This window comes from Taudactylus pleione, unplaced genomic scaffold, assembly GCF_031769625.1.
Source record: "Taudactylus pleione unplaced genomic scaffold, aTauple2 ptg000032l, whole genome shotgun sequence".
NCBI lineage: Eukaryota > Metazoa > Chordata > Amphibia > Anura > Myobatrachidae > Taudactylus > Taudactylus pleione.
This window is the reverse complement of record NW_028284434.1, coordinates 15,181,190-15,253,278: the sequence shown is the minus strand read 5'-3', so window position 1 is coordinate 15,253,278 and position 72,089 is coordinate 15,181,190.

The window sequence follows — 72,089 nt, the reverse complement described above, 5'->3', positions numbered from 1 at the left end:
GGAGCATATCGTGTAGTATGTACGCACCATTACACAGTTTATGTGTTTCCAAATGGTTTTGATGGAAACTGTTCTTTGTCCACAGTCATTCCACTGCCAACAATGGTGGCAACACCACCACCACAACCCCCAACGACTCGCGTCTCCATGCTGTGTAAGTAAAGTACACCACATTGTTTTGTACAGCACTGTATCGCTCTCCTTTTTTAACCTTGTCAGTCTCTCTCTCTGTCTTTACCTCTTCCTCTAACCCTCCCTCTCCCTGTGTTTCTCTCTCTCTCTCTCTTAAAACATCTCCAACGCCTTTTCTCATTTCTGTAACATACTGTACTGTAATTTTTTTCAACAGCATCACCAGAGACCGTACCCCCACCCAGCCCCAGCGACAGTTTGCATAAGTACAGTGCATTGTTCTCTCTATCTCTTTTCATTCTCTCTCTCTGTCTCTCTCCCTCTTTCTTTCTCTCCTTCCCTATCCCCCTCTCTCTCCCCCTCCCTCTCTCTTTTTCTCCCTCTGACTGTGTTTGTTTTTTGTTGTTATAGAGGCTCTGTTCAAGATTTATGGTGCGTACACACTAGGCGATAAAGTGGACGACTCAGGGAGCATATCGTGTAGTGTGTACGCACCATTACACAGTTTAAGAGTTTCCAAATGGTTTTGATGGAAACTGTTCTTTGTCCACAGTCATTCCACTGCCAACAATGGTGGCAACACCACCACCACCACCCCCACCGCCTCGTGTCTCCATGCCGTGTAAGTAAAGTACACCACATTGTTTTGTACAGCACTGTATCACTCTCCTTTTTTAACCTTGTCAGTCTCTCTCTCTCTCTCTCTCTGTCTTTCTCTCTTCCTCTAACCCTCCCTCTCCCTGTGTTTCTCTCTCTCTCTCTCTCTCTTAAAACATCTCCAACGTCTTCTCTCTTTTCTGTAACATACTTTACTGTCATTTTTTTCAACAGCATCACCAGAGACCGTACCCCCACCCAGCCCCAGCGACAGTTTGCGTAAGTACAGTGCATTGTTCTCTCTATCTCTTTTCATTCTCTCTCTCTGTCTCTCTCCCTCTTTCTTTGTCTCCTTCCCTATCCCCCTCTCTCTCCCCCTCCCTCTCTCTTTTTCTCCCTCTGTCTGTGTTTGTTTTTTGTTGTTATAGAGGCTCTGTTCAAGATTTATGGTGTGTACACACTAGGCGATAAAGTGGACGACTCAGGGAGCATATCGTGTAGTATGTACGCACCATTACACAGTTTATGTGTTTCCAAATGGTTTTGATGGAAACTGTTCTTTGTCCACAGTCATTCCACTGCCAACAATGGTGGCAACACCACCACCACCACCCCCACCGACTCGCGTCTCCATGCTGTGTAAGTAAAGTACACCACATTGTTTTGTACAGCACTGTATCGCTCTCCTTTTTTAACCTTGTCAGTCTCTCTCTCTCTCTCTCTCTCTGTCTTTCTCTCTTCCTCTAACCCTCCCTCTCCCTGTGTTTCTCTCTCTCTCTCTCTCTCTTAAAACATCTCCAACGTCTTCTCTCTTTTCTGTAACATACTTTACTGTCATTTTTTTCAACAGCATCACCAGAGACCGTACCCCCACCCAGCCCCAGCGACAGTTTGCGTAAGTACAGTGCATTGTTCTCTCTATCTCTTTTCATTCTCTCTCTCTGTCTCTCTCCCTCTTTCTTTGTCTCCTTCCCTATCCCCCTCTCTCTCCCCCTCCCTCTCTCTTTTTCTCCCTCTGTCTGTGTTTGTTTTTTGTTGTTATAGAGGCTCTGTTCAAGATTTATGGTGTGTACACACTAGGCGATAAAGTGGACGACTCAGGGAGCATATCGTGTAGTATGTACGCACCATTACACAGTTTATGTGTTTCCAAATGGTTTTGATGGAAACTGTTCTTTGTCCACAGTCATTCCACTGCCAACAATGGTGGCAACACCACCACCACCACCCCCACCGACTCGGGTCTCCATGCTGTGTAAGTAAAGTACACCACATTGTTTTGTACAGCACTGTATCGCTCTCCTTTTTTAACCTTGTCAGTCTCTCTCTCTCTCTGTCTTTACCTCTTCCTCTAACCCTCCCTCTCCCTGTGTTTCTCTCTCTCTCTCTCTTAAAACATCTCCAACGCCTTTTCTCATTTCTGTAACATACTGTTCTGTAATTTTTTTCAACAGCATCACCAGAGACCGTACCCCCACCCAGCCCCAGCGACAGTTTGCATAAGTACAGTGCATTGTTATCTCTATCTCTTTTCATTCTCTCTCTCTGTCTCTCTCCCTCTTTCTTTCTCTCCTTCCCTATCCCCCTCTCTCTCCCCCTCCCTCTCTCTTTTTCTCCCTCTGTCTGTGTTTGTTTTTTGTTGTTATAGAGGCTCTGTTCAAGATTTATGGTCCGTACACACTAGGCGATAAAGTGGACGACTCATGGAGCATATCGTGTAGTGTGTACGCACCATTACACAGTTTATGTGTTTCCAAATGGTTTTGATGGAAACTGTTCTTTGTCCAGAGTCATTCCACCGCCAACAAAGGTGGCAACACCACCACCACCACCCCCACCGACTCGCATCTCCATGCCGCGTAAGTAAAGTACACCACATTGTTTTGTACTGCACTGTATCGCTCTCCTTTTTTAACCTTTCCAGTCTCTCTCTCTCTCTCTGTCTTTCTCTTTTCCTCTAACCCTCCCTCTCCCTGTCTCCCTGTGTTTCTCTCTCTCTCTCTTAAAACATCTCCAACATCTTCTCTCTTTTCTGTAACATACTGTACTGTCATTTTTCTCAACAGCATCACCAGAGACCGTACCCCCACCCAGCCCCAGCGACAGTTTGCGTAAGTACAGTGCATTGTTCTCTCTATCTCTTTTCATTCTCTCTCTCTGTCTCTCTCCCTCTTTCTTTCTCTCCATCCCTATCCCCCTCTCTCTCCCCCTCCCTCTCTCTTTTTCTCCCTCTGTCTGTGTTTGTTTTTTGTTGTTATAGAGGCTCTGTTCAAGATTTATGGTGCGTACACACTAGGCGATAAAGTGGATGACTCAGGGAGCATATCGTGTAGTGTGTACGCACCATTACACAGTTTATGTGTTTCCAAATGGTTTTGATGGAAACTGTTCTTTGTCCACAGTCATTCCACTGCCAACAATGGTGGCAACACCACCACCCCCACCGACTCGCGTCTCCATGCTGTGTAAGTAAAGTACACCACATTGTTTTGTACAGCACTGTATCGCTCTCCTTTTTTAACCTTGTCAGTCTCTCTCTCTCTCTCTGTCTTTACCTCTTCCTCTAACCCTCCCTCTCCCTGTGTTTCTCTCTCTCTCTCTCTTAAAACATCTCCAACGTCTTTTCTCATTTCTGTAACATACTGTACTGTCGTTTTTTTCAACAGCATCACCAGAGACCGTACCCCCACCCAGCCCCAGCGACAGTTTGCGTAAGTACAGTGCATTGTTCTCTCTATCTCTTTTCATTCTCTCTCTCTGTCTCTCTCCCTCTTTCTTTCTCTCCTTCCCTATCCCCCTCTCTCTCCCCCTCCCTCTCTCTTTTTCTCCCTCTGTCTGTATTTGTTTTTTGTTGTTATAGAGGCTCTGTTCAAGATTTATGGTCCGTACACACTAGGCAATAAAGTGGACGACTCAGGGAGCATATCGTGTAGTGTGTATGCACCATTACACAGTTTATGTGTTTCCAAATGGTTTTTGATGGAAACTGTTCTTTGTCCACAGTCATTCCACTGCCAACAATGGTGGCAACACCACCACCACCACCCCCACTGACTCGCGTCTCCATGCCGCGTAAGTAAAGTACACCACATTGTTTTGTACAGCACTGTATCGCTCTCCTTTTTTAACCTTGTCAGTCTCTCTCTCTCTGTCTTTCTCTCTTCCTTTAACGCTCCCTCTCCCTGTCTCCCTGTGTTTCTCTCTCTCTCTCTCTTAAAACATCTCCAACGTCTTCTCTCTTTTCTGTAACATACTGTACTGTCATTTTTTTCAACAGCATCACCAGAGACCGTACCCCCACCCAGCCCCTGCGGCAGTTTGCGTAAGTACAGTGCATTGTTCTCTCTATCTCTTTTCATTCTCTCTCTCTGTCTCTCTCCCTCTTTCTTTCTCTCCTTCCCTATCCCCCTCTCTCTCCCCCTCCCTCTCTCTTTTTCTCCCTCTGTCTGTGTTTGTTTTTTGTTGTTATAGAGGCTCTGTTCAAGATTTATGGTGCGTACACACTAGGCGATAAAGTGGACGACTCAGGGAGCATATCGTGTAGTGTGTACGCACCATTACACATTTTAAGAGTTTCCAAATGGTTTTGATGGAAACTGTTCTTTGTCCACAGTCATTCCACTGCCAACAATGGTGGCAACACCACCACCACAACCCCCACCGCCTCGCGTCTCCATGCCGTGTAAGTAAAGTACACCACATTGTTTTGTACAGCACTGTATCGCTCTCCTTTTTTAACCTTGTCAGTCTCTCTCTCTCTCTCTCTGTCTTTCTCTCTTCCTCTAACCCTCCCTCTCCCTGTGTTTCTCTCTCTCTCTCTCTCTCTTAAAACATCTCCAACGTCTTCTCTCTTTTCTGTAACATACTTTACTGTCATTTATTTCAACAGCATCACCAGAGACCGTACCCCCACCCAGCCCCAGCGACAGTTTGCGTAAGTACAGTGCATTGTTCTCTCTATCTCTTTTCATTCTCTCTCTCTGTCTCTCTCCCTCTTTCTTTCTCTCCTTCCCTATCCCCCTCTCTCTCCCCCTCCCTCTCTCTTTTTCTCCCTCTGTCTGTGTTTGTTTTTTGTTGTTATAGATACTCTGTTCAAGATTTATGGTGTGTACACACTAGGCGATAAAGTGGACGACTCAGGGAGCATATCGTGTAGTATGTACGCACCATTACACAGTTTATGTGTTTCCAAATGGTTTTGATGGAAACTGTTCTTTGTCCACAGTCATTCCACTGCCAACAATGGTGGCAACACCACCACCACCACCCCCACCGACTCGCGTCTCCATGCTGTGTAAGTAAAGTACACCACATTGTTTTGTACAGCACTGTATCGCTCTCCTTTTTTAACCTTGTCAGTCTCTCTCTCTCTCTCTGTCTTTACCTCTTCCTCTAACCCTCCCTCTCCCTGTGTTTCTCTCTCTCTCTCTTAAAACATCTCCAACGCCTTTTCTCATTTCTGTAACATACTGTACTGTAATTTTTTTCAACAGCATCACCAGAGACCGTACCCCCACCCAGCCCCAGCGACAGTTTGCATAAGTACAGTGCATTGTTCTCTCTATCTCTTTTCATTCTCTCTCTCTGTCTCTCTCCCTCTTTCTTTCTCTCCTTCCCTATCCCCCTCTCTCTCCCCCTCCCTCTCTCTTTTTCTCCCTCTGTCTGTGTTTGTTTTTTGTTGTTATAGAGGCTCTGTTCAAGATTTATGGTGCGTACACACTAGGCGATAAAGTGGACGACTCATTGAGCATATCGTGTAGTGTGTACGCACCATTACACAGTTTAAGAGTTTCCAAATGGTTTTGATGGAAACTGTTCTTTGTCCACAGTCATTCCACTGCCAACAATGGTGGCAACACCACCACCACCACCCCCACCGCCTCGCGTCTGCATGCCGTGTAAGTAAAGTACACCACATTGTTTTGTACAGCACTGTATCGCTCTCCTTTTTTAACCTTGTCAGTCTCTCTCTCTCTCTCTCTCTCTCTGTCTTTCTCTCTTCCTCTAACCCTCCCTCTCCCTGTGTTTCTCTCTCTCTCTCTCTCTCTCTCTTAAAACATCTCCAACGTCTTCTCTCTTTTCTGTAACATACTTTACTGTCATTTTTTTCAACAGCATCACCAGAGACCGTACCCCCACCCAGCCCCAGCGACAGTTTGCGTAAGTACAGTGCATTGTTCTCTCTATCTCTTTTCATTCTCTCTCTCTGTCTCTCTCCCTCTTTCTTTGTCTCCTTCCCTATCCCCCTCTCTCTCCCCCTCCCTCTCTCTTTTTCTCCCTCTGTCTGTGTTTGTTTTTTGTTGTTATAGAGGCTCTGTTCAAGATTTATGTTGTGTACACACTAGGCGATAAAGTGGACGACTCAGGGAGCATATCGTGTAGTATGTACGCACCATTACACAGTTTATGTGTTTCCAAATGGTTTTGATGGAAACTGTTCTTTGTCCACAGTCATTCCACTGCCAACAATGGTGGCAACACCACCACCACCACCCCCACCGACTCGCGTCTCCATGCTGTGTAAGTAAAGTACACCACATTGTTTTGTACAGCACTGTATCGCTCTCCTTTTTTAACCTTGTCAGTCTCTCTCTCTCTGTCTTTACCTCTTCCTCTAACCCTCCCTCTCCCTGTGTTTCTCTCTCTCTCTCTCTTAAAACATCTCCAACGCCTTTTCTCATTTCTGTAACATACTGTACTGTAATTTTTTTCAACAGCATCACCAGAGACCGTACCCCCACCCAGCCCCAGCGACAGTTTGCATAAGTACAGTGCATTGTTCTCTCTATCTCTTTTCATTCTCTCTCTCTGTCTCTCTCCCTCTTTCTTTCTCTCCTTCCCTATCCCCCTCTCTCTCCCCCTCCCTCTCTCTTTTTCTCCCTCTGACTGTGTTTGTTTTTTGTTGTTATAGAGGCTCTGTTCAAGATTTATGGTGCGTACACACTAGGCGATAAAGTGGACGACTCAGGGAGCATATCGTGTAGTGTGTACGCACCATTACACAGTTTAAGAGTTTCCAAATGGTTTTGATGGAAACTGTTCTTTGTCCACAGTCATTCCACTGCCAACAATGGTGGCAACACCACCACCACCACCCCCACCGCCTCGCGTCTCCATGCCGTGTAAGTAAAGTACACCACATTGTTTTGTACAGCACTGTATCGCTCTCCTTTTTTAACCTTGTCAGTCTCTCTCTCTCTCTCTCTCTCTCTGTCTTTCTCTCTTCCTCTAACCCTCCCTCTCCCTGTGTTTCTCTCTCTCTCTCTCTCTCTCTCTTAAAACATCTCCAACGTCTTCTCTCTTTTCTGTAACATACTTTACTGTCATTTTTTTCAACAGCATCACCAGAGACCGTACCCCCACCCAGCCCCAGCGACAGTTTGCGTAAGTACAGTGCATTGTTCTCTCTATCTCTTTTCATTCTCTCTCTCTGTCTCTCTCCCTCTTTCTTTGTCTCCTTCCCTATCCCCCTCTCTCTCCCCCTCCCTCTCTCTTTTTCTCCCTCTGTCTGTGTTTGTTTTTTGTTGTTATAGAGGCTCTGTTCAAGATTTATGGTGTGTACACACTAGGCGATAAAGTGGACGATTCAGGGAGCATATCGTGTAGTATGTACGCACCATTACACAGTTTATGTGTTTCCAAATGGTTTTGATGGAAACTGTTCTTTGTCCACAGTCATTCCACTGCCAACAATGGTGGCAACACCACCACCACCACCCCCACCGACTCGCGTCTCCATGCTGTGTAAGTAAAGTACACCACATTGTTTTGTACAGCACTGTATCGCTCTCCTTTTTTAACCTTGTCAGTCTCTCTCTCTCTCTCTCTGTCTTTCTCTCTTCCTCTAACCCTCCCTCTCTCTGTGTTTCTCTCTCTCTCTCTCTCTCTTAAAACATCTCCAACGTCTTCTCTCTTTTCTGTAACATACTTTACTGTCATTTTTTTCAACAGCATCACCAGAGACCGTACCCCCACCCAGCCCCAGCGACAGTTTGCGTAAGTACAGTGCATTGTTCTCTCTATCTCTTTTCATCCTCTCTCTCTGTCTCTCTCCCTCTTTCTTTGTCTCCTTCCCTATCCCCCTCTCTCTCCCCCTCCCTCTCTCTTTTTCTCCCTCTGTCTGTGTTTGTTTTTTGTTGTTATAGAGGCTCTGTTCAAGATTTATGGTGTGTACACACTAGGCGATAAAGTGGACGACTCAGGGAGCATATCGTGTAGTATGTACGCACCATTACACAGTTTATGTGTTTCCAAATGGTTTTGATGGAAACTGTTCTTTGTCCACAGTCATTCCACTGCCAACAATGTTGGCAACACCACCACCACCACCCCCACCGACTCGCGTCTCCATGCTGTGTAAGTAAAGTACACCACATTGTTTTGTACAGCACTGTATCGCTCTCCTTTTTTAACCTTGTCAGTCTCTCTCTCTCTGTCTTTACCTCTTCCTCTAACCCTCCCTCTCCCTGTGTTTCTCTCTCTCTCTCTCTCTCTTAAAACATCTCCAACGCCTTTTCTCATTTCTGTAACATACTGTACTGTAATTTTTTTCAACAGCATCACCAGAGACCGTACCCCCACCCAGCCCCAGCGACAGTTTGCATAAGTACAGTGCATTGTTATCTCTATCTCTTTTCATTCTCTCTCTCTGTCTCTCTCCCTCTTTCTTTCTCTCCTTCCCTATCCCCCTCTCTCTCCCCCTCCCTCTCTCTTTTTCTCCCTCTGTCTGTGTTTGTTTTTTGTTGTTATAGAGGCTCTGTTCAAGATTTATGGTCCGTACACACTAGGCGATAAAGTGGACGACTCATGGAGCATATCGTGTAGTGTGTACGCACCATTACACAGTTTATGTGTTTCCAAATGGTTTTGATGGAAACTGTTCTTTGTCCAGAGTCATTCCACCGCCAACAAAGGTGGCAACACCACCACCAACACCCCCACAAACTCGCATCTCCATGCCGCGTAAGTAAAGTACACCACATTGTTTTGTACTGCACTGTATCGCTCTCCTTTTTTAACCTTTCCAGTCTCTCTCTCTCTCTGTCTTTCTCTCTTCCTCTAACCCTCCCTCTCCCTGTCTCCCTGTGTTTCTCTCTCTCTCTCTTAAAACATCTCCAACGTCTTCTCTCTTTTCTGTAACATACTGTACTGTCATTTTTCTCAACAGCATCACCAGAGACCGTACCCCCACCCAGCCCCAGCGACAGTTTGCGTAAGTACAGTGCATTGTTCTCTCTATCTCTTTTCATTCTCTCTCTCTGTCTCTCTCCCTCTTTCTTTCTCTCCTTCCCTATCCCCCTCTCTCTCCCCCTCCCTCTCTCTTTTTCTCCCTCTGTCTGTGTTTGTTTTTTGTTGTTATAGAGGCTCTGTTCAAGATTTATGGTGCGTACACACTAGGCGATAAAGTGGACGACTCAGGGAGCATATCGTGTAGTGTGTACGCACCATTACACAGTTTATGTGTTTCCAAATGGTTTTGATGGAAACTGTTCTTTGTCCACAGTCATTCCACTGCCAACAATGGTGGCAACACCACCACCACCACCCCCACCGACTCGCGTCTCCATGCTGTGTAAGTAAAGTACACCACATTGTTTTGTACAGCACTGTATCGCTCTCCTTTTTTAACCTTGTCAGTCTCTCTCTCTCTCTCTGTCTTTACCTCTTCCTCTAACCCTCCCTCTCCCTGTGTTTCTCTCTCTCTCTCTCTTAAAACATCTCCAACGTCTTTTCTCATTTCTGTAACATACTGTACTGTCGTTTTTTTCAACAGCATCACCAGAGACCATACCCCCACCCAGCCCCAGCGACAGTTTGCGTAAGTACAGTGCATTGTTCTCTCTATCTCTTTTCATTCTCTCTCTCTGTCTCTCTCCCTCTTTCTTTCTCTCCTTCCCTATCCCCCTCTCTCTCCCCCTCCCTCTCTCTTTTTCTCCCTCTGTCTGTATTTGTTTTTTGTTGTTATAGAGGCTCTGTTCAAGATTTATGGTGCGTACACACTAGGCGATAAAGTGGACGACTCAGGGAGCATATCGTGTAGTGTGTATGCACCAATACACAGTTTATGTGTTTCCAAATGGTTTTGATGGAAACTCTTCTTTGTCCACAGTCATTCCACTGCCAACAATGGTGGCAACACCACCACCACCACCCCCACTGACTCGCGTCTCCATGCCGCGTAAGTAAAGTACACCACATTGTTTTGTACAGCACTGTATCGCTCTCCTTTTTTAACCTTGTCAGTCTCTCTCTCTCTCTCTCTGTCTTTCTCTCTTCCTCTAACCCTCCCTCTCCCTGTGTTTCTCTCTCTCTCTCTCTCTCTCTCTTAAAACATCTCCAACATCTTCTCTCTTTTCTGTAACATACTTTACTGTCATTTTTTTCAACAGCATCACCAGAGACCGTACCCCCACCCAGCCCCAGTGACAGTTTGCATAAGTACAGTGCATTGTTCTCTCTATCTCTTTTCATTCTCTCTCTCTGTCTCTCTCCCTCTTTCTTTCTCTCCTTCCCTATCCCCCTCTCTCTCCCCCTCCCTCTCTCTTTTTCTCCCTTTGTCTGTGTTTGTTTTTTGTTGTTATAGAGGCTCTGTTCAAGATTTATGGTGTGTACACACTAGGCGATAAAGTGGACGACTCAGGGAGCATATCGTGTAGTATGTACGCACCATTACACAGTTTATGTGTTTCCAAATGGTTTTGATGGAAACTGTTCTTTGTCCACAGTCATTCCACTGCCAACAATGGTGGCAACACCACCACCACCACCCCCACGACTCGCGTCTCCATGCTGTGTAAGTAAAGTACACCACATTGTTTTGTACAGCACTGTATCGCTCTCCTTTTTTAACCTTGTCAGTCTCTCTCTCTCTCTCTGTCTTTACCTCTTCCTCTAACCCTCCCTCTCCCTGTGTTTCTCTCTCTCTCTCTCTTAAAACATCTCCAACGCCTTTTCTCATTTCTGTAACATACTGTACTGTAATTTTTTTCAACAGCATCACCAGAGACCGTACCCCCACCCAGCCCCAGTGACAGTTTGCATAAGTACAGTGCATTGTTCTCTCTATCTCTTTTCATTCTCTCTCTCTGTCTCTCTCCCTCTTTCTTTCTCTCCTTCCCTATCCCCCTCTCTCTCCCCCTCCCTCTCTCTTTTTCTCCCTCTGTCTGTGTTTGTTTTTTGTTGTTATAGAGGCTCTGTTCAAGATTTATGGTGTGTACACACTAGGCGATAAAGTGGACGACTCAGGGAGCATATCGTGTAGTATGTACGCACCATTACACAGTTTATGTGTTTCCAAATGGTTTTGATGGAAACTGTTCTTTGTCCACAGTCATTCCACTGCCAACAATGGTGGCAACACCACCACCACCACCCCCACCGACTCGCGTCTCCATGCTGTGTAAGTAAAGTACACCACATTGTTTTGTACAGCACTGTATCGCTCTCCTTTTTTAACCTTGTCAGTCTCTCTCTCTCTCTCTGTCTTTACCTCTTCCTCTAACCCTCCCTCTCCCTGTGTTTCTCTCTCTCTCTCTCTTAAAACATCTCCAACGCCTTTTCTCATTTCTGTAACATACTGTACTGTAATTTTTATCAACAGCATCACCAGAGACCGTACCCCCACCCAGCCCCAGTGACAGTTTGCATAAGTACAGTGCATTGTTATCTCTATCTCTTTTCATTCTCTCTCTCTGTCTCTCTCCCTCTTTCTTTCTCTCCTTCCCTATCCCCCTCTCTCTCCCCCTCCCTCTCTCTTTTTCTCCCTCTGTCTGTGTTTGTTTTTTGTTGTTATAGAGGCTCTGTTCAAGATTTATGGTCCGTACACACTAGGCGATAAAGTGGACGACTCATGGAGCATATCGTGTAGTGTGTACGCACCATTACACAGTTTATGTGTTTCCAAATGGTTTTGATGGAAACTGTTCTTTGTCAACAGTCATTCCACCGCCAACAATGGTGGCAACACCACCACCACCACCCCCACTGACTCGCGTCTCCATGCCGCGTAAGTAAAGTACACCACATTGTTTTGTACAGCACTGTATCGCTCTCCTTTTTTAACCTTGTCAGTCTCTCTCTCTCTCTCTGTCTTTCTCTCTTCCTATAACCCTCCCTCTCCCTGTCTCCCTGTGTTTCTCTCTCTCTCTCTTAAAACATCTCCAACGTCTTCTCTCTTTTCTGTAACATACTGTACTGTCATTTTTTTCAACAGCATCACCAGAGACCGTACCCCCACCCAGCCCCAGCGACAGTTTGCGTAAGTACAGTGCATTGTTCTCTCTATCTCTTTTCATTCTCTCTCTCTGTCTCTCTCCCTCTTTCTTTCTCTCCTTCCCTATCCCCCTCTCTCTCCCCCTCCCTCTCTCTTTTTCTCCCTCTGTCTGTGTTTGTTTTTTGTTGTTATAGAGGCTCTGTTCAAGATTTATGGTGTGTACACACTAGTCGATAAAGTGGACGACTCAGGGAGCATATCGTGTAGTATGTACGCACCATTACACAGTTTATGTGTTTCCAAATGGTTTTGATGGAAACTGTTCTTTGTCCACAGTCATTCCACTGCCAACAATGGTGGCAACACCACCACCACCACCCCCACCGACTCGCGTCTCCATGCTGTGTAAGTAAAGTACACCACATTGTTTTGTACAGCACTGTATCGCTCTCCTTTTTTAACCTTGTCAGTCTCTCTCTCTCTCTCTGTCTTTACCTCTTCCTCTAACCCTCCCTCTCTGTGTGTTTCTCTCTCTCTCTCTCTTAAAACATCTCCAACGCCTTTTCTCATTTCTGTAACATACTGTACTGTAATTTTTTTCAACAGCATCACCAGAGACCGTACCCCCACCCAGCCCCAGCGACAGTTTGCATAAGTACAGTGCATTGTTCTCTCTATCTCTTTTCATTCTCTCTCTCTGTCTCTCTCCCTCTTTCTTTCTCTCCTTCCCTATCCCCCTCTCTCTCCCCCTCCCTCTCTCTTTTTCTCCCTCTGACTGTGTTTGTTTTTTGTTGTTATAGAGGCTCTGTTCAAGATTTATGGTGCGTACACACTAGGCGATAAAGTGGACGACTCAGGGAGCATATCGTGTAGTGTGTACGCACCATTACACAGTTTAAGAGTTTCCAAATGGTTTTGATGGAAACTGTTCTTTGTCAACAGTCATTCCACTGCCAACAATGGTGGCAACACCACCACCACCACCCCCACCGCCTCGCGTCTCCATGCCATGTAAGTAAAGTACACCACATTGTTTTGTACAGCACTGTATCGCTCTCCTTTTTTAACCTTGTCAGTCTCTCTCTCTCTCTCTCTCTGTCTTTCTCTCTTCCTCTAACCCTCCCTCTCCCTGTGTTTCTCTCTCTCTCTCTCTCTCTTAAAACATCTCCAACGTCTTCTCTCTTTTCTGTAACATACTGTACTGTCATTTTTTTCAACAGCATCACCAGAGACCGTACCCCCACCCAGCCCCAGCGACAGTTTGTGTAAGTACAGTGCATTGTTCTCTCTATTTCTTTTCATTCTCTCTCTCTGTCTCTCTCCCTCTTTCTTTCTCTCCTTCCCTATCCCCCTCTCTCTCCCCCTCCCTCTCTCTTTTTCTCCCCCTGTCTGTGTTTGTTTTTTGTTGTTATAGAGGCTCTGTTCAAGATTTATGGTGCGTACACACTTGGCGATAAAGTGGACGACTCAGGGAGCATATCGTGTAGTGTGTATGCACCATTACACAGTTTATGTGTTTCCAAATGGTTTTGATGGAAACTGTTCTTTGTCCAGAGTCATTCCACCGCCAACAAAGGTGGCAACACCACCAACACCACCCCCACCGACTCGCATCTCCATGCCGCGTAAGTAAAGTACACCACATTGTTTTGTACTGCACTGTATCGCTCTCCTTTTTTAACCTTTCCAGTCTCTCTCTCTCTGTCTTTCTCTCTTCCTCTAACCCTCCCTCTCCCTGTCTCCCTGTGTTTCTCTCTCTCTCTCTTAAAACATCTCCAACGTCTTCTCTCTTTTCTGTAACATACTGTACTGTCATTTTTCTCAACAGCATCACCAGAGACCGTACCCCGAAAACCCCAGCGACAGTTTGCGTAAGTACAGTGCATTGTTCTCTCTATCTCTTTTCATTCTCTCTCTCTGTCTCTCTCCCTCTTTCTTTCTCTCCTTCCCTATCCCCCTCTCTCTCCCCCTCCCTCTCTCTTTTTCTCCCTCTGTCTGTGTTTGTTTTTTGTTGTTATAGAGGCTCTGTTCAAGATTTATGGTGTGTACACCCTAGGCGATAAAGTGGACGACTCAGGGAGCATATCGTGTAGTATGTACGCACCATTACACAGTTTATGTGTTTCCAAATGGTTTTGATGGAAACTGTTCTTTGTCCACAGTCATTCCACCGCCAACAATGGTGGCAACACCACCACCACCACCCCCACCGCCTCACGTCTCCATGCCATGTAAGTAAAGTACACCACATTGTTTTGTACAGCACTGTATCGCTCTCCTTTTTTAACCTTGTCAGTCTCTCTCTCTCTCTCTCTCTGTCTTTCTCTCTTCCTCTAACCCTCCCTCTCCCTGTGTTTCTCTCTCTCTCTCTCTCTCTTAAAACATCTCCAACGTCTTCTCTCTTTTCTGTAACATACTTTACTGTCATTTTTTTCAACAGCATCACCAGAGACCGTACCCCCTCCCAGCCCCAGCGACAGTTTGCGTAAGTACAGTGCATTGTTCTCTCTATCTCTTTTCATTCTCTCTCTCTGTCTCTCTCCCTCTTTCTTTCTCTCCTTCCCTATCCCCCTCTCTCTCCCCCTCCCTCTCTCTTTTTCTCCCTCTGTCTGTGTTTGTTTTTTGTTGTTATAGAGGCTCTGTTCAAGATTTATGGTGTGTACACACTAGGCGATAAAGTGGACGACTCAGGGAGCATATCGTGTAGTATGTACGCACCATTACACAGTTTATGTGTTTCCAAATGGTTTTGATGGAAACTGTTCTTTGTCCACAGTCATTCCACTGCCAACAATGGTGGCAACACCACCACCACCACCCCCACCGACTCGCGTCTCCATGCTGTGTAAGTAAAGTACACCACATTGTTTTGTACAGCACTGTATCGCTCTCCTTTTTTAACCTTGTCAGTCTCTCTCTCTCTCTCTGTCTTTCTCTCTTCCTATAACCCTCCCTCTCCCTGTCTCCCTGTGTTTCTCTCTCTCTCTCTTAAAACATCTCCAACGTCTTCTCTCTTTTCTGTAACATACTGTACTGTCATTTTTTTCAACAGCATCACCAGAGACCGTACCCCCACCCAGCCCCAGCGACAGTTTGCATAAGTACAGTGCATTGTTCTCTCTATCTCTTTTCATTCTCTCTATCTGTCTCTCTCCCTCTTTCTTTCTCTCCTTCCCTATCCCCCTCTCTCTCCCCCTCCCTCTCTCTTTTTCTCCCTCTGTCTGTGTTTGTTTTTTGTTGTTATAGAGGCTCTGTTCAAGATTTATGGTGCGTACACACTAGGCGATAAAGTGGACGACTCAGGGAGCATATCGTGTAGTGTGAACGCACCATTACACAGTTTATGTGTTTCCAAATGGTTTTGATGGAAACTGTTCTTTGTCCACAGTCATTCCACTGCCAACAATGGTGGCAACACCACCACCACCACCCCCACCGACTCGCGTCTCCATGCTGTGTAAGTAAAGTACACCACATTGTTTTGTACAGCACTGTATCGCTCTCCTTTTTTAACCTTGTCAGTCTCTCTCTGTCTCTCTCTCTCATTCTTTACCTCTTCCTCTAACCCTCCCTCTCCCTGTGTTTCTCTCTCTCTCTCTCTTAAAACATCACCAACGTCTTTTCTCATTTCTGTAACATACTGTACTGTCATTTTTTTCAACAGCATCACCAGAGACCGTACCCCCACCCAGCCTCAGCGACAGTTTGCGTAAGTACAGTGCATTGTTCTCTCTATCTCTTTTCATTCTCTCTCTCTGTCTCTCTCCCTCTTTCTTTCTCTCCTTCCCTATCCCCCTCTCTCTTCCCCTCCCTCTCTCTTTTTCTCCCTCTGTCTGTGTTTGTTTTTTGTTGTTATAGAGGCTCTGTTCAAGATTTATGGTCCGTACACACTAGGCGATAAAGTGGACGACTCAGGGAGCATATCGTGTAGTGTGTACGCACCATTACACAGTTTATGTGTTTCCAAATGGTTTTGATGGAAACTGTTCTTTGTCCACAGTCATTCCACCGCCAACAATGGTGGCAACACCACCACCACCACCCCCACCGACTCGCGTCTCCATGCCGCGTAAGTAAAGTACACCACATTGTTTTGTACAGCACTGTATCGCTCTCCTTTTTTAACCTTGTCAGTCTCTCTCTCTCTCTCTGTCTTTCTCTCTTCCTCTAACCCTCCCTCTCCCTGTCTCCCTGTGTTTCTCTCTCTCTCTCTCTTAAAACATCTCCAACGTCTTCTCTCTTTTCTGTAACATACTGTACTGTCATTTTTTTCAACAGCATCACCAGAGACCGTACCCCCACCCAGCCCCAGCGACAGTTTGCGTAAGTACAGTGCATTGTTCTCTCTATTTCTTTTCATTCTCTCTCTCTGTCTCTCTCCCTCTTTCTTTCTCTCCTTCCCTATCCCCCTCTCTCTCCCCCTCCCTCTCTCTTTTTCTCCCCCTGTCTGTGTTTGTTTTTTGTTGTTATAGAGGCTCTGTTCAAGATTTATGGTGCGTACACACTTGGCGATAAAGTGGACGACTCAGGGAGCATATCGTGTAGTGTGTATGCACCATTACACAGTTTATGTGTTTCCAAATGGTTTTGATGGAAACTGTTCTTTGTCCAGAGTCATTCCACCGCCAACAAAGGTGGCAACACCACCAACACCACCCCCACCGACTCGCATCTCCATGCCGCGTAAGTAAAGTACACCACATTGTTTTGTACTGCACTGTATCGCTCTCCTTTTTTAACCTTTCCAGTCTCTCTCTCTCTGTCTTTCTCTCTTCCTCTAACCCTCCCTCTCCCTGTCTCCCTGTGTTTCTCTCTCTCTCTCTTAAAACATCTCCAACGTCTTCTCTCTTTTCTGTAACATACTGTACTGTCATTTTTCTCAACAGCATCACCAGAGACCGTACCCCGAAAACCCCAGCGACAGTTTGCGTAAGTACAGTGCATTGTTCTCTCTATCTCTTTTCATTCTCTCTCTCTGTCTCTCTCCCTCTTTCTTTCTCTCCTTCCCTATCCCCCTCTCTCTCCCCCTCCCTCTCTCTTTTTCTCCCTCTGTCTGTGTTTGTTTTTTGTTGTTATAGAGGCTCTGTTCAAGATTTATGGTGTGTACACCCTAGGCGATAAAGTGGACGACTCAGGGAGCATATTGTGTAGTATGTACGCACCATTACACAGTTTATGTGTTTCCAAATGGTTTTGATGGAAACTGTTCTTTGTCCACAGTCATTCCACCGCCAACAATGGTGGCAACACCACCACCACCACCCCCACCGACTCGCGTCTCCATGCTGTGTAAGTAAAGTACACCACATTGTTTTGTACAGCACTGTATTGCTCTCCTTTTTTAACCTTGTCAGTCTCTCTCTCTCTCTGTCTTTCTCTCTTCCTCTAACCCTCCCTCTCCCTGTCTCCCTGTGTTTCTCTCTCTCTCTCTTAAAACATCTCCAACGTCTTTTCTCATTTCTGTAACATACTGTACTGTCATTTTTTTCAACAGCATCACCAGAGACCGTACCCCCACCCAGCCCCAGCGACAGTTTGCGTAAGTACAGTGCATTGTTCTCTCTATCTCTTTTCATTCTCTCTCTCTGTCTCTCTCCCTCTTTCTTTCTCTCCTTCCCTATCCCCCTCTCTCTCCCCCTCCCTCTCTCTTTTTCTCCCTCTGTCTGTGTTTGTTTTTTGTTGTTATAGAGGCTCTGTTCAAGATTTATGGTGTGTACACACTAGTCGATAAAGTGGACGACTCAGGGAGCATATCGTGTAGTATGTACGCACCATTACACAGTTTATGTGTTTCCAAATGGTTTTGATGGAAACTGTTCTTTGTCCACAGTCATTCCACTGCCAACAATGGTGGCAACACCACCACCACCACCCCCACCGACTCGCGTCTCCATGCTGTGTAAGTAAAGTACACCACATTGTTTTGTACAGCACTGTATCGCTCTCCTTTTTTAACCTTGTCAGTCTCTCTCTCTCTCTCTGTCTTTACCTCTTCCTCTAACCCTCCCTCTCTGTGTGTTTCTCTCTCTCTCTCTCTTAAAACATCTCCAACGCCTTTTCTCATTTCTGTAACATACTGTACTGTAATTTTTTTCAACAGCATCACCAGAGACCGTACCCCCACCCAGCCCCAGCGACAGTTTGCATAAGTACAGTGCATTGTTCTCTCTATCTCTTTTCATTCTCTCTCTCTGTCTCTCTCCCTCTTTCTTTCTCTCCTTCCCTATCCCCCTCTCTCTCCCCCTCCCTCTCTCTTTTTCTCCCTCTGACTGTGTTTGTTTTTTGTTGTTATAGAGGCTCTGTTCAAGATTTATGGTGCGTACACACTAGGCGATAAAGTGGACGACTCAGGGAGCATATCGTGTAGTGTGTACGCACCATTACACAGTTTAAGAGTTTCCAAATGGTTTTGATGGAAACTGTTCTTTGTCAACAGTCATTCCACTGCCAACAATGGTGGCAACACCACCACCACCACCCCCACCGCCTCGCGTCTCCATGCCATGTAAGTAAAGTACACCACATTGTTTTGTACAGCACTGTATCGCTCTCCTTTTTTAACCTTGTCAGTCTCTCTCTCTCTCTCTCTCTGTCTTTCTCTCTTCCTCTAACCCTCCCTCTCCCTGTGTTTCTCTCTCTCTCTCTCTCTCTTAAAACATCTCCAACGTCTTCTCTCTTTTCTGTAACATACTGTACTGTCATTTTTTTCAACAGCATCACCAGAGACCGTACCCCCACCCAGCCCCAGCGACAGTTTGTGTAAGTACAGTGCATTGTTCTCTCTATTTCTTTTCATTCTCTCTCTCTGTCTCTCTCCCTCTTTCTTTCTCTCCTTCCCTATCCCCCTCTCTCTCCCCCTCCCTCTCTCTTTTTCTCCCCCTGTCTGTGTTTGTTTTTTGTTGTTATAGAGGCTCTGTTCAAGATTTATGGTGCGTACACACTTGGCGATAAAGTGGACGACTCAGGGAGCATATCGTGTAGTGTGTATGCACCATTACACAGTTTATGTGTTTCCAAATGGTTTTGATGGAAACTGTTCTTTGTCCAGAGTCATTCCACCGCCAACAAAGGTGGCAACACCACCAACACCACCCCCACCGACTCGCATCTCCATGCCGCGTAAGTAAAGTACACCACATTGTTTTGTACTGCACTGTATCGCTCTCCTTTTTTAACCTTTCCAGTCTCTCTCTCTCTGTCTTTCTCTCTTCCTCTAACCCTCCCTCTCCCTGTCTCCCTGTGTTTCTCTCTCTCTCTCTTAAAACATCTCCAACGTCTTCTCTCTTTTCTGTAACATACTGTACTGTCATTTTTCTCAACAGCATCACCAGAGACCGTACCCCGAAAACCCCAGCGACAGTTTGCGTAAGTACAGTGCATTGTTCTCTCTATCTCTTTTCATTCTCTCTCTCTGTCTCTCTCCCTCTTTCTTTCTCTCCTTCCCTATCCCCCTCTCTCTCCCCCTCCCTCTCTCTTTTTCTCCCTCTGTCTGTGTTTGTTTTTTGTTGTTATAGAGGCTCTGTTCAAGATTTATGGTGTGTACACCCTAGGCGATAAAGTGGACGACTCAGGGAGCATATCGTGTAGTATGTACGCACCATTACACAGTTTATGTGTTTCCAAATGGTTTTGATGGAAACTGTTCTTTGTCCACAGTCATTCCACCGCCAACAATGGTGGCAACACCACCACCACCACCCCCACCGCCTCACGTCTCCATGCCATGTAAGTAAAGTACACCACATTGTTTTGTACAGCACTGTATCGCTCTCCTTTTTTAACCTTGTCAGTCTCTCTCTCTCTCTCTCTCTGTCTTTCTCTCTTCCTCTAACCCTCCCTCTCCCTGTGTTTCTCTCTCTCTCTCTCTCTCTTAAAACATCTCCAACGTCTTCTCTCTTTTCTGTAACATACTTTACTGTCATTTTTTTCAACAGCATCACCAGAGACCGTACCCCCTCCCAGCCCCAGCGACAGTTTGCGTAAGTACAGTGCATTGTTCTCTCTATCTCTTTTCATTCTCTCTCTCTGTCTCTCTCCCTCTTTCTTTCTCTCCTTCCCTATCCCCCTCTCTCTCCCCCTCCCTCTCTCTTTTTCTCCCTCTGTCTGTGTTTGTTTTTTGTTGTTATAGAGGCTCTGTTCAAGATTTATGGTGTGTACACACTAGGCGATAAAGTGGACGACTCAGGGAGCATATCGTGTAGTATGTACGCACCATTACACAGTTTATGTGTTTCCAAATGGTTTTGATGGAAACTGTTCTTTGTCCACAGTCATTCCACTGCCAACAATGGTGGCAACACCACCACCACCACCCCCACCGACTCGCGTCTCCATGCTGTGTAAGTAAAGTACACCACATTGTTTTGTACAGCACTGTATCGCTCTCCTTTTTTAACCTTGTCAGTCTCTCTCTCTCTCTCTGTCTTTCTCTCTTCCTATAACCCTCCCTCTCCCTGTCTCCCTGTGTTTCTCTCTCTCTCTCTTAAAACATCTCCAACGTCTTCTCTCTTTTCTGTAACATACTGTACTGTCATTTTTTTCAACAGCATCACCAGAGACCGTACCCCCACCCAGCCCCAGCGACAGTTTGCATAAGTACAGTGCATTGTTCTCTCTATCTCTTTTCATTCTCTCTATCTGTCTCTCTCCCTCTTTCTTTCTCTCCTTCCCTATCCCCCTCTCTCTCCCCCTCCCTCTCTCTTTTTCTCCCTCTGTCTGTGTTTGTTTTTTGTTGTTATAGAGGCTCTGTTCAAGATTTATGGTGCGTACACACTAGGCGATAAAGTGGACGACTCAGGGAGCATATCGTGTAGTGTGAACGCACCATTACACAGTTTATGTGTTTCCAAATGGTTTTGATGGAAACTGTTCTTTGTCCACAGTCATTCCACTGCCAACAATGGTGGCAACACCACCACCACCACCCCCACCGACTCGCGTCTCCATGCTGTGTAAGTAAAGTACACCACATTGTTTTGTACAGCACTGTATCGCTCTCCTTTTTTAACCTTGTCAGTCTCTCTCTGTCTCTCTCTCTCATTCTTTACCTCTTCCTCTAACCCTCCCTCTCCCTGTGTTTCTCTCTCTCTCTCTCTTAAAACATCACCAACGTCTTTTCTCATTTCTGTAACATACTGTACTGTCATTTTTTTCAACAGCATCACCAGAGACCGTACCCCCACCCAGCCTCAGCGACAGTTTGCGTAAGTACAGTGCATTGTTCTCTCTATCTCTTTTCATTCTCTCTCTCTGTCTCTCTCCCTCTTTCTTTCTCTCCTTCCCTATCCCCCTCTCTCTTCCCCTCCCTCTCTCTTTTTCTCCCTCTGTCTGTGTTTGTTTTTTGTTGTTATAGAGGCTCTGTTCAAGATTTATGGTCCGTAAACACTAGGCGATAAAGTGGACGACTCAGGGAGCATATCGTGTAGTGTGTACGCACCATTACACAGTTTATGTGTTTCCAAATGGTTTTGATGGAAACTGTTCTTTGTCCACAGTCATTCCACCGCCAACAATGGTGGCAACACCACCACCACCACCCCCACCGACTCGCGTCTCCATGCCGCGTAAGTAAAGTACACCACATTGTTTTGTACAGCACTGTATCGCTCTCCTTTTTTAACCTTGTCAGTCTCTCTCTCTCTCTCTGTCTTTCTCTCTTCCTCTAACCCTCCCTCTCCCTGTCTCCCTGTGTTTCTCTCTCTCTCTCTCTCTTAAAACATCTCCAACGTCTTCTCTCTTTTCTGTAACATACTGTACTGTCATTTTTTTCAACAGCATCACCAGAGACCGTACCCCCACCCAGCCCCAGCGACAGTTTGCGTAAGTACAGTGCATTGTTCTCTCTATTTCTTTTCATTCTCTCTCTCTGTCTCTCTCCCTCTTTCTTTCTCTCCTTCCCTATCCCCCTCTCTCTCCCCCTCCCTCTCTCTTTTTCTCCCCCTGTCTGTGTTTGTTTTTTGTTGTTATAGAGGCTCTGTTCAAGATTTATGGTGCGTACACACTTGGCGATAAAGTGGACGACTCAGGGAGCATATCGTGTAGTGTGTATGCACCATTACACAGTTTATGTGTTTCCAAATGGTTTTGATGGAAACTGTTCTTTGTCCAGAGTCATTCCACCGCCAACAAAGGTGGCAACACCACCAACACCACCCCCACCGACTCGCATCTCCATGCCGCGTAAGTAAAGTACACCACATTGTTTTGTACTGCACTGTATCGCTCTCCTTTTTTAACCTTTCCAGTCTCTCTCTCTCTGTCTTTCTCTCTTCCTCTAACCCTCCCTCTCCCTGTCTCCCTGTGTTTCTCTCTCTCTCTCTTAAAACATCTCCAACGTCTTCTCTCTTTTCTGTAACATACTGTACTGTCATTTTTCTCAACAGCATCACCAGAGACCGTACCCCGAAAACCCCAGCGACAGTTTGCGTAAGTACAGTGCATTGTTCTCTCTATCTCTTTTCATTCTCTCTCTCTGTCTCTCTCCCTCTTTCTTTCTCTCCTTCCCTATCCCCCTCTCTCTCCCCCTCCCTCTCTCTTTTTCTCCCTCTGTCTGTGTTTGTTTTTTGTTGTTATAGAGGCTCTGTTCAAGATTTATGGTGTGTACACCCTAGGCGATAAAGTGGACGACTCAGGGAGCATATTGTGTAGTATGTACGCACCATTACACAGTTTATGTGTTTCCAAATGGTTTTGATGGAAACTGTTCTTTGTCCACAGTCATTCCACCGCCAACAATGGTGGCAACACCACCACCACCACCCCCACCGACTCGCGTCTCCATGCTGTGTAAGTAAAGTACACCACATTGTTTTGTACAGCACTGTATTGCTCTCCTTTTTTAACCTTGTCAGTCTCTCTCTCTCTCTGTCTTTCTCTCTTCCTCTAACCCTCCCTCTCCCTGTCTCCCTGTGTTTCTCTCTCTCTCTCTTAAAACATCTCCAACGTCTTTTCTCATTTCTGTAACATACTGTACTGTCATTTTTTTCAACAGCATCACCAGAGACCGTACCCCCACCCAGCCCCAGCGACAGTTTGCATAAGTACAGTGCATTGTTCTCTCTATCTCTTTTCATTCTCTCTCTCTGTCTCTCTCCCTCTTTCTTTCTCTCCTTCCCTATCCCCCTCTCTCTCCCCCTCCCTCTCTCTTTTTCTCCCTCTGTCTGTGTTTGTTTTTTGTTGTTATAGAGGCTCTGTTCAAGATTTATGGTCCGTACACACTAGGCGATAAAGTGGATGACTCATGGAGCATATCGTGTAGTGTGTACGCACCATTACACAGTTTATGTGTTTCCAAATGGTTTTGATGGAAACTGTTCTTTGTCAACAGTCATTCCACCGCCAACAATGGTGGCAACACCACCACCACCACCCCCACTGACTCGCGTCTCCATGCCGCGTAAGTAAAGTACACCACATTGTTTTGTACAGCACTGTATTGCTCTCCTTTTTTAACCTTGTCAGTCTCTCTCTCTCTGTCTTTCTCTCTTCCTCTAACCCTCCCTCTCCCTGTCTCCCTGTGTTTCTCTCTCTCTCTCTCTTAAAACATCTCCAACGTCTTCTCTCTTTTCTGTAACATACTGTACTGTCATTTTTTTCAACAGCATCACCAGAGACCGTACCCCCACCCAGCCCCAGTGACAGTTTGCGTAAGTACAGTGCATTGTTCTCTCTATCTCTTTTCATTCTCTCTCTCTGTCTCTCTCCCTCTTTCTTTCTCTCCTTCCCTATCCCCCTCTCTCTCCCCCTCCCTCTCTCTTTTTCTCCCTCTGTCTGTGTTTGTTTTTTGTTGTTATAGAGGCTCTGTTCAAGATTTATGGTGCGTACACACTAGGCGATAAAGTGGACGACTCAGGGAGCATATCGTGTAGTGTGTACGCACCATTACACAGTTTATGTGTTTCCAAATGGTTTTGATGGAAACTGTTCTTTGTCCACAGTCATTCCACTTCCAACAATGGTGGCAACACCACCACCACCACCCCCACCGCCTCGCGTCTCCATGCCGTGTAAGTAAAGTACACCACATTGTTTTGTACAGCACTGTATCGCTCTCCTTTTTTAACCTTGTCAGTCTCTCTCTCTGTCTTTCTCTCTTCCACTAACCCTCCCTCTCCCTGTGTTTCTCTCTCTCTCTCTCTTAAAACATCTCCAATGTCTTCTCTCTTTTCTGTAACATACTGTACTGTCATTTTTTTCACAGCATCACCAGAGACCGTACCCCCACCCAGCCCCAGCGACAGTTTGCGTAAGTACAGTGCATTGTTCTCTCTATCTCTTTTCATTCTCTCTCTCTGTCTCTCTCCCTCTTTCTTTCTCTCCTTCCCTATCCCCCTCTCTCTCCCCCTCCCTCTCTCTTTTTCTCCCTCTGTCTGTGTTTGTTTTTTGTTGTTATAGAGGCTCTGTTCAAGATTTATGGTGCGTACACACTAGGCGATAAAGTGGACGACTCAGGGAGCATATCGTGTAGTGTGTACGCACCAATACACAGTTTATGTGTTTCCAAATGGTTTTGATGGAAACTGTTCTTTGTCCACAGTCATTCCACTGCCAACAATGGTGGCAACATCACCACCACCACCCCCACCGACTCGCGTCTCCATGCCGTGTAAGTAAAGTACACCACATTGTTTTGTACAGCACTGTATCGCTCTCCTTTTTTAACCTTGTCAGTCTCTCTCTCTCTCTCTGTCTTTCTCTCTTCCTCTAACCCTCCCTCTCCCTGTGTTTCTCTCTCACTCTCTCTTAAAACATCTCCAACGACTTCTCTCTTTTCTGTAACATACTGTACTGTCATTTTTTTCAACAGCATCACCAGAGACCGTACCCCCACCCAGCCCCAGCCACAGTTTGCGTAAGTACAGTGCATTGTTCTCTCTATCTCTTTTCATTCTCTCTCTGTCTCTCTCCCTCTTTCTTTCTCTCCTTCCCTATCCCCCTCTCTCTCCCCCTCCCTCTCTCTTTTTCTCCCTCTGTCTGTGTTTGTTTTTTATTGTTATAGAGGCTCTGTTCAAGATTTATGGTGCATACACACTAGGCGATAAAGTGGACGACTCAGGGAGCATATCGTGTAGTGTGTTTTCACCATTACACAGTTTATGTGTTTCCAAATGGTTTTGATGGAAACTGTTCTTTGTCCACAGTTATTCCACCACCAACAATGGTGGCAACACCACCACCACCACCCCCACCGTCTCGCGTCTCCATGCCGTGTAAGTAAAGTACACCACTTTGTTTTGTACAGCACTGTATCGCTCTCCTTTTTTAACCTTGTCAGTCTCTCTCTCTCTGTCTTTCTCTCTTCCTCTAACCCTCCCTCTCCCTGTGTTTCTCTCTCTCTTAAAACATCTCCAATGTCTTCTCTAACCCTCCCTCTCCCTGTCTCCCTGTGTTTCTCTCTCTCTCTCTCTTAAAACATCTCCAATGTCTTCTCTAACCCTCCCTCTCCCTGTCTCCCTGTGTTTCTCTCTCTCTCTCTCTTAAAACATCTCCAACGTCTTCTCTCTTTTCTGTAACATACTGTACTGTCATTTTTTTCAACAGCATCACCAGAGACCGTACCCCCACCCAGCCCCAGCGACAGTTTGCGTAAGTACAGTGCATTGTTCTCTCTATCTCTTTTCATATTCTCCTTCTCTGTCTCTCTCCCTCTTTCTTTCTCACCTTCCCTATCCCCCTCTCTCTCCCCCTCCCTCTCTCTTTTTCTCCCTCTGTCTGTGTTTGTTTTTTGTTGTTATAGAGGCTCCGTTCAAGATTTATGGTGCGTACACACTAGGCGATAAAGTGGACGACTCAGGGAGCATATCGTGTAGTGGGTACGCACCATTACACAGTTTATGTGTTTCCAAATGGTTTTGATGGAAACTGTTCTTTGTCCACAGTCATTCCACCGCCAACAATGGTGGCAACACCACCACCACCAACCCCACCGACTCGTGTCTCCATGCCGCGTAAGTAAAGTACACCACATTGTTTTGTACAGCACTGTATCGCTCTCCTTTTTTAACCTTGTCAGTCTCTCTCTCTCTCCCTCTGTCTTTCTCTCTTCCTCTAACCCTCCCTTCTCCCTGTGTCTCTCTCTCTCTTAAAACATCTCCAACGTCTTCTCTCTTTTCTGTAACATACTGTACTGTCATTTTTTTCAACAGCATAACCAGAGACCGTACCCCCACCCAGCCCCAGTGACAGTTTGCGTAAGTACAGTGCATTGTTCTCTCTATCTCTTTTCATATTCTCCTTCTCTGTCTCTCTCCCTCTTTCTTTCTCTCCTTCCCTATCCCCCTCTCTCTCCCCCTCCCTCTCTCTTTTTCTCCCTCTGTCTGTGTTTGTTTTTTGTTGTTATAGAGGCTCTGTTCAAGATTTATGGTGCGTACACACTTGGCGATAAAGTGGACGACTCACGGAGCATATCGTGTAGTGTGTACGCACCATTACACAGTTTATGTGTTTCCAAATGGTTTTGATGGAAACTTTTCTTTGTCCAGAGTCATTCCACCGCCAACAAAGGTGGCAACACCACCACCACCACCCCCACCGACTCGCATCTCCATGCCGCGTAAGTAAAGTACACCACATTGTTTTGTACAGCACTGTATCGCTCTCCTTTTTTAACCTTGCCAGTCTCTCTCTCTCTCTCTCTCTTTCTCTCTTCCTCTAACCCTCCCTCTCCCTGTCTCCTTGTGTTTCTCTCTCTCTCTCTCTCTTAAAACATCTCCAACGTCTTCTCTCTTTTCTGTAACATACTGTACCGTAATTTTTTTCAACAGCATCACCAGAGACTGTACCCCCACCCAGCCCCAGCGACAGTTTGCGTAAGTACAGTGCATTGTTCTCTCTATCTCTTTTCATTCTCTCTCTCTGTCTCTCTCCCTCTTTCTTTCTCTCCTTCCCTATCCCCCTCTCTCTCCCCCTCCCTCTCTCTTTTTCTCCCTCTGTCTGTGTTTATTTTTTGTTGTTATAGAGGCTCTGTTCAAGATTTATGGTGCGTACACACTTGGCGATAAAGTGGACGACTCAGGGAGCATATCGTGTAGTGTGTACGCACCATTACACAGTTTATGTGTTTCCAAATGGTTTTGATGGAAACTGTTCTTTGTCCACAGTCATTCCACTGCCAACAATGGTGGCAACACCACCACCACCACCCCCACCGACTCGCGTCTCAATGCCGTGTAAGTAAAGTACACCACATTGTTTTGTACAGCACTGTATCGCTCTCCTTTTTTAACCTTTTCAGTCTCTCTCTCTCTCTCTCTCTGTCTTTCTCTCTTCCTCTAACCCTCCCTCTCCCTGTGTTTCTCTCTCTCTCTCTCTTAAAACATCTCCAATATCTTCTCCCATTTCTGTAACATACTGTACTGTCATTTTTTTCAACAGCATCACCAGAGACCGTACCCCCACCCAGCCCCAGTGACAGTTTGCGTAAGTACAGTGCATTGTTCTCTCTATCTCTTTTCATTCTCTCTCTCTGTCTCTCTCCCTCTTTCTTTCTCTCCTTCCCTATCCCCCTCTCTCTCCCCCTCCCTCTCTCTTTTTCTCCCTCTGTCTGTGTTTGTTTTTTGTTGTTATAGAGGCTCTGTTCAAGATTTAAGGTGCGTACACACTAGGCGATAAAGTGGATTACTCAGGGAGCATATCATGTAGTGTGTACGCACCATTACACAGTTTATGTGTTTTCAAATGGTTTTGATGGAAACTGTTCTTTGTCCACAGTCATTCCACTGCCAACAATGGTGGCAACACCACCACCACCACCCCCACCGACTCGCGTCTCCATGCCGTGTAAGTAAAGCACACCACATTGTTTTATACAGCACTGTATCGCTCTCCTTTTTTAACCTTGTCAGTCTCTCTCTCTCTCTCTCTCTCTGTCTTTCTCTCTTCCTCTAACCCTCCCTCTCCCTGTGTTTCTCTCTCTCTCTCTCTTAAAACATCTCCAACTTCTTCTCTCTTTTCTGTAACATACTGTACTGTCATTTTTTTCAACAGCATCACCAGAGACCGTACCCCCACCCAGCCCCAGCGACAGTTTGCGTAAGTACAGTGCATTGTTCTCTCTATCTCTTTTCATTCTCTCTCTCTGTCTCTCTCCCTCTTTCTTTCTCTCCTTCCCTATCCCCCTCTCTCTCCCCCTCCCTCTCTCTTTTTCTCCCTCTGTCTGTGTTTGTTTTTTGTTGTTATAGAGGCTCTGTTAAAGATTTATGGTGCATACACACTAGGCTATAAAGTGGACGACTCAGGGAGCATATCGTGTAGTGTGTACACACCATTACACAGTTTATGTGTTTCCAAATGGTTTTGATGGAAACTGTTCTTTGTCCACAGTCATTCCACCGCCAACAATGGTGGCAACACTACCACCACCACCCCCACCGTCTTGCGTCTCCATGCCGTGTAAGTAAAGTACACCACATTGTTTTGTACAGCACTGTATCGCTCTCCTTTTTTAACCTTGTCAGTCTCTCTCTCTCTCTCTCTCTCTCTCTCTCTGTCTTTCTCTCTTCCTCTAATGCTCCCTCTCCCTGTCTCCCTGTGTTTCTCTCTCTCTCTCTCTTAAAACATCTCCAACGTCTTCTCTCTTTTCTGTAACATACTGTACTGTCATTTTTTTCAACAGCATCACCAGAGACCGTACCCCCACCCAGCCCCAGCGACAGTTTGCGTAAGTACAGTGCATTGTTCTCTCTATCTCTTTTCATTCTCTCTCTCTGTCTCTCTCCCTCTTTCTTTCTCTCCTTCCCTATCCCCCTCTCTCTCCCAGTTGATGGAAACTGTTCTTTGTCCACAGTCATTCCACCGCCAACAAGGGTTGCAACACCACCACCACCAACCCCACCGACTCGCGTCTCCATGCCGCGTAAGTAAAGTACACCACGTTGTTTTCTACAGCACTGTATCACTCTCCTTTTTTAACCTTGTCAGTCTATCTCTCTCTGTCTTTCTCTCTTCCTCTAACCCTCCCTCTCCCTGTCTCCCTGTGTTTCTCTCTCTCTCTCTTAAAACATCTCCAACATCTTCTCTCTTTTCTGTAACATACTGTACTGTCATTTTTTTCAACAGCATCACAAGAGACCGTAACCCCACCCAGCCCCAGCGACAGTTTGCATAAGTACAGTGCATTGTTCTCTCTATCTCTTTTCATATTCTCCTTCTCTGTCTCTCTCCCTCTTTCTTTCTCTCCTTCCCTATCCCCCTCTCTCTCCCCCTCCCTCTCTCTTTTTCTCCCTCTGTCTGTGTTTGTTTTTTGTTGTTATAGAGGCTCTGTTCAAGATTTAAGGTGCGTACACACTAGGCGATAAAGTGGACGACTCAGGGAGCATATCATGTAGTGTGTACGCACCATTACACAGTTTATGTGTTTCCAAATGGTTTTGATGGAAACTGTTCTTTGTCCACAGTCATTCCACCGCCAACAATGGTGGCAACACCACCACCACCACCCCCACCGACTCGCGTCTCCATGCCGTGTAAGTAAAGTACACCACATTGTTTTGTACAGCACTGTATCGCTCTCCTTTTTTAACCTTGTCAGTCTCTCTCTCTCTCGCTCTGTCTTTCTCTCTTCCTCTAAAACTCCCTCTCCCTGTCACTCTGTGTTTCTCTCTCTCTCTCTCTTAAAACATCTCCAACGTCTTCTCTCTTTTCTGTAACATACTGTACTGTCATTTTTTTCAATAGCATCACCAGTGACTGTACCCCCACCCAGCCTCAGCGACAGTTTGCGTAAGTACAGTGCATTGTTCTCTCTATCTCTTTTCATTCTCTCTCTCTGTCTCTCTCCCTCTTTCTTTCTCTCCTTCCCTATCCCCCTCTCTCTCCCCCTCCCTCTCTCTTTTTCTCCCTCTGTCTGTGTTTGTTTTTTTTTGTTATAGAGGCTCTGTTCAAGATTTATGGTGCGTACACACTAGGCGATAAAGTGGACGACTCAGGGAGCATATCGTGTAGTGTGTACGCACCATTACACAGTTTATGTGTTTCCAAATGGTTTTGATGGAAACTGTTCTTTGTCCACAGTCATTCCACTGCCAACAATGGTGGCAACACCACCACCACCACCCCCACCGACTCGCGTCTCCATGCCGTGTAAGTAAAGTACACCACATTGTTTTGTACAGCACTGTATCGCTCTCCTTTTTTAACCATGTCAGTCTCTCTCTCTCTCTCTCTGTCTTTCTCTCTTCCTCTAACCCTCCCTCTCCCTGTGTTTCTCTCTCTCTCTCTCTTAAAACATCTCCAACGTCTTCTCTCTTTTCTGTAACATACTGTACTGTCATTTTTTTCAACAGCATCACCAGAGAGCGTACCCGCACCCAGCCCCAGCGACAGTTTGCGTAAGTACAGTGCATTGTTCTCTCTATCTCTTTTCATTCTCTCTCTCTGTCTCTCTCCCTCTTTCTTTCTCTCCTTCCCTATCCCCCTCTCTCTCAACCTCCCTCTCTCTTTTTCTCCCTCTGTCTGTGTTTGTTTTTTGTTGTTATAGAGGCTCTGTTCAAGATTTATGGTGCATACACACTAGGCTATAAAGTGGACGACTCAGGGAGCATATCGTGTAGTGTGTACGCACCATTACACAGTTTATGTGTTTCCAAATGGTTTTGATGGAAACTGTTCTTTGTCCACAGTCATTCCACCGCCAACAATGGTGGCAACACCACCACCACCACCCCCACCGACTTGCGTCTCCATGCCATGTAAGTAAAGTACACCACATTGTTTTGTACAGCACTGTATCGCTCTCCTTTTTTAACCTTGTCAGTCTCTCTCTCTCTCGCTCTGTCTTTCTCTCTTCCTCTAACCCTCCCTCTCCCTGTCTCCCTGTGTTTCTCTCTCTCTCTCTCTTAAAACATCTCCAACGTCTTCTCTCTTTTCTGTAACATACTGTACTGTCATTTTTTTCAACAGCATCACCAGAGACCGTACCCCCACCCAGCCTCAGCGACAGTTTGCGTAAGTACAGTGCATTGTTCTCTCTATCTCTTTTCATTCTCTCTCTCTGTCTCTCTCCCTCTTTCTTTCTCTCCTTCCCTATCCCCCTCTCTCTCTCCCTCCCTCTCTCTTTTTCTCCCTCTGTCTGTGTTTGTTTTTTGTTATTATAGAGGCTCTGTTCAAGATTTATGGTGCGTACACACTAGGCGATAAAGTGGACGACTCAGGGAGCATATCGTGTAGTGTGTACGCACCATTACACAGTTTATGTGTTTCCAAATGGTTTTGATGGAAACTGTTCTTTGTCCACAGTCATTCCACCGCCAACAATGGTGGCAACACCACCACCACCACCCCCACTGACTCGCGTCTCCATGCCGCGTAAGTAAAGTACACCACATTGTTTTGTACAGCACTGCATCGCTCTCCTTTTTTAACCTTGTCAGTCTCTCTCTCTCTCTCTCTCTCTCTCTCTCTGTCTTTCTCTCTTCCTTTAACCCTTCCTCTCCCTGTGTTTCTCTCTCTCTCTCTCTTAAAACATCTCCAACGTCTTCTCTCTTTTCTGTAATATACTGTACTGTCATTTTTTTCAACAGCATCACCAGAGACCGTACCCCCACCCAGCCCCAGCGACAGTTTGCATAAGTACAGTGCATTGTTCTCTCTATCTCTTTTCATTCTCTCTCTCTGTCTCTCTCCCTCTTTCTTTCTCTCCTTCCCTATCCCCCTCTCTCTCCCCCTCCCTCTCTCTTTTTCTCCCTCTGTCTGTGTTTGTTTTTTGTTGTTATAGAGGCTCTGTTCAAGATTTATAGTGCATACACACTAGGTGATAAAGTGGACGACTCATGGAGCATATCGTGTAGTGTGTACGCACCATTACACAGTTTATGTGTTTCCAAATGGTTTTGATGGAAACTGTTCTTTGTCCACAGTCATTCCACCGCCAACAATGGTGGCAACACCACCACCACCACCACCCCCACCGACTCGCGTCTCCATGCCGCGTAAGTAAAGTACACCACATTGTTTTGTACAGCACTGTATCGCTCTCCTTTTTTAACCTTGCCAGTCTCTCTCTCTCTCTGTCTTTCTCTCTTCCTCTAACCCTCCCTCTCCCAGTCTCCCTGTGTTTCTCTCTCTCTCTCTCTTAAAACATCTCCAACGTCTTCTCTCTTTTCTGTAACATACTGTACTGTCATTTTTTTCAACAGCATCACCAGAGACCATACCCCCACCCAGCCCCAGCGACAGTTTGCGTAAGTACAGTGCATTGTTCTCTCTATCTCTTTTCATTCTCTCTCTCTGTCTCTCTCCCTCTTTCTTTCTCTCCTTCCCTATCCCCCTCTCTCTCCCCCTCCCTCTCTCTTTTTCTCCCTCTGTCTGTGTTTGTTTTTTGTTGTTATAGAGGCTCTGTTCAAGATTTATGGTGCGTACACACTAGGCGATAAAGTGGACGACTCAGGGAGCATATCGTGTAGTGTGTACGCACCAATACACAGTTTATGTGTTTACAAATGGTTTTGATGGAAACTGTTCTTTGTCCACAGTCATTCCACTGCCAACAATGGTGGCAACATCACCACCACCACCCCCACCGACTCGCGTCTGCATGCCGTGTAAGTAAAGTACACCACATTGTTTTGTACAGCACTGTATAGCTCTCCTTTTTTAACCTTGTCAGTCTCTCTCTCTCTCTCTGTCTTTCTCTCTTCCTCTAACCTTCCCTCTCCCTGTGTTTCTCTCTCTCTCTCTCTTAAAACATCTCCAACGACTTCTCTCTTTTCTGTAACATACTGTACTGTCATTTTTTTCAACAGCATCACCAGAGACCGTACCCCCACCCAGCCCCAGCGACAGTTTGCGTAAGTACAGTGCATTGTTCTCTCTATCTCTTTTCATTCTCTCTCTCTGTCTCTCTCCCTCTTTCTTTCTCTCCTTCCCTATCCCCCTCTCTCTCCCCCTCCCTCTCTCTTTTTCTCCCACTGTCTGTGTTTGTTTTTTGTTGTTATAGAGGCACTGTTCAAGATTTATGGTGCATACACACTAGGCGATAAAGTGGACGACTCAGGGAGCATATCGTGTAGTGTGTACGCACCATTACACAGTTTATGTGTTTCCAAATGGTTTTGATGGAAACTGTTCTTTGTCCACCGTTATTCCACCGCCAACAATGGTGGCAACACCACCACCACCACCCCCACCGACTCGCGTCTCCATGCCGTGTAAGTAAAGTACACCACATTTTTTGTACAGCACTGTATCGCTCTCCTTTTTTAACCTTGTCAGTCTCTCTCTCTCTCTCTCTCTGTCTTTCTCTCTTCCTCTAACCCTCCCTCTCCCTGTCTCCCTGTGTTTCTCTCTCTCTCTCTCTTAAAACATCTCCAACGTCTTCTCTCTTTTCTGTAACATACTGTACTGTCATTTTTTTCAACAGCATCACCAGAGACCGTACCCCCACCCAGCCCCAGCGACAGTTTGCGTAAGTACAGTGCATTGTTCTCTCTATCTCTTTTCATTCTCTCTCTCTGTCTCTCTCCCTCTTTCTTTCTCTCCTTCCCTATCCCCCTCTCTCTCCCCCTCCCTCTCTCTTTTTCTCCCTCTGTCTGTGTTTGTTTTTTGTTGTTATAGAGGCTCCGTTCAAGATTTATGATGCGTACACACTAGGCGATAAAGTGGACAACTCAGGGAGCATATCGTGTAGTGGGTACGCACCATTACACAGTTTATGTGTTTCCAAATGGTTTTGATGGAAACTGTTCTTTGTCCACAGTCATTCCACCGCCAACAATGGTTTCAACACCACCACCACCAACCCCACTGACTCGTGTCTCCATGCCGTGTAAGTAAAGTACACCACATTGTTTTGTACAGCACTGTATCGCTCTCCTTTTTTAACCTTGTCAGTCTCTCTCTCTCTCCCTCTGTCTGTCTCTCTTCCTCTAACCCTCCCTTCTCCCTGTGTCTCTCTCTCTCTCTTAAAACATCTCCAATGTCTTCTCTCTTTTCTGTAACATACTGTACTGTCATTTTTTCCAACAGCATAACCAGAGACCGTACCCCCACCCAGCCCCAGTGACAGTTTGCGTAAGTACAGTGCATTGTTCTCTCTATCTCTTTTCATATTCTCCTTCTCTGTCTCTCTCCCTCTTTCTTTCTCTCCTTCCCTATCCCCCTCTCTCTCCCCCTCCCTCTCTCTTTTTCTCCCTCTGTCTGTGTTTGTTTTTTGTTGTTATAGAGGCTCTGTTCAAGATTTATGGTGCGTACACACTTGGCGATAAAGTGGACGACTCAGGGAGCATATCGTGTAGTGTGTACGCACCATTACACAGTTTATGTGTTTCCAAATGGTTTTGATGGAAACTGTTCTTTGTCCACAGTTATTCCACCACCAACAATGGTGGCAACACCACCACCACCACCCCCACCGACTCGCATCTCCATGCCGTGTAAGTAAAGTACACCACATTGTTTTGTACAGCACTGTATCGCTCTCCTATTTTAACCTTGCCAGTCTCTCTCTCTCTCTGTCTTTCTCTCTTCCTCTAACCCTCCCTCTCCCTGTCTCCTTGTGTTTCTCTCTCTCTCTCTCTTAAAACATCTCCAACATCTTCTCTCTTTTCTGTAACATACTGTACTGTCATTTTTTTCAACAGCATCACCAGAGACCATACCCCCACCCAGCCCCAGCGACAGTTTGCGTAAGTACAGTGCATTGTTCTCTCTATCTCTTTTCTTTCTCTCTCTCTGTCTCTCTCCCTCTTTCTTTCTCTCTTTTCCTATCCCCCTCTCTCTCCCCCTCCCTCTCTCTTTTTCTCCCTCTGTCTGTGTTTGTTTTTTGTTGTTATAGAGGCTCTGTTCAAGATTTATGGTGCGTACACACTAGGCGATAAAGTGGACGACTCAGGGAGCATATCGTGTAGTGTGTACGCACCATTACACAGTTTATGTGTTTCCAAATGGTTTTGATGGAAACTGTTCTTTGTCCACAGTCATTCCACTGCCAACAATGGTGGCAACACCACCACCACCACCCCCACCGACTCGCGTCTCCATGCCGTGTAAGTAAAGTACACCACATTGTTTTGTACAGCACTGTATCGCTCTCCTTTTTTAACCTTGTCAGTCTCTCTCTCTCTCTCTCTCTGTCTTTCTCTCTTCCTCTAACCCTCCCTCTCCCTGTGTTTCTCTCTCTCTCTCTCTCTTAAAACATCTCCAACATCTTCTCCCATTTCTGTAACATACTGTACTGTCATTTTTTTCAACAGCATCACCAGAGACCGTACCCCCACCCAGCCCCAGCGACAGTTTGCGTAAGTACAGTGCATTGTTCTCTCTATCTCTTTTCATTCTCTCTCTCTGTCTCTCTCCCTCTTTCTTTCTCTTCTTCCCTATCCCCTTCTCTCTCCCCCTCCCTCTCTCTTTTTCTCCCTCTGTCTGTGTTTGTTTTTTGTTGTTATAGAGGCTCTGTTCAAGATTTAAGGTGCGTACACACTAGGCGATAAAGTGGACGACTCAGGGAGCATATCATGTAGTGTGTACGCTCCATTACACAGTTTATGTGTTTCCAAATGGTTTTGATGGAAACTGTTCTTTGTCCACAGTCATTCCACCGCCAACAATGGTGGCAACACCACCACCACCACCCCCACCGACTCGCGTCTCCATGCCGTGTAAGTAAAGTACACCACATTGTTATGTACAGCACTGTATCGCTCTCCTTTTCTAACCTTGTCAGTCTCTCTCTCTCTCTCTGTCTTTCTCTCTTCCTCTAACCCTCCCTCTCACTATCTCCCTGTGTTTCTCTCTCTCTCTATCTTAAAACATCTCCATCGTCTTCTCTCTTTTCTGTAACATACTGTACTGTCATTTTTTTCAACAGCATCACCAGAGACCGTACCCCCACCCAGCCCCAGCGACAGTTTGCGTAAGTACAGTGCAATGTTCTCTCTATCTCTTTTCATTCTCTCTCTCTGTCTCTCTCCCTCTTTCTTTCTCTCCTTCCCTATCCCCCTCTCTCTCCCCCTCCCTCTCTCTTTTTCTCCCTCTGTCTGTCTTTGTTTTTTGTTGTTATAGAGGCTCTGTTCAAGATTTATGGTGCGTACACACTAGGCGATAAAGTGGACTACTCAGGGAGCATATCGTGTAGTGTGTACGCACCATTACACAGTTTATGTGTTTCCAAATGGTTTTGATGGAAACTGTTCTTTGTCCACAGTCATTGCACCGCCAACAATGGTGGCAACACCACCACCACCACCCCCACCGACTCGCATCTCCATGCCGCGTAAGTAAAGTACACCACATTGTTTTCTACAGCACTGTATCGCTCTCCTTTTTTAACCTTGTCAGTCTCTCTCTCTCTCTCTGTCTTTCTCTCTTCCTCTAACCCTCCCTCTCCCTGTCTTCCTGTGTTTCTCTCTCTCTCTCTCTCTTAAAACATCTCCAACGTCTTCTCTCTTTTCTGTAACATACTGTACTGTCATTTTTTTCAACAGCATCACCAGAGACCGTACCCCCACCCAGCCCCAGTGACAGTTTGCGTAAGTACAGTGCATTGTTCTCTCTATCTCTTTTCATTCTCTCTCTCTGTCTCTCTCCCTCTTTCTTTCTCTCCTTCCCTATCCCCCTCTCTCTGCCAGTTGATGGAAACTGTTCTTTGTCCACAGTCATTCCACCGCCAATAATGGTTGCAACACCACCACCACCAACCCCACCGACTCGCGTCTCCATGCCGCGTAAGTAAAGTACACCACGTTGTTTTCTACAGCACTGTATCGCTCTCCTTTTTTAACCTTGTCAGTCTCTCTCTCTCTCTCTCTCTCTCTCTGTCTTTCTCTCTTCCTCTAACCCTCCCTCTCCCTGTCTCCCTGTATTTCTCTATCTCTCTCTCTCTCTCTCTTAAAACATCTCCAACATCTTCTCTCTTTTATGTAACATACTGTACTGTCATTTTTTTCAACAGCATCACAAGAGACCGTAACCCCACCCAGAACCAGCGACAGTTTGCGTAAGTACAGTGCATTGTTCTCTCTATCTCTTTTCATATTCTCCTTCTCTGTCTCTCTCCCTCTTTCTTTCTCTCCTTCCCTATCCCCCTCTCTCTCCCCCTCCCTCTCTCTTTTTCTCCCTCTGTCCGTGTTTGTTTTTTGTTATTATAGAGGCTCTGTTCAAGCTTTATGGTGCGTACACACTAGGCGATAAAGTGGACGACTCAGGGAGCATATCGTGTAGTGTGTACGCACCATTACACTTTTTATGTTTCCAAATGGTTTTGATGGAAACTGTTCTTTGTCCACAGTCATTCCACCGCCAACAATGGTGGCAACACCACCACCACCACCCCCACTGACTCGCGTCTCCATGCCGCGTAAGTAATGTACACCACATTGTTTTGTACAGCACTGTATCGCTCTCCTTTTTTAACCTTGTCAGTCTCTCTCTCTCTCTCTGTCTTTCTCTCTTCCTTTAACCCTTCCTCTCCCTGTGTTTCTCTCTCTCTCTCTCTTAAAACATCTCCAACGTCTTCTCTCTTTTCTGTAACATACTGTACTGTCATTTTTTTCAACAGCATCACCAGAGACCGTACCCCCACCCAGCCCCAGCGACAGTTTGCATAAGTACAGTGCATTGTTCTCTCTATCTCTTTTCATTCTCTCTCTCTGTCTCTCTCCCTCTTTCTTTCTCTCCTTCCCTATCCCCCTCTCTCTCCCCCTCCCTCTCTCTTTTTCTCCCTCTGTCTGTGTTTGTTTTATGTTGTTATAGAGGCTCTGTTCAAGATTTATAGTGCATACACACTAGGCGATAAAGTGGACGACTCATGGAGCATATCGTGTAGTGTGTACGCACCATTACACAGTTTATGTGTTTCCAAATGGTTTTGATGGAAACTGTTCTTTGTCCACAGTCATTCCACCGCCAACAATGGTGGCAACACCACCACCACCACCCCCACCGACTCGCGTCTCCATGCCGCGTAAGTAAAGTACACCACATTGTTTTGTACAGCACTGTATCGCTCTCCTTTTTTAACCTTGCCAGTCTCTCTCTCTCTCTGTCTTTCTCTCTTCCTCTAACCCTCCCTCTCCCTGTCTCCCTGTGTTTCTCTCTCTCTCTCTCTTAAAACATCTCCAACGTCTTCTCTCTTTTCTGTAACATACTGTACTGTCATTTTTTTCAACAGCATCACCAGAGACCATACCCCCACCCAGCCCCAGCGACAGTTTGCGTAAGTACAGTGCATTGTTCTCTCTATCTCTTTTCATTCTCTCTCTCTGTCTCTCTCCCTCTTTCTTTCTCTCCTTCCCTATCCCCCTCTCTCTCCCCCTCCCTCTCTCTTTTTCTCCCTCTGTCTGTGTTTGTTTTTTGTTGTTATAGAGGCTCTGTTCAAGATTTATGGTGCGTACACACTAGGCGATAAAGTGGACTACTCAGGGAGCATATCATGTAGTGTGTACGCACCATTACACAGTTTATGTGTTTCCAAATGGTTTTGATGGAAACTGTTCTTTGTCCACAGTCATTCCACCGCCAACAATGGTGGCAACACCACCACCACCACCCCCACCGACTCGCATCTCCATGCCGCGTAAGTAAAGTACACCACATTGTTTTCTACAGCACTGTATCGCTCTCCTTTTTTAACCTTGTCAGTCTCTCTCTCTCTCTCTCTCTCTGTCTTTCTCTCTTCCTCTAACCCTCCCTCTCCCTGTCTTCCTGTGTTTCTCTCTCTCTCTCTTAAAACATCTCCAACGTCTTCTCTCTTTTCTGTAACATACTGTACTGTCATTTTTTTCAACAGCATCACCAGAGACCGTACCCCCACCCAGCCCCAGCGACAGTTTGCGTAAGTACAGTGCATTGTTCTCTCTATCTCTTTTCATTCTCTCTCTCTCCCTCTCTCCCTCTTTCTTTCTCTACTTCCCTATCCCCCTCTCTCTCCCAGTTGATGGAAACTGTTCTTTGTCCACAGTCATTCCACCGCCAATAATGGTTGCAACACCACCACCACCAACCCCACCGACTCGCGTCTCCATGCCGCGTAAGTAAAGTACACCACGTTGTTTTCTACAGCACTGTATCGCTCTCCTTTTTTAACCTTGTCAGTCTCTCTCTCTCTCTCTCTCTGTCTTTCTCTCTTCCTCTAACCCTCCCTCTCCCTGTCTCCCTGTGTTTCTCTCTCTCTCTCTCTCTCTTAAAACATCTCCAACATCTTCTCTCTTTTCTGTAACATACTGTACTGTCATTTTTTTCAACAGCATCACAAGAGACCGTAACCCCACCCAGCCCCAGCGACAGTTTGCGTAAGTACAGTGCATTGTTCTCTCTATCTCTTTTCATATTCTCCTTCTCTGTCTCTCTCCCTCTTTCTTTCTCTCCTTCCCTATCCCCCTCTCTCCCCCTCCCTCTCTCTTTTTCTCCCTCTGTCTGTGTTTGTTTTTTGTTATTATAGAGGCTCTGTTCAAGCTTTATGGTGCGTACACACTAGGCGATAAAGTGGACGACTCAGGGAGCATATCGTGTAGTGTGTACGCACCATTACACAGTTTATGTGTTTCCAAATGGTTTTGATGGAAACTGTTCTTTGTCCACAGTCATTCCACCGCCAACAATGGTGGCAACACCACCACCACCACCCCCACTGACTCGCGTCTCCATGCCGCGTAAGTAATGTACACCACATTGTTTTGTACAGCACTGTATCGCTCTCCTTTTTTAACCTTGTCAGTCTCTCTCTCTCTCTCTGTCTTTCTCTCTTCCTTTAACCCTTCCTCTCCCTGTGTTTCTCTCTCTCTCTCTCTTAAAACATCTCCAACGTCTTCTCTCTTTTCTGTAACATACTGTACTGTCATTTTTTTCAACAGCATCACCAGAGACCGTACCCCCACCCAGCCCCAGCGACAGTTTGCATAAGTACAGTGCATTGTTCTCTCTATCTCTTTTCATTCTCTCTCTCTGTCTCTCTCCCTCTTTCTTTCTCTCCTTCCCTATCCCCCTCTCTCTCCCCCTCCCTCTCTCTTTTTCTCCCTCTGTCTGTGTTTGTTTTATGTTGTTATAGAGGCTCTGTTCAAGATTTATAGTGCATACACACTAGGCGATAAAGTGGACGACTCATGGAGCATATCGTGTAGTGTGTACGCACCATTACACAGTTTATGTGTTTCCAAATGGTTTTGATGGAAACTGTTCTTTGTCCACAGTCATTCCACCGCCAACAATGGTGGCAACACCACCACCACCACCCCCACCGACTCGCGTCTCCATGCCGCGTAAGTAAAGTACACCACATTGTTTTGTACAGCACTGTATCGCTCTCCTTTTTTAACCTTGCCAGTCTCTCTCTCTCTCTGTCTTTCTCTCTTCCTCTAACCCTCCCTCTCCCTGTCTCCCTGTGTTTCTCTCTCTCTCTCTCTTAAAACATCTCCAACGTCTTCTCTCTTTTCTGTAACATACTGTACTGTCATTTTTTTCAACAGCATCACCAGAGACCATACCCCCACCCAGCCCCAGCGACAGTTTGCGTAAGTACAGTGCATTGTTCTCTCTATCTCTTTTCATTCTCTCTCTCTGTCTCTCTCCCTCTTTCTTTCTCTCCTTCCCTATCCCCCTCTCTCTCCCCCTCCCTCTCTCTTTTTCTCCCTCTGTCTGTGTTTGTTTTTTGTTGTTATAGAGGCTCTGTTCAAGATTTATGGTGCGTACACACTAGGCGATAAAGTGGACTACTCAGGGAGCATATCATGTAGTGTGTACGCACCATTACACAGTTTATGTGTTTCCAAATGGTTTTGATGGAAACTGTTCTTTGTCCACAGTCATTCCACCGCCAACAATGGTGGCAACACCACCACCACCACCCCCACCGACTCGCATCTCCATGCCGCGTAAGTAAAGTACACCACATTGTTTTCTACAGCACTGTATCGCTCTCCTTTTTTAACCTTGTCAGTCTCTCTCTCTCTCTCTCTCTCTGTCTTTCTCTCTTCCTCTAACCCTCCCTCTCCCTGTCTTCCTGTGTTTCTCTCTCTCTCTCTTAAAACATCTCCAACGTCTTCTCTCTTTTCTGTAACATACTGTACTGTCATTTTTTTCAACAGCATCACCAGAGACCGTACCCCCACCCAGCCCCAGCGACAGTTTGCGTAAGTACAGTGCATTGTTCTCTCTATCTCTTTTCATTCTCTCTCTCTCCCTCTCTCCCTCTTTCTTTCTCTACTTCCCTATCCCCCTCTCTCTCCCAGTTGATGGAAACTGTTCTTTGTCCACAGTCATTCCACCGCCAATAATGGTTGCAACACCACCACCACCAACCCCACCGACTCGCGTCTCCATGCCGCGTAAGTAAAGTACACCACGTTGTTTTCTACAGCACTGTATCGCTCTCCTTTTTTAACCTTGTCAGTCTCTCTCTCTCTCTCTCTCTGTCTTTCTCTCTTCCTCTAACCCTCCCTCTCCCTGTCTCCCTGTGTTTCTCTCTCTCTCTCTCTCTCTTAAAACATCTCCAACATCTTCTCTCTTTTCTGTAACATACTGTACTGTCATTTTTTTCAACAGCATCACAAGAGACCGTAACCCCACCCAGCCCCAGCGACAGTTTGCGTAAGTACAGTGCATTGTTCTCTCTATCTCTTTTCATATTCTCCTTCTCTGTCTCTCTCCCTCTTTCTTTCTCTCCTTCCCTATCCCCCTCTCTCCCCCTCCCTCTCTCTTTTTCTCCCTCTGTCTGTGTTTGTTTTTTGTTATTATAGAGGCTCTGTTCAAGCTTTATGGTGCGTACACACTAGGCGATAAAGTGGACGACTCAGGGAGCATATCGTGTAGTGTGTACGCACCATTACACAGTTTATGTGTTTCCAAATGGTTTTGATGGAAACTGTTCTTTGTCCACAGTCATTCCACCGCCAACAATGGTGGCAACACCACCACCACCACCCCCACTGACTCGCGTCTCCATGCCGCGTAAGTAATGTACACCACATTGTTTTGTACAGCACTGTATCGCTCTACTTTTTTAACCTTGTCAGTCTCTCTCTCTCTCTCTCTCTGTCTTTCTCTCTTCCTTTAACCCTTCCTCTCACTGTGTTTCTCTCTCTCTCTCTCTTAAAACATCTCCAACGTCTTCTCTCTTTTCTGTAACACACTGTACTGTCATTTTTTTCAACAGCATCACCAGAGACCGTACCCCCACCCAGCCCCAGCGACAGTTTGCATAAGTACAGTGCATTGTTCTCTCTATCTCTTTTCATTCTCTCTCTCTGTCTCTCTAACTCTTTCTTTCTCTCCTTCCCTATCCCCCTCTCTCTCCCCCTCCCTCTCTCTTTTTCTCCCTCTGTCTGTGTTTGTTTTTTGTTGTTATAGAGGCTCTGTTCAAGATTTATAGTGCATACACACTAGGCGATAAAGTGGACGACTCATGGAGCATATCGTGTAGTGTGTACGCACCATTACACAGTTTATGTGTTTCCAAATGGTTTTGATGGAAACTGTTCTTTGTCCACAGTCATTCCACCGCCAACAATGGTGGCAACACCACCACCACCACCCCCACCGACTCGCGTCTCCATGCCGCGTAAGTAAAGTACACCACATTGTTTTGTGCAGCACTGTATCGCTCTCCTTTTTTAACCTTGCCAGTCTCTCTCTCTCTCTGTCTTTCTCTCTTCCTCTAACCCTCCCTCTCCCTGTCTCCCTGTGTTTCTCTCTCTCTCTCTCTTAAAACATCTCCAATGTCTTCTCTCTTTTCTGTAACATACTGTACTGTCATTTTTTTCAACAGCATCACCAGAGACCATACCCCCACCCAGCCCCAGCGACAGTTTGCGTAATACAGTGCATTGTTCTCTCTATCTCTTTTCATTCTCTCTCTCTGTCTCTCTCCCTCTTTCTTTCTCTCCTTCCCTATCCCCCTCTCTCTCCCCCTCCCTCTCTCTTTTTCTCCCTCTGTCTTTGTTTGTTTTTTGTTGTTATAGAGGCTCTTTTCAAGATTTATGGTGCGTACACACTAGGCGATAAAGTGGACGACTCAGGGAGCATATCGTGTAGTGTGTACGCACCAATACACAGTTTATGTGTTTCCAAATGGTTTTGATGGAAACTGTTCTTTGTCCACAGTCATTCCACTGCCAACAATGGTGGCAACATCACCACCACCACCCCCACCGACTCGCGTCTCCATGCCGTGTAAGTAAAGTACACCACATTGTTTTGTACAGCACTGTATCGCTCTCCTTTTTTAACCTTGTCAGTCTCTCTCTCTCTCTGTCTTTCTCTCTTCCTCTAACCCTCCCTCTCCCTGTCTCCCTGTGTTTCTCTCTCTCTCTCTCTTAAAACATCTCCAACGTCTTCTCTCTTTTCTGTAACATACTGTACTGTCATTTTTTTCAACAGCATCACCAGAGACCATACCCCCACCCAGCCCCAGCGACAGTTTGCGTAAGTACAGTGCATTGTTCTCTCTATCTCTTTTCATTCTCTCTCTCTGTCTCTCTCCCTCTTTCTTTCTCTCCTTCCCTATCCCCCTCTCTCTCCCCCTCCCTCTCTCTTTTTCTCCCTCTGTCTGTGTTTGTTTTTTGTTGTTATAGAGGCTCTGTTCAAGATTTATGGTGCGTACACACTAGGCGATAAAGTGGACTACTCAGGGAGCATATCATGTAGTGTGTACGCACCATTACACAGTTTATGTGTTTCCAAATGGTTTTGATGGAAACTGTTCTTTGTCCACAGTCATTCCACCGCCAACAATGGTGGCAACACCACCACCACCACCCCCACCGACTCGCATCTCCATGCCGCGTAAGTAAAGTACACCACATTGTTTTCTACAGCACTGTATCGCTCTCCTTTTTTAACCTTGTCAGTCTCTCTCTCTCTCTCTCTCTCTGTCTTTCTCTCTTCCTCTAACCCTCCCTCTCCCTGTCTTCCTGTGTTTCTCTCTCTCTCTCTTAAAACATCTCCAACGTCTTCTCTCTTTTCTGTAACATACTGTACTGTCATTTTTTTCAACAGCATCACCAGAGACCGTACCCCCACCCAGCCCCAGCGACAGTTTGCGTAAGTACAGTGCATTGTTCTCTCTATCTCTTTTCATTCTCTCTCTCTCCCTCTCTCCCTCTTTCTTTCTCTACTTCCCTATCCCCCTCTCTCTCCCAGTTGATGGAAACTGTTCTTTGTCCACAGTCATTCCACCGCCAATAATGGTTGCAACACCACCACCACCAACCCCACCGACTCGCGTCTCCATGCCGCGTAAGTAAAGTACACCACGTTGTTTTCTACAGCACTGTATCGCTCTCCTTTTTTAACCTTGTCAGTCTCTCTCTCTCTCTCTCTCTGTCTTTCTCTCTTCCTCTAACCCTCCCTCTCCCTGTCTCCCTGTGTTTCTCTCTCTCTCTCTCTCTCTTAAAACATCTCCAACATCTTCTCTCTTTTCTGTAACATACTGTACTGTCATTTTTTTCAACAGCATCACAAGAGACCGTAACCCCACCCAGCCCCAGCGACAGTTTGCGTAAGTACAGTGCATTGTTCTCTCTATCTCTTTTCATATTCTCCTTCTCTGTCTCTCTCCCTCTTTCTTTCTCTCCTTCCCTATCCCCCTCTCTCTCCCCCTCCCTCTCTCTTTTTCTCCCTCTGTCTGTGTTTGTTTTTTGTTATTATAGAGGCTCTGTTCAAGCTTTATGGTGCGTACACACTAGGCGATAAAGTGGACGACTCAGGGAGCATATCGTGTAGTGTGTACGCACCATTACACAGTTTATGTGTTTCCAAATGGTTTTGATGGAAACTGTTCTTTGTCCACAGTCATTCCACCGCCAACAATGGTGGCAACACCACCACCACCACCCCCACTGACTCGCGTCTCCATGCCGCGTAAGTAATGTACACCACATTGTTTTGTACAGCACTGTATCGCTCTACTTTTTTAACCTTGTCAGTCTCTCTCTCTCTCTCTCTCTGTCTTTCTCTCTTCCTTTAACCCTTCCTCTCCCTGTGTTTCTCTCTCTCTCTCTCTTAAAACATCTCCAACGTCTTCTCTCTTTTCTGTAACACACTGTACTGTCATTTTTTTCAACAGCATCACCAGAGACCGTACCCCCACCCAGCCCCAGCGACAGTTTGCATAAGTACAGTGCATTGTTCTCTCTATCTCTTTTCATTCTCTCTCTCTGTCTCTCTAACTCTTTCTTTCTCTCCTTCCCTATCCCCCTCTCTCTCCCCCTCCCTCTCTCTTTTTCTCCCTCTGTCTGTGTTTGTTTTTTGTTGTTATAGAGGCTCTGTTCAAGATTTATAGTGCATACACACTAGGCGATAAAGTGGACGACTCATGGAGCATATCGTGTAGTGTGTACGCACCATTACACAGTTTATGTGTTTCCAAATGGTTTTGATGGAAACTGTTCTTTGTCCACAGTCATTCCTCCGCCAACAATGGTGGCAACACCACCACCACCACCCCCACCGACTCGCGTCTCCATGCCGCGTAAGTAAAGTACACCACATTGTTTTGTGCAGCACTGTATCGCTCTCCTTTTTTAACCTTGCCAGTCTCTCTCTCTCTCTGTCTTTCTCTCTTCCTCTAACCCTCCCTCTCCCTGTCTCCCTGTGTTTCTCTCTCTCTCTCTCTTAAAACATCTCCAATGTCTTCTCTCTTTTCTGTAACATACTGTACTGTCATTTTTTTCAACAGCATCACCAGAGACCATACCCCCACCCAGCCCCAGCGACAGTTTGCGTAATACAGTGCATTGTTCTCTCTATCTCTTTTCATTCTCTCTCTCTGTCTCTCTCCCTCTTTCTTTCTCTCCTTCCCTATCCCCCTCTCTCTCCCCCTCCCTCTCTCTTTTTCTCCCTCTGTCTTTGTTTGTTTTTTGTTGTTATAGAGGCTCTTTTCAAGATTTATGGTGCGTACACACTAGGCGATAAAGTGGACGACTCAGGGAGCATATCGTGTAGTGTGTACGCACCAATACACAGTTTATGTGTTTCCAAATGGTTTTGATGGAAACTGTTCTTTGTCCACAGTCATTCCACTGCCAACAATGGTGGCAACATCACCACCACCACCCCCACCGACTCGCGTCTCCATGCCGTGTAAGTAAAGTACACCACATTGTTTTGTACAGCACTGTATCGCTCTCCTTTTTTAACCTTGTCAGTCTCTCTCTCTCTCTGTCTTTCTCTCTTCCTCTAACCCTCCCTCTCCCTGTCTCCCTGTGTTTCTCTCTCTCTCTCTCTTAAAACATCTCCAACGTCTTCTCTCTTTTCTGTAACATACTGTACTGTCATTTTTTTCAACAGCATCACCAGAGACCGTACCCCCACCCAGCCCCAGCGACAGTTTGCGTAAGTACAGTGCATTGTTCTCTCTATCTCTTTTCATTCTCTCTCTCTGTCTCTCTCCCTCTTTCTTTCTCTCCTTCCCTATCCCCCTCTCTCTCCCACTCCCTCTCTCTTTTTCTCCCTCTGTCTGTGTTTGTTTTTTGTTGTTATAGAGGCTCCGTTCAAGATTTATGGTGCGTACACACTAGGCGATAAAGTGGATGACTCAGGGAGCATATCGTGTAGTGGGTACGCACCATTACACAGTTTATGTGTTTCCAAATGGTTTTGATGGAAACTGTTCTTTGTCCACAGTCATTCCACCGCCAACAATGGTGGCAACACCACCACCACCAACCCCACCGACTCGTGTCTCCATGCCGTGTAAGTAAAGTACACCACATTGTTTTGTACAGCACTGTATCGCTCTCCTTTTTTAACCTTGTCAGTCTCTCTCTCTCTCCCTCTGTCTTTCTCTCTTCCTCTAACCCTCCCTTCTCCCTGTGTCTCTCTCTCTCTCTTAAAACATCTCCAACGTCTTCTCTCTTTTCTGTAACATACTGTACTGTCATTTTTTCCAACAGCATAACCAGAGACCGTACCCCCACCCAGCCCCTGCGACAGTTTGCGTAAGAACAGTGCATTGTTCTCTCTATCTCTTTTCATTCTCTCTCTCTGTCTCTCTCCCTCTTTCTTTCTCTCCTTCCCTATCCCCCTCTCTCTCCCCCTCCTTCTCTCTATTTCTCCATCTGTCTGTGTTTGTTTTTTGTTGTTATAGAGGCTCTGTTCAAGATTTATGGTGCGTACACACTAGGCGATAAAGTGGACGACTCAGGGAGCATATCGTGTAGTGTGTACGCACCAATACACAGTTTATGTGTTTCCAAATGGTTTTGATGGAAACTGTTCTTTGTCCACAGTCATTCCACTGCCAACAATGGTGGCAACATCACCACCACCACCCCCACCGACTCGCGTCTCCATGCCGTGTAAGTAAAGTACACCACATTGTTTTGTACAGCACTGTATCGCTCTCCTTTTTTAACCTTGTCAGTCTCTCTCTCTCTCTCTGTCTTTCTCTCTTCCTCTAACCCTCCCTCTCCCTGTCTCCCTGTGTTTCTCTCTCTCTCTCTCTTAAAACATCTCCAACGTCTTCTCTCTTTTCTGTAACATACTGTACTGTCATTTTTTTCAACAGCATCACCAGAGACCGTACCCCCACCCAGCCCCAGCGACAGTTTGCGTAAGTACAGTGCATTGTTCTCTCTATCTCTTTTCATTCTCTCTCTCTGTCTCTCTCCCTCTTTCTTTCTCTCCTTCCCTATCCCCCTCTCTCTCCCACTCCCTCTCTCTTTTTCTCCCTCTGTCTGTGTTTGTTTTTTGTTGTTATAGAGGCTCCGTTCAAGATTTATGGTGCGTACACACTAGGCGATAAAGTGGATGACTCAGGGAGCATATCGTGTAGTGGGTACGCACCATTACACAGTTTATGTGTTTCCAAATGGTTTTGATGGAAACTGTTCTTTGTCCACAGTCATTCCACCGCCAACAATGGTGGCAACACCACCACCACCAACCCCACCGACTCGTGTCTCCATGCCGTGTAAGTAAAGTACACCACATTGTTTTGTACAGCACTGTATCGCTCTCCTTTTTTAACCTTGTCAGTCTCTCTCTCTCTCCCTCTGTCTTTCTCTCTTCCTCTAACCCTCCCTTCTCCCTGTGTCTCTCTCTCTCTCTTAAAACATCTCCAACGTCTTCTCTCTTTTCTGTAACATACTGTACTGTCATTTTTTCCAACAGCATAACCAGAGACCGTACCCCCACCCAGCCCCTGCGACAGTTTGCGTAAGAACAGTGCATTGTTCTCTCTATCTCTTTTCATTCTCTCTCTCTGTCTCTCTCCCTCTTTCTTTCTCTCCTTCCCTATCCCCCTCTCTCTCCCCCTCCTTCTCTCTTTTTCTCCATCTGTCTGTGTTTGTTTTTTGTTGTTATAGAGGCTCTGTTCAAGATTTATGGTGCGTACACACTAGGCGATAAAGTGGACGACTCAGGGAGCATATCGTGTAGTGTGTACGCACCATTACACAGTTTATGTGTTTCCAAATGGTTTTGATGGAAACTGTTCTTTGTCCACAGTCATTCCACTGCCAACAATGGTGGCAACACCACCACCACCACCCCCACCGACTCGCGTCTCCATGCCGTGTAAGTAAAGTACACCACATTGTTTTGTACAGCACTGTATCGCTCTCCTTTTTTAACCTTGTCAGTCTCTCTCTCTCTCGCTCTGTCTTTCTCTCTTCCTCTAACCCTCCCTCTCCCTGTCTCCCTGTGTTTCTCTCTCTCTCTCTCTTAAAACATCTCTAACGTCTTCTCTCTTTTCTGTAACATACTGTACTGTCATTTTTTTCAACAGCATCACCAGAGACCGTACCCCCACCCAGCCCCAGCGACAGTTTGCGTAAGTACAGTGCATTGTTCTCTCTATCTCTTTTCATTCTCTCTCTCTGTCTCTCTCCCTCTTTCTTTCTCTCCTTTCCTATCCCCCTCTCTCTCCCCCTCCCTCTCTCTTTTTCTCCCTCTGTCTGTGTTTGTTTTTTGTTATTATAGAGGCTCTGTTCAAGATTTATGGTGCATACACACTAGGCGATAAAGTGGACGACTCAGGGAGCATATCGAGTAGTGTGTATGCACCATTACACAGTTTATGTGTTTCCAAATGGTTTTGATGGAAACTGTTCTTTGTCCACAGTCATTCCACTGCCAACAATGGTGGCAACACCACCACCACCACCCCCACCGACTCGCGTCTCCATGCCGTGTAAGTAAAGTACACCACATTGTTTTGAACAGCACTGTATCGCTCTCCTTTTTTAACCTTGTCAGTCTCTCTCTCTCTCTCTCTGTCTTTCTCTCTTCCTCTAACCCTCCCTCTCCCTGTGTTTCTCTCTCTCTCTCTCTTAAAACATCTCCAACGTCTTCTCTCTTTTCTGTAACATACTGTACTGTCATTTTTTTCAACAGCATCACCAGAGACCGTACCCCCACCCAGCCCCAGCGACAGTTTGCGTAAGTACAGTGCATTGTTCTCTCTATCTCTTTTCATTCTCTCTCTCTGTCTCTCTCCCTCTTTCTTTCTCTCCTTCCCTATCCCCCTCTCTCTCCCCCTCCCTCGCTCTTTTTCTCCCTCTGTCTGTGTTTGTTTTTTGTTGTTATAGAGGCTCTGTTCAAGATTTATGGTGCTTACACACTAGGCGATAAAGTGGACGACTAAGGGAGCATATCATGTAGTGTGTACGCACCATTACACAGTTTATGTGTTTCCAAATGGTTTTGATGGAAACTGTTCTTTGTCCACAGTCATTCCACCGCCAACAATGGTGGCAACACCACCACCACCACCCCCACCGACTCGCGTCTCCATGCCGCGTAAGTAAAGTACACCACATTGTTTTGTACAGCACTGTATCGCTCTCCTTTTTTAACCTTGCCAGTCTCTCTCTCCCTCTGTCTTTCTCTCTTCCTCTAACCCTCCCTCTCCCTGTCTCCCTGTGTTTCTCTCTCTCTCTCTCTTAAAACATCTCCAACGTCTTCTCTCTTTTCTGTAACATACTGTACTGTCATTTTTTTCAACAGCATCACCAGAGACCATACCCCCACCCAGCCCCAGTGACAGTTTGCGTAAGTACAGTGCATTGTTCTCTCTATCTCTTTTCATTCTCTCTCTCTGTCTCTCTCCCTCTTTCTTTCTCTCCTTCCCTATCCCCCTCTCTCTCCCCCTCCCTCTCTCTTTTTCTCCCTCTGTCTGTGTTTGTTTTTTGTTGTTATAGAGGCTCTGTTCAAGATTTATGGTGCGTACACACTAGGCGATAAAGTGGACGACTCAGGGAGCATATCATGTAGTGTGTACGCACCATTACACAGTTTATGTGTTTACAAATGGTTTTGATGGAAACTGTTCTTTGTCCACAGTCATTCCACCGCCAACAATGGTGGCAACACCACCACCACCCCCACCGACTCGCGTCTCCATGCCGTGTAAGTAAAGTACACCACATTGTTTTGTACAGCACTGTATCGCTCTCCTTTTCTAACCTTGTCAGTCTCTCTCTCTCTCTCTGTCTTTCTCTCTTCCTCTAACCCTCCCTCTCACTATCTCCCTGTGTTTCTCTCTCTCTCTCTCTTAAAACATCTCCAACGTCTTCTCTCTTTTCTGTAACATACTGTACTGTCATTTTTTTCAACAGCATCACCAGAGACCGTACCCCCACCCAGCCCCAGCGACAGTTTGCGTAAGTACAGTGCAATGTTCTCTCTATCTCTTTTCATTCTCTCTCTCTGTCTCTCTCCCTCTTTCTTTCTCTCCTTCCCTATCCCCCTCTCTCTCCCCCTCCCTCTCTCTTTTTCTCGCTCTGTCTGTGTTTGTTTTTTGTTGTTATAGAGGCTTTGTTCAAGATTTATGGTGCGTACACACTAGGCGATAAAGTGGACTACTCAGGGAGCATATCGTGTAGTGTGTACGCACCATTACACAGTTTATGTGTTTCCAAATGGTTTTGATGGAAACTGTTCTTTGTCCACAGTCATTGCACCGCCAACAATGGTGGCAACACCACCACCACCACCCCCACCGACTCGCATCTCCATGCCGCGTAAGTAAAGTACACCACATTGTTTTCTACAGCACTGTATCGCTCTCCTTTTTTAACCTTGTCAGTCTCTCTCTCTCTCTCTCTCTGTCTTTCTCTCTTCCTCTAACCCTCCCTCTCCCTGTCTTCCTGTGTTTCTCTCTCTCTCTCTTAAAACATCTCCAACGTCTTCTCTCTTTTCTGTAACATACTGTACTGTCATTTTTTTCAACAGCATCACCAGAGACCGTACCCCCACCCAGCCCCAGCGACAGTTTGCGTAAGTACAGTGCATTGTTCTCTCTATCTCTTTTCATTCTCTCTCTCTCCCTCTCTCCCTCTTTCTTTCTCTACTTCCCTATCCCCCTCTCTCTCCCAGTTGATGGAAACTGTTCTTAGTCCACAGTCATTCCACCGCCAATAATGGTTGCAACACCACCACCACCAACCCCACCGACTCGCGTCTCCATGCCGCGTAAGTAAAGTACACCACGTTGTTTTCTACAGCACTGTATCGCTCTCCTTTTTTAACCTTGTCAGTCTCTCTCTCTCTCTCTCTCTCTCTGTCTTTCTCTCTTCCTCTAACCCTCCCTCTCCCTGTCTCCCTGTGTTTCTCTCTCTCTCTCTCTTAAAACATCTCCAACATCTTCTCTCTTTTCTGTAACATACTGTACTGTCATTTTTTTCAACAGCATCACAAGAGACCGTAACCCCACCCAGCCCCAGCGACAGTTTGCGTAAGTACAGTGCATTGTTCTCTCTATCTCTTTTCATATTCTCCTTCTCTGTCTCTCTCCCTCTTTCTTTCTCTCCTTCCCTATCCCCCTCTCTCTCCCCTCCCTCTCTCTTTTTCTCCCTCTGTCTGTGTTTGTTTTTTGTTATTATAGAGGCTCTGTTCAAGCTTTATGGTGCGTACACACTAGGCGATAAAGTGGACGACTCAGGGAGCATATCGTGTAGTGTGTACGCACCATTACACAGTTTATGTGTTTCCAAATGGTTTTGATGGAAACTGTTCTTTGTCCACAGTCATTCCACCGCCAACAATGGTGGCAACACCACCACCACCACCCCCACTGACTCGCGTCTCCATGCCGCGTAAGTAATGTACACCACATTGTTTTGTACAGCACTGTATCGCTCTCCTTTTTTAACCTTGTCAGTCTCTCTCTCTCTCTCTCTCTCTCTGTCTTTCTCTCTTCCTTTAACCCTTCCTCTCCCTGTGTTTCTCTCTCTCTCTCTCTTAAAACATCTCCAACGTCTTCTCTCTTTTCTGTAACACACTGTACTGTCATTTTTTTCAACAGCATCACCAGAGACCGTACCCCCACCCAGCCCCAGCGACAGTTTGCATAATTACAGTGCATTGTTCTCTCTATCTCTTTTCATTCTCTCTCTCTGTCTCTCTAACTCTTTCTTTCTCTCCTTCCCTATCCCCCTCTCTCTCCCCCTCCCTCTCTCTTTTTCTCCCTCTGTCTGTGTTTGTTTTTTGTTGTTATAGAGGCTCTGTTCAAGATTTATAGTGCATACACACTAGGCGATAAAGTGGAAGACTCATGGAGCATATCGTGTAGTGTGTACGCACCATTACACAGTTTATGTGTTTCCAAATGGTTTTGATGGAAACTGTTCTTTGTCCACAGTCATTCCACCGCCAACAATGGTGGCAACACCACCACCACCCCCACCGACTCGCGTCTCCATGCCGCGTAAGTAAAGTACACCACATTGTTTTGTGCAGCACTGTATCGCTCTCCTTTTTTAACCTTGCCAGTCTCTCTCTCTCTCTGTCTTTCTCTCTTCCTCTAACCCTCCCTCTCCCTGTCTCCCTGTGTTTCTCTCTCTCTCTCTCTTAAAACATCTCCAATGTCTTCTCTCTTTTCTGTAACATACTGTACTGTCATTTTTTTCAACAGCATCACCAGAGACCATACCCCCACCCAGCCCCAGCGACAGTTTGCGTATGTACAGTGCATTGTTCTCTCTATCTCTTTTCATTCTCTCTCTCTGTCTCTCTCCCTCTTTCTTTCTCTCCTTCCCTATCCCCCTCTCTCTCCCCCTCCCTCTCTCTTTTTCTCCCTCTGTCTGTGTTTGTTTTTTGTTGTTATAGAGGCTCTTTTCAAGATTTATGGTGCGTACACACTAGGCGATAAAGTGGACGACTCAGGGAGCATATCGTGTAGTGTGTACGCACCAATACACAGTTTATGTGTTTCCAAATGGTTTTGATGGAAACTGTTCTTTGTCCACAGTCATTCCACTGCCAACAATGGTGGCAACATCACCACCACCACCCCCACCGACTCGCGTCTCCATGCCGTGTAAGTAAAGTACACCACATTGTTTTGTACAGCACTGTATCGCTCTCCTTTTTTAACCTTGTCAGTCTCTCTCTCTCTCTCTGTCTTTCTCTCTTCCTCTAACCCTCCCTCTCCCTGTCTCCCTGTGTTTCTCTCTCTCTCTCTCTTAAAACATCTCCAACGTCTTCTCTCTTTTCTGTAACATACTGTACTGTCATTTTTTTCAACAGCATCACCAGAGACCGTACCCCCACCCAGCCCCAGCGACAGTTTGCGTAAGTACAGTGCATTGTTCTCTCTATCTCTTTTCATTCTCTCTCTCTGTCTCTCTCCCTCTTTCTTTCTCTCCTTCCCTATCCCCCTCTCTCTCCCACTCCCTCTCTCTTTTTCTCCCTCTGTCTGTGTTTGTTTTTTGTTGTTATAGAGGCTCCGTTCAAGATTTATGGTGCGTACACACTAGGCGATAAAGTGGATGACTCAGGGAGCATATCGTGTAGTGGGTACGCACCATTACACAGTTTATGTGTTTCCAAATGGTTTTGATGGAAACTGTTCTTTGTCCACAGTCATTCCACCGCCAACAATGGTGGCAACACCACCACCACCAACCCCACCGACTCGTGTCTCCATGCCGTGTAAGTAAAGTACACCACATTGTTTTGTACAGCACTGTATCGCTCTCCTTTTTTAACCTTGTCAGTCTCTCTCTCTCTCCCTCTGTCTTTCTCTCTTCCTCTAACCCTCCCTTCTCCCTGTGTCTCTCTCTCTCTCTTAAAACATCTCCAACGTCTTCTCTCTTTTCTGTAACATACTGTACTGTCATTTTTTCCAACAGCATAACCAGAGACCGTACCCCCACCCAGCCCCTGCGACAGTTTGCGTAAGTACAGTGCATTGTTCTCTCTATCTCTTTTCATTCTCTCTCTCTGTCTCTCTCCCTCTTTCTTTCTCTCCTTCCCTATCCCCCTCTCTCTCCCCCTCCTTCTCTCTTTTTCTCCATCTGTCTGTGTTTGTTTTTTGTTGTTATATAGGCTCTGTTCAAGATTTATGGTGCATACACACTAGGCGATAAAGTGGACGACTCAGGGAGCATATCGTGTAGTGTGTACGCACCATTACACAGTTTATGTGTTTCCAAATGGTTTTGATGGAAACTGTTCTTTGTCCACAGTCATTCCACTGCCAACAATGGTGGCAACACCACCACCACCACCCCGACCGACTCGCGTCTCCATGCCGTGTAAGTAAAGTACACCACATTGTTTTGTACAGCACTGTATCGCTCTCCTTTTTTAACCTTGTCAGTCTCTCTCTCTCTCGCTCTGTCTTTCTCTCTTCCTCTAACCCTCCCTCTCCCTGTCTCCCTGTGTTTCTCTCTCTCTCTCTCTTAAAACATCTCTAACGTCTTCTCTCTTTTCTGTAACATACTGTACTGTCATTTTTTTCAACAGCATCACCAGAGACCGTACCCCCACCCAGCCCCAGCGACAGTTTGCGTAAGTACAGTGCATTGTTCTCTCTATCTCTTTTCATTCTCTCTCTCTGTCTCTCTCCCTCTTTCTTTCTCTCCTTTCCTATCCCCCTCTCTCTCCCCCTCCCTCTCTCTTTTTCTCCCTCTGTCTGTGTTTGTTTTTTGTTATTATAGAGGCTCTGTTCAAGATTTATGGTGCATACACACTAGGCGATAAACTGGACGACTCAGGGAGCATATCGTGTAGTGTGTACGCACCATTACACAGTTTATGTGTTTCCAAATGGTTTTGATGGAAACTGTTCTTTGTCCACAGTCATTCCACTGCCAACAATGGTGGCAACACCACCACCACCACCCCCACCGACTCGCGTCTCCATGCCGTGTAAGTAAAGTACACCACATTGTTTTGAACAGCACTGTATCGCTCTCCTTTTTTAACCTTGTCAGTCTCTCTCTCTCTCTCTCTGTCTTTCTCTCTTCCTCTAACCCTCCCTCTCCCTGTGTTTCTCTCTCTCTCTCTCTTAAAACATCTCCAACGTCTTCTCTCTTTTCTGTAACATACTGTACTGTCATTTTTTTCAACAGCATCACCAGAGACCGTACCCCCACCCAGCCCCAGCGACAGTTTGCGTAAGTACAGTGCATTGTTCTCTCTATCTCTTTTCATTCTCTCTCTCTGTCTCTCTCCCTCTTTCTTTCTCTCCTTCCCAATCCCCCTCTCTCTCCCCCTCCCTCGCTCTTTTTCTCCCTCTGTCTGTGTTTGTTTTTTGTTGTTATAGAGGCTCTGTTCAAGATTTATGGTGCGTACACACTAGGCGATAAAGTGGACGACTAAGGGAGCATATCATGTAGTGTGTACGCACCATTACACAGTTTATGTGTTTCCAAATGGTTTTGATGGAAACTGTTCTTTGTCCACAGTCATTCCACCGCCAACAATGGTGGCAACACCACCACCACCACCCCCACCGACTCGCGTCTCCATGCCGTGTAAGTAAAGTACACCACATTGTTTTGTACAGCACTGTATCGCTCTCCTTTTCTAACCTTGTCAGTCTCTCTCTCTCTCTCTGTCTTTCTCTCTTCCTCTAACCCTCCCTCTCACTATCTCCCTGTGTTTCTCTCTCTCTCTCTCTTAAAACATCTCCAACGTCTTCTCTCTTTTCTGTAACATACTGTACTGTCATTTTTTTCAACAGCATCACCAGAGACCGTACCCCCACCCAGCCCCAGCGACAGTTTGCGTAAGTACAGTGCAATGTTCTCTCTATCTCTTTTCATTATCTCTCTCTGTCTCTCTCCCTCTTTCTTTCTCTCCTTCCCTATCCCCCTCTCTCTCCCCCTCCCTCTCTCTTTTTCTCCCTCTGTCTGTGTTTGTTTTTTGTTGTTATAGAGGCTCTGTTCAAGATTTATGGTGCGTACACACTAGGCGATAAAGTGGACTACTCAGGGAGCATATCGTGTAGTGTGTACGCACCATTACACAGTTTATGTGTTTCCAAATGGTTTTGATGGAAACTGTTCTTTGTCCACAGTTATTCCACCGCCAACAATGGTGGCAACACCACCACCACCACCCCCACCGACTCGCGTCTCCATGCCGTGTAAGTAAAGTACACCACATTGTTTTGTAAAGCACTGTATCGCTCTCCTTTTTTAACCTTGCCAGTCTCTCTCTCTCTCTGTCTTTCTCTCTTCATCTAACCCTCCCTCTCCCTGTCTCCTTGTGTTTCTCTCTCTCTCTCTCTCTTAAAACATCTCCAACGTCTTCTCTCTTTTCTGTAACATACTGTACTGTCATTTTTTTCAACAGCATCACCAGAGACCGTACCCCCACCCAGCCCCTGCGACAGTTTGCGTAAGTACAGTGCATTGTTCTCTCTATCTCTTTTCATTCTCTCTCTCTGTCTCTCTCCCTCTTTCTTTCTCTCCTTCCCTATCCCCCTCTCTCTCCCCCTCCTTCTCTCTTTTTCTAAATCTGTCTGTGTTTGTTTTTTGTTGTTATAGAGGCTCTGTTCAAGATTTATGGTGCGTACACACTAGGCGATAAAGTGGACGACTCAGGGAGCATATCGTGTAGTGTGTACGCACCATTACACAGTTTATGTGTTTCCAAATGGTTTTGATGGAAACTGTTCTTTGTCCACAGTCATTCCACTGCCAACAATGGTGGCAACACCACCACCACCACCCCCACCGACTCGCGTCTCCATGCCGTGTAAGTAAAGTACACCACATTGTTTTGTACAGCACTGTATCGCTCTCCTTTTTTAACCTTGTCAGTCTCTCTCTCTCTCTCTCTGTCTTTCTCTCTTCCTCTAACCCTTCCTCTCCCTGTGTTTCTCTCTCTCTCTCTCTTAAAACATCTCCAACATCTTCTCCCATTTCTGTAACATACTGTACTGTCATTTTTTTCAACAGCATCACCAGAGACCGTACCCCCACCCAGCCCCAGCGACAGTTTGCGTAAGTACAGTGCATTGTTCTCTCTATCTCTTTTCATTCTCTCTCTCTGTCTCTCTCCCTCTTTCTTTCTCTCCTTCCCTATCCCCCTCTCTCTCCTCCTCCCTCTCTCTTTTTCTCCCTCTGTCTGTGTTTGTTTTTTGTTGTTATAGAGGCTCTGTTCAAGATTTAAGGTGCGTACACACTAGGCGATAAAGTGGACGACTCAGGGAGCATATCATGTAGTGTGTACGCTCCATTACACAGTTTATGTGTTTCCAAATGGTTTTGATAGAAACTGTTCTTTGTCCACAGTCATTCCACCGCCAACAATGGTGGCAACACCACCACCACCACCCCCACCGACTCGCGTCTCCATGCCGTGTAAGTAAAGTACACCACATTGTTTTGTACAGCACTGTATCGCTCTCCTATTTTAACCTTGTCAGTCTCTCTCTCTCTCGCTCTGTCTTTCTCTCTTCCTCTAACCCTCCCTCTCCCTGTCTCCCTGTGTTTCTCTCTCTCTCTCTCTTAAAACATCTCCAACGTCTTCTCTCTTTTCTGTAACATACTGTACTGTCATTTTTTTCAACAGCATCACCAGAGACCGTACCCCCACCCAGCCCCAGCGACAGTTTGCGTAAGTACAGTGCATTGTTCTCTCTATCTCTTTTCATTGTCTCTCTCTGTCTCTCTCCCTCTTTCTTTCTCTCCTTTCCTATCGCCCTCTCTCTCCCCCTCCCTCTCTCTTTTTCTTCCTCTGTCTGTGTTTGTTTTCTGTTATTATAGAGGCTCTGTTCAAGATTTATGGTGCATACACACTAGGCGATAAAGTGGACGACTCAGGGAGCATATCGTGTAGTGTGTACGCACCATTACACAGTTTATGTGTTTCCAAATGGTTTTGATGGAAACTGTTCTTTGTCCACAGTCATTCCACCGCCAACAATGGTGGCAACACCACCACCACCACCCCCACCGACTCGCGTCTCCATGCCGTGTAAGTAAAGTACACCACATTGTTTTGTACAGCACTGTATCGCTCTCCTTTTCTAACCTTGTCAGTCTCTCTCTCTCTCTCTGTCTTTCTCTCTTCCTCTAACCCTCCCTCTCACTATCTCCCTGTGTTTCTCTCTCTCTCTCTCTTAAAACATCTCCAACGTCTTCTCTCTTTTCTGTAACATACTGTACTGTCATTTTTTTCAACAGCATCACCAGAGACCGTACCCCCACCCAGCCCCAGCGACAGTTTGCGTAAGTACAGTGCAATGTTCTCTCTATCTCTTTTCATTCTCTCTCTCTGTCTCTCTCCCTCTTTCTTTCTCTCCTTCCCTATACCCCTCTCTCTCCCCCTCCCTCTCTCTTTTTCTCCCTCTGTCTGTGTTTGTTTTTTGTTGTTATAGAGGCTCTGTTCAAGATTTATGGTGCGTACACACTAGGCGATAAAGTGGACTACTCAGGGAGCATATCGTGTAGTGTGTACGCACCATTACACAGTTTATGTGTTTCCAAATGGTTTTGATGGAAACTGTTCTTTGTCCACAGTTATTCCACCGCCAACAATGGTGGCAACACCACCACCACCACCCCCACCGACTCGCGTCTCCATGCCGTGTAAGTAAAGTACACCACATTGTTTTGTACAGCACTGTATCGCTCTCCTTTTTTAACCTTGCCAGTCTCTCTCTCTCTCTGTCTTTCTCTCTTCCTCTAACCCTCCCTCTCCCTGTCTCCTTGTGTTTCTCTCTCTCTCTCTCTTAAAACATCTCCAACGTCTTCTCTCTTTTCTGTAACATACTGTACTGTCATTTTTTTCAACAGCATCACCAGAGACCGTACCCCCACCCAGCCCCTGCGACAGTTTGCGTAAGTACAGTGCATTGTTCTCTCTATCTCTTTTCATTCTCTCTCTCTGTCTCTCTCCCTCTTTCTTTCTCTCCTTCCCTATCCCCCTCTCTCTCCCCCTCCTTCTCTCTTTTTCTCCATCTGTCTGTGTTTGTTTTTTGTTGTTATAGAGGCTCTGTTCAAGATTTATGGTGCGTACACACTAGGCGATAAAGTGGACGACTCAGGGAGCATATCGTGTAGTGTGTACGCACCATTACACAGTTTATGTGTTTCCAAATGGTTTTGATGGAAACTGTTCTTTGTCCACAGTCATTCCACTGCCAACAATGGTGGCAACACCACCACCACCACCCCCACCGACTCGCGTCTCCATGCCGTGTAAGTAAAGTACACCACATTGTTTTGTACAGCACTGTATCGCTCTCCTTTTTTAACCTTGTCAGTCTCTCTCTCTCTCTGTCTTTCTCTCTTCCTCTAACCCTCCCTCTTCCTGTGTTTCTCTCTCTCTCTCTCTTAAAACATCTCCAACATCTTCTCCCATTTCTGTAACATATTGTACTGTCATTTTTTTTAACAGCATCACCAGAGACCGTACCCCCACCCAGCCCCAGCGACAGTTTGCGTAAGTACAGTGCATTGTTCTCTCTATCTCTTCTCATTCTCTCTCTCTGTCTCTCTTCCTCTTTCTTTCTCTCCTTCCCTATCCCCCTCTCTCTCCTCCTCCCTCTCTCTTTTTCTCCCTCTGTCTGTGTTTGTTTTTTGTTGTTATAGAGGCTCTGTTCAAGATTTAAGGTGCATACACACTAGGCGATAAAGTGGACGACTCAGGGAGCATATCATGTAGTGTGTACGCTCCATTACACAGTTTATGTGCTTCCAAATGGTTTTGATGGAAACTGTTCTTTGTCCACAGTCATTCCACCGCCAACAATGGTGGCAACACCACCACCACCACCCCCACCGACTCGTGTCTCCATGCCGTGTAAGTAAAGTACACCACATTGTTTTGTACAGCACTGTATCGCTCTCCTTTTTTAACCTTGTCAGTCTCTCTCTCTCTCGCTCTGTCTTTCTCTCTTCCTCTAACCCTCCCTCTCCCTGTCTCCCTGTGTTTCTCTCTCTCTCTCTCTTAAAACATCTCCAACGTCTTCTCTCTTTTCTGTAACATACTGTACTGTCATTTTTTTCAACAGCATCACCAGAGACCGTACCCCCACCCAGCCCCAGCGACAGTTTGCGTAAGTACAGTGCATTGTTCTCTCTATCTCTTTTCATTCTCTCTCTCTGTCTCTCTCCCTCTTTCTTTCTCTCCTTTCCTATCCCCCTCTCTCTCCCCCTCCCTCTCTCTTTTTCTCCCTCTGTCTGTGTTTGTTTTTTGTTATTATAGAGGCTCTGTTCAAGATTTATGGTGCATACACACTAGGCGATAAAGTGGACGACTCAGGGAGCATATCGTGTAGTGTGTACGCACCATTACACAGTTTATGTGTTTCCAAATGGTTTTGATGGAAACTGTTCTTTGTCCACAGTCATTCCACTGCCAACAATGGTGGCAACACCACCACCACCACCCCCACCGACTCGCGTCTCCATGCCGTGTAAGTAAAGTACACCACATTGTTTTGAACAGCACTGTATCGCTCTCCTTTTTTAACCTTGTCAGTCTCTCTCTCTCTCTCTCTGTCTTTCTCTCTTCCTCTAACCCTCCATCTCCCTGTGTTTCTCTCTCTCTCTCTCTTAAAACATCTCCAACGTCTTCTCTCTTTTCTGTAACATACTGTACTGTCATTTTTTTCAACAGCATCACCAGAGACCGTACCCCCACCCAGCCCCAGCGACAGTTTGCGTAAGTACAGTGCATTGTTCTCTCTATCTCTTTTCATTCTCTCTCTCTGTCTCTCTCCCTCTTTCTTTCTCTCCTTCCCTATCCCCCTCTCTCTCCCCCTCCTTCTCTCTTTTTCTCCATCTGTCTGTGTTTGTTTTTTGTTGTTATAGAGGCTCTGTTCAAGATTTATGGTGCGTACACACTAGGCGATAAAGTGGACGACTCAGGGAGCATATCGTGTAGTGTGTACGCACCATTACACAGTTTATGTGTTTCCAAATGGTTTTGATGGAAACTGTTCTTTGTCCACAGTCATTCCACTGCCAACAATGGTGGCAACACCACCACCACCACCCCCACCGACTCGCGTCTCCATGCCGTGTAAGTAAAGTACACCACATTGTTTTGTACAGCACTGTATCGCTCTCCTTTTTTAACCTTGTCAGTCTCTCTCTCTCTCTCTCTGTCTTTCTCTCTTCCTCTAACCCTCCCTCTTCCTGTGTTTCTCTCTCTCTCTCTCTTAAAACATCTCCAACATCTTCTCCCATTTCTGTAACATATTGTACTGTCATTTTTTTTAACAGCATCACCAGATACCGTACCCCCACCCAGCCCCAGCGACAGTTTGCGTAAGTACAGTGCATTGTTCTCTCTATCTCTTCTCATTCTCTCTCTCTGTCTCTCTTCCTCTTTCTTTCTCTCCTTCCCTATCCCCCTCTCTCTCCTCCTCCCTCTCTCTTTTTCTCCCTCTGTCTGTGTTTGTTTTTTGTTGTTATAGAGGCTCTGTTCAAGATTTAAGGTGCATACACACTAGGCGATAAAGTGGACGACTCAGGGAGCATATCATGTAGTGTGTACGCTCCATTACACAGTTTATGTGCTTCCAAATGGTTTTGATGGAAACTGTTCTTTGTCCACAGTCATTCCACCGCCAACAATGGTGGCAACACCACCACCACCACCCCCACCGACTCGTGTCTCCATGCCGTGTAAGTAAAGTACACCACATTGTTTTGTACAGCACTGTATCGCTCTCCTTTTTTAACCTTGTCAGTCTCTCTCTCTCTCGCTCTGTCTTTCTCTCTTCCTCTAACCCTCCCTCTCCCTGTCTCCCTGTGTTTCTCTCTCTCTCTCTCTTAAAACATCTCCAACGTCTTCTCTCTTTTCTGTAACATACTGTACTGTCATTTTTTTCAACAGCATCACCAGAGACCGTACTCCCACCCAGCCCCAGCGACAGTTTGCGTAAGTACAGTGCATTGTTCTCTCTATCTCTTTTCATTCTCTCTCTCTGTCTCTCTCCCTCTTTCTTTCTCTCCTTTCCTATCCCCCTCTCTCTCCCCCTCCCTCTCTCTTTTTCTCCCTCTGTCTGTGTTTGTTTTTTGTTATTATAGAGGCTCTGTTCAAGATTTATGGTGCATACACACTAGGCGATAAAGTGGACGACTCAGGGAGCATATCGTGTAGTGTGTACGCACCATTACACAGTTTATGTGTTTCCAAATGGTTTTGATGGAAACTGTTCTTTGTCCACAGTCATTCCACTGCCAACAATGGTGGCAACACCACCACCACCACCCCCACCGACTCGCGTCTCCATGCCGTGTAAGTAAAGTACACCACATTGTTTTGAACAGCACTGTATCGCTCTCCTTTTTTAACCTTGTCAGTCTCTCTCTCTCTCTCTCGCTCTGTCTTTCTCTCTTCCTCTAACCCTCCCTCTCCCTGTCTCCCTGTGTTTCTCTCTCTCTCTCTCTTAAAACATCTCCAACGTCTTCTCTCTTTTCTGTAACATACTGTACTGTCATTTTTTTCAACAGCATCACCAGAGACCGTACCCCCACCCAGCCCCAGCGACAGTTTGCGTAAGTACAGTGCATTGTTCTCTCTATCTCTTTTCATTGTCTCTCTCTGTCTCTCTCCCTCTTTCTTTCTCTCCTTTCCTATCGCCCTCTCTCTCCCCCTCCCTCTCTCTTTTTCTTCCTCTGTCTGTGTTTGTTTTCTGTTATTATAGAGGCTCTGTTCAAGATTTATGGTGCATACACACTAGGCGATAAAGTGGACGACTCAGGGAGCATATCGTGTAGTGTGTACGCACCATTACACAGTTTATGTGTTTCCAAATGGTTTTGATGGAAACTGTTCTTTGTCCACAGTCATTCCACCGCCAACAATGGTGGCAACACCACCACCACCACCCCCACCGACTCGCGTCTCCATGCCGTGTAAGTAAAGTACACCACATTGTTTTGTACAGCACTGTATCGCTCTCCTTTTCTAACCTTGTCAGTCTCTCTCTCTCTCTCTGTCTTTCTCTCTTCCTCTAACCCTCCCTCTCACTATCTCCCTGTGTTTCTCTCTCTCTCTCTCTTAAAACATCTCCAACGTCTTCTCTCTTTTCTGTAACATACTGTACTGTCATTTTTTTCAACAGCATCACCAGAGACCGTACCCCCACCCAGCCCCAGCGACAGTTTGCGTAAGTACAGTGCAATGTTCTCTCTATCTCTTTTCATTCTCTCTCTCTGTCTCTCTCCCTCTTTCTTTCTCTCCTTCCCTATCCCCCTCTCTCTCCCCCTCCCTCTCTCTTTTTCTCCCTCTGTCTGTGTTTGTTTTTTGTTGTTATAGAGGCTCTGTTCAAGATTTATGGTGCGTACACACTAGGCGATAAAGTGGACTACTCAGGGAGCATATCGTGTAGTGTGTACGCACCATTACACAGTTTATGTGTTTCCAAATGGTTTTGATGGAAACTGTTCTTTGTCCACAGTTATTCCACCGCCAACAATGGTGGCAACACCACCACCACCACCCCCACCGACTCGCGTCTCCATGCCGTGTAAGTAAAGTACACCACATTGTTTTGTACAGCACTGTATCGCTCTCCTTTTTTAACCTTGCCAGTCTCTCTCTCTCTCTGTCTTTCTCTCTTCCTCTAACCCTCCCTCTCCCTGTCTCCTTGTGTTTCTCTCTCTCTCTCTCTTAAAACATCTCCAACGTCTTCTCTCTTTTCTGTAACATACTGTACTGTCATTTTTTTCAACAGCATCACCAGAGACCGTACCCCCACCCAGCCCCTGCGACAGTTTGCGTAAGTACAGTGCATTGTTCTCTCTATCTCTTTTCATTCTCTCTCTCTGTCTCTCTCCCTCTTTCTTTCTCTCCTTCCCTATCCCCCTCTCTCTCCCCCTCCTTCTCTCTTTTTCTCCATCTGTCTGTGTTTGTTTTTTGTTGTTATAGAGGCTCTGTTCAAGATTTATGGTGCGTACACACTAGGCGATAAAGTGGACGACTCAGGGAGCATATCGTGTAGTGTGTACGCACCATTACACAGTTTATGTGTTTCCAAATGGTTTTGATGGAAACTGTTCTTTGTCCACAGTCATTCCACTGCCAACAATGGTGGCAACACCACCACCACCACCCCCACCGACTCGCGTCTCCATGCCGTGTAAGTAAAGTACACCACATTGTTTTGTACAGCACTGTATCGCTCTCCTTTTTTAACCTTGTCAGTCTCTCTCTCTCTCTGTCTTTCTCTCTTCCTCTAACCCTCCCTCTTCCTGTGTTTCTCTCTCTCTCTCTCTTAAAACATCTCCAACATCTTCTCCCATTTCTGTAACATATTGTACTGTCATTTTTTTTAACAGCATCACCAGAGACCGTACCCCCACCCAGCCCCAGCGACAGTTTGCATAAGTACAGTGCATTGTTCTCTCTATCTCTTCTCATTCTCTCTCTCTGTCTCTCTTCCTCTTTCTTTCTCTCCTTCCCTATCCCCCTCTCACTCCTCCTCCCTCTCTCTTTTTCTCCCTCTGTCTGTGTTTGTTTTTTGTTGTTATAGAGGCTCTGTTCAAGATTTAAGGTGCATACACACTAGGCGATAAAGTGGACGACTCAGGGAGCATATCATGTAGTGTGTACGCTCCATTACACAGTTTATGTGCTTCCAAATGGTTTTGATGGAAACTGTTCTTTGTCCACAGTCATTCCACCGCCAACAATGGTGGCAACACCACCACCACCACCCCCACCGACTCGTGTCTCCATGCCGTGTAAGTAAAGTACACCACATTGTTTTGTACAGCACTGTATCGCTCTCCTTTTTTAACCTTGTCAGTCTCTCTCTCTCTCGCTCTGTCTTTCTCTCTTCCTCTAACCCTCCCTCTCCCTGTCTCCCTGTGTTTCTCTCTCTCTCTCTCTTAAAACATCTCCAACGTCTTCTCTCTTTTCTGTAACATACTGTACTGTCATTTTTTTCAACAGCATCACCAGAGACCGTACCCCCACCCAGCCCCAGCGACAGTTTGCGTAAGTACAGTGCATTGTTCTCTCTATCTCTTTTCATTCTCTCTCTCTGTCTCTCTCCCTCTTTCTTTCTCTCCTTTCCTATCCCCCTCTCTCTCCCCCTCCCTCTCTCTTTTTCTCCCTCTGTCTGTGTTTGTTTTTTGTTATTATAGAGGCTCTGTTCAAGATTTATGGTGCATACACACTAGGCGATAAAGTGGACGACTCAGGGAGCATATCGTGTAGTGTGTACGCACCATTACACAGTTTATGTGTTTCCAAATGGTTTTGATGGAAACTGTTCTTTGTCCACAGTCATTCCACTGCCAACAATGGTGGCAACACCACCACCACCACCCCCACCGACTCGCGTCTCCATGCCGTGTAAGTAAAGTACACCACATTGTTTTGAACAGCACTGTATCGCTCTCCTTTTTTAACCTTGTCAGTCTCTCTCTCTCTCTCTCTGTCTTTCTCTCTTCCTCTAACCCTCCATCTCCCTGTGTTTCTCTCTCTCTCTCTCTTAAAACATCTCCAACGTCTTCTCTCTTTTCTGTAACATACTGTACTGTCATTTTTTTCAACAGCATCACCAGAGACCGTACCCCCACCCAGCCCCAGCGACAGTTTGCGTAAGTACAGTGCATTGTTCTCTCTATCTCTTTTCATTCTCTCTCTCTGTCTCTCTCCCTCTTTCTTTCTCTCCTTCCCTATCCCCCTCTCTCTCCCCCTCCTTCTCTCTTTTTCTCCATCTGTCTGTGTTTGTTTTTTGTTGTTATAGAGGCTCTGTTCAAGATTTATGGTGCGTACACACTAGGCGATAAAGTGGACGACTCAGGGAGCATATCGTGTAGTGTGTACGCACCATTACACAGTTTATGTGTTTCCAAATGGTTTTGATGGAAACTGTTCTTTGTCCACAGTCATTCCACTGCCAACAATGGTGGCAACACCACCACCACCACCCCCACCGACTCGCGTCTCCATGCCGTGTAAGTAAAGTACACCACATTGTTTTGTACAGCACTGTATCGCTCTCCTTTTTTAACCTTGTCAGTCTCTCTCTCTCTCTCTCTGTCTTTCTCTCTTCCTCTAACCCTCCCTCTTCCTGTGTTTCTCTCTCTCTCTCTCTTAAAACATCTCCAACATCTTCTCCCATTTCTGTAACATATTGTACTGTCATTTTTTTTAACAGCATCACCAGATACCGTACCCCCACCCAGCCCCAGCGACAGTTTGCGTAAGTACAGTGCATTGTTCTCTCTATCTCTTCTCATTCTCTCTCTCTGTCTCTCTTCCTCTTTCTTTCTCTCCTTCCCTATCCCCCTCTCTCTCCTCCTCCCTCTCTCTTTTTCTCCCTCTGTCTGTGTTTGTTTTTTGTTGTTATAGAGGCTCTGTTCAAGATTTAAGGTGCATACACACTAGGCGATAAAGTGGACGACTCAGGGAGCATATCATGTAGTGTGTACGCTCCATTACACAGTTTATGTGCTTCCAAATGGTTTTGATGGAAACTGTTCTTTGTCCACAGTCATTCCACCGCCAACAATGGTGGCAACACCACCACCACCACCCCCACCGACTCGTGTCTCCATGCCGTGTAAGTAAAGTACACCACATTGTTTTGTACAGCACTGTATCGCTCTCCTTTTTTAACCTTGTCAGTCTCTCTCTCTCTCGCTCTGTCTTTCTCTCTTCCTCTAACCCTCCCTCTCCCTGTCTCCCTGTGTTTCTCTCTCTCTCTCTCTTAAAACATCTCCAACGTCTTCTCTCTTTTCTGTAACATACTGTACTGTCATTTTTTTCAACAGCATCACCAGAGACCGTACTCCCACCCAGCCCCAGCGACAGTTTGCGTAAGTACAGTGCATTGTTCTCTCTATCTCTTTTCATTCTCTCTCTCTGTCTCTCTCCCTCTTTCTTTCTCTCCTTTCCTATCCCCCTCTCTCTCCCCCTCCCTCTCTCTTTTTCTCCCTCTGTCTGTGTTTGTTTTTTGTTATTATAGAGGCTCTGTTCAAGATTTATGGTGCATACACACTAGGCGATAAAGTGGACGACTCAGGGAGCATATCGTGTAGTGTGTACGCACCATTACACAGTTTATGTGTTTCCAAATGGTTTTGATGGAAACTGTTCTTTGTCCACAGTCATTCCACTGCCAACAATGGTGGCAACACCACCACCACCACCCCCACCGACTCGCGTCTCCATGCCGTGTAAGTAAAGTACACCACATTGTTTTGAACAGCACTGTATCGCTCTCCTTTTTTAACCTTGTCAGTCTCTCTCTCTCTCTCTCTCTCTGTCTTTCTCTCTTCCTCTAACCCTCCATCTCCCTGTGTTTCTCTCTCTCTCTCTCTTAAAACATCTCCAACGTCTTCTCTCTTTTCTGTAACATACTGTACTGTCATTTTTTTCAACAGCATCACCAGAGACCGTACCCCCACCCAGCCCCAGCGACAGTTTGCGTAAGTACAGTGCATTGTTCTCTCTATCTCTTTTCATTCTCTCTCTCTGTCTCTCTCCCTCTTTCTTTCTCTCCTTCCTTATCCCCCTCTCTCTCCCCCTCCCTCTCTCTTTTTCTCCCTCTGTCTGTGTTTGTTTTTTGTTGTTATAGAGGCTCTGTTAAAGATTTATGGTGCATACACACTAGGCTATAAAGTGGACGTCTAAAGGAGCATATCGTGTAGTGTGTACGCACCATTACACAGTTTATGTGTTTCCAAATGGTTTTGATGGAAACTGTTCTTTGTCCACAGTCATTCCACCGCCAACAATGGTGGCAACACTACCACCACCACCCCCACCGACTTGCGTCTCCATGCCGTGTAAGTAAAGTACACCACATTGTTTTGTACAGCACTGTATCGCTCTCCTTTTTTAACCTTGTCAGTCTCTCTCTCTCTCTCTCTCTCTCTCTCTCTCTCTGTCTTTCTCTCTTCCTCTAACCCTCCCTCTCCCTGTGTTTCTCTCTCTCTCTCTCTTAAAACATCTTCAACGTCTTCTCTCATTTCTGTAACATACTGTACTGTCATTTTTTTCAACAGCATCACCAGAGACCGTACCCCCACCCAGCCCCAGCGACAGTTTGCGTAAGTACAGTGCATTGTTCTCTCTATTTCTTTTCATTCTCTCTCTCTGTCTCTCTCCCTCTTTCTTTCTCTCCTTCCCTATCCCCCTCTCTCTCCCCCTCCCTCGCTCTTTTTCTCCCTCTGTCTGTGTTTGTTTTTTGTTGTTATAGAGGCTCTGTTCAAGATTTATGGTGCGTACACACTAGGCGATAAAGTGGACGACTAAGGGAGCATATCATGTAGTGTGTACGCACCATTACACAGTTTATGTGTTTCCAAATGGTTTTGATGGAAACTGTTCTTTGTCCACAGTCATTCCACCGCCAACAATGGTGGCAACACCACCACCACCACCCCCACCGACTCGCGTCTCCATGCCATGTAAGTAAAGTACACCACATTGTTTTGTACAGCACTGTATCGCTCTCCTTTTCTAACCTTGTCAGTCTCTCTCTCTCTCTCTGTCTTTCTCTCTTCCTCTAACCCTCCCTCTCACTATCTCCCTGTGTTTCTCTCTCTCTCTCTCTTAAAACATCTCCAACGTCTTCTCTCTTTTCTGTAACATACTGTACTGTCATTTTTTTCAACAGCATCACCAGAGACCGTACCCCCACCCAGCCCCAGCGACAGTTTGCGTAAGTACAGTGCAATGTTCTCTCTATCTCTTTTCATTCTCTCTCTCTGTCTCTCTCCCTCTTTCTTTCTCTCCTTCCCTATCCCCCTCTCTCTCCCCCTCCCTCTCTCTTTTTCTCCCTCTGTCTGTGTTTGTTTTTTGTTGTTATAGAGGCTCTGTTCAAGATTTATGGTGCATACACACTAGGCGATAAAGTGGACGACTCAGGGAGCATATCGTGTAGTGTGTACGCACCATTACACAGTTTATGTGTTTCCAAATGGTTTTGATGGAAACTGTTCTTTGTCCACAGTCATTCCACCGCCAACAATGGTGGCAACACTACCACCACCACCCCCACCGACTTGCGTCTCCATGCCGTGTAAGTAAAGTACACCACATTGTTTTGAACAGCACTGTATCGCTCTCCTTTTTTAACCATGTCAGTCTCTCTCTCTCTCTCTCTGTCTTTCTCTCTTCCTCTAACCCTCCCTCTCCCTGTGTTTCTCTCTCTCTCTCTCTTAAAACATCTCCAACGTCTTCTCTCTTTTCTGTAACATACTGTACTGTCATTTTTTTCAACAGCATCACCAGAGACCGTACCCCCACCCAGCCCCAGCGACAGTTTGCGTAAGTACAGTGCATTGTTCTCTCTATCTCTTTTCATTCTCTCTCTCTGTCTCTCTCCCTCTTTCTTTCTCTCCTTCCTTATCCCCCTCTCTCTCCCCCTCCCTCTCTCTTTTTCTCCCTCTGTCTGTGTTTGTTTTTTGTTGTTATAGAGGCTCTGTTAAAGATTTATGGTGCATACACACTAGGCTATAAAGTGGACGACTCAGGGAGCATATCGTGTAGTGTGTACGCACCATTACACAGTTTATGTGTTTCCAAATGGTTTTGATGGAAACTGTTCTTTGTCCACAGTCATTCCACCGCCAACAATGGTGGCAACACTACCACCACCACCCCCACCGACTTGCGTCTCCATGCCGTGTAAGTAAAGTACACCACATTGTTTTGTACAGCACTGTATCGCTATCCTTTTTTAACCTTGTCAGTCTCTCTCTCTCTCTCTCTCTCTCTCTCTCTCTCTGTCTTTCTCTCTTCCTCTAACCCTCCCTCTCCCTGTGTTTTTCTCTCTCTCTCTCTTAAAACATCTCCAACGTCTTCTCTCATTTCTGTAACATACTGTACTGTCATATTTTTCAACAGCATCACCAGAGACCGTACCCCCACCCAGCCCCAGCGACAGTTTGCGTAAGTACAGTGCATTGTTCTCTCTATCTCTTTTCATTCTCTCTCTCTGTCTCTCTCCCTCTTTCTTTCTCTCCTTCCCTATCCCCCTCTCTCTCCCCCTCCCTCGCTCTTTTTCTCCCTCTGTCTGTGTTTGTTTTTTGTTGTTATAGAGGCTCTGTTCAAGATTTATGGTGCGTACACACTAGGCGATAAAGTGGACGACTAAGGGAGCATATCATGTAGTGTGTACGCACCATTACACAGTTTATGTGTTTCCAAATGGTTTTGATGGAAACTGTTCTTTGTCCACAGTCATTCCACCGCCAACAATGGTGGCAACACCACCACCACCACCCCCACCGACTCGCGTCTCCATGCCGTGTAAGTAAAGTACACCACATTGTTTTGTACAGCACTGTATCGCTCTCCTTTTCTAACCTTGTCAGTCTCTCTCTCTCTCTCTGTCTTTCTCTCTTCCTCTAACCCTCCCTCTCACTATCTCCCTGTGTTTCTCTCTCTCTCTCTCTTAAAACATCTCCAACGTCTTCTCTCTTTTCTGTAACATACTGTACTGTCATTTTTTTCAACAGCATCACCAGAGACCGTACCCCCACCCAGCCCCAGCGACAGTTTGCGTAAGTACAGTGCAATGTTCTCTCTATCTCTTTTCATTCTCTCTCTCTGTCTCTCTCCCTCTTTCTTTCTCTCCTTCCCTATCCCCCTCTCTCTCCCCCTCCCTCTCTCTTTTTCTCCCTCTGTCTGTGTTTGTTTTTTGTTGTTATAGAGGCTCTGTTCAAGATTTATGGTGCGTACACACTAGGCGATAAAGTGGACTACTCAGGGAGCATATCGTGTAGTTTGTGTTTCCAAATGGTTTTGATGGAAACTGTTCTTTGTCCACAGTCATTCCACCACCAACAAAGGTGGCAACACCACCACCACCACCCCCACCGACTCGCATCTCCATGCTGCGTAAGTAAAGTACACCACATTGTTTTCTACAGCACTGTATCGCTCTCCTTTTTTAACCTTGTCAGTCTCTCTCTCTCTCTCTCTGTCTTTCTCTCTTCCTCTAACCCTCCCTCTCCCTGTCTCCCTGTGTTTCTTTCTCTCTCTCTCTTAAAACATCTCCAACGTCTTCTCTCTTTTCTGTAACATACTGTACTGTCATTTTTTTCAACAGCATCACAAGAGACCGTACCCCCACCCAGCCCAAGCGACAGTTTGCGTAAGTACAGTGCATTGTTCTCTCTATCTCTTTTCATATTCTCCTTCTCTGTCTCTCTCCCTCTTTCTTTCTCTCCTTCCCTATCCCCCTCTCTCTCCTCCTACCTCTCTCTTTTTCTCCCTCTGTCTGTGTTTGATTTTTGTTGTTATAGAGGCTCTGTTCAAGATTTATGGTGCGTACACACTAGGCGATAAAGTGGACGACTCAGGGAGCATATCGTGTAGTGTGTACGCACCATTACACAGTTTATATGTTTCCAAATGGTTTTGATGGAAACTGTTCTTTGTCCAGAGTCATTCCACCGCCAACAATGGTGGCAACACCACCACCACCACCCCAACTGACTCTCGTCTCCATGCCACGTAAGTAATGTACACCACATTGTTTTGTACAGCACTGTATCGCTCTCCTTTTTTAACCTTGTCAGTCTCTCTCTCTCTCTGTCTTTCTCTCTTCCTCTAACCCTCCCTCTCCCTGTCTCCCTGTGTTTCTCTCTCTCTCTCTCTTAAAACATCTCCAACGTCTTCTCTCTTTTCTGTAACATACTGTACTGTCATTTTTTTCAACAGCATCACCAGAGACCGTACCCCCACCCAGCCCCAGTGACAGTTTGCTTAAGTACAGTGCATTGTTCTCTCTATCTCTTTTCATTCTCTCTCTCTTTCTTTCTCTCCTTCCCTATCCCCCTCTCTCTCCCCCTCTCTCTCTCTTTTTCTCCCTCTGTCTGTGTTTGTTTTTTGTTGTTATAAAGGCTCTGTTCAAGATTTATGGTGCGTACACACTAGGCGATAAAGTGGACGACTCAGGGAGCATATCGTGTAGTGTGTACGCACCATTACACAGTTTATGTGTTTCCAAATGGTTTTGATGGAAACTGTTCTTTGTCCACAGTCATTCCACTGCCAACAATGATGGCAACACCACCACCACCACCCCCACCGACTCACGTCTCCATGCCGTGTA